The sequence below is a fragment of the Eptesicus fuscus genome, chromosome 25 (assembly GCF_027574615.1).
Source record: "Eptesicus fuscus isolate TK198812 chromosome 25, DD_ASM_mEF_20220401, whole genome shotgun sequence".
Classification (NCBI taxonomy): domain Eukaryota; kingdom Metazoa; phylum Chordata; class Mammalia; order Chiroptera; family Vespertilionidae; genus Eptesicus; species Eptesicus fuscus.
The window spans coordinates 8,475,780-8,546,483 of record NC_072497.1 but is presented as its reverse complement, the minus strand read 5'-3'; the positions used below and the strand labels follow the sequence as shown (position 1 = coordinate 8,546,483).

Below are 70,704 nucleotides of genomic sequence, written 5' to 3'. Positions count from 1 at the left end.
CGGCTCCGCCCTGCCCCACCCCGCCCGGGCTTTCCCTCTGGCAGCCACCTTGCTTTCTGCTTTTCCTCCCTCTTCCTTCTAAGTTGTCTTCAGTCTTCACTCCTCCCTCCCTCAGTGTATGCAAATTAACCGCCATCTTGGTTGGGTTATTTGCATACTTGCCCTGATTGGCTGGTGGGCGTGGCTTGGGCATAGCGAAGGTGTGGTCAATTTGCATATTACTATTTTATTAGGTAGGATGAGCCCCTTCCCACCAAAGGAAGGGAATTAAATGTCTTCCTTTGAACAGCAAACTTAGGATGAATAAAAACACCCAAAACTATGCCGAGAGAACATTACAGATTTCTCAGGGCAATGTGCCTGTGTTTCGTCATGAGTTATGTCACCATTATGGCGGGACACTTTAACAGAACAGCATGATGGGAATCACACTCTGGAGAGGTGCAGGGCTCGCTGAAACAACCACGGCGTGCTGCAGTCAGAGAGACGTGGGTTGAAGCTCAGTGTCTCAGTCACTCAAGTTGCCATAACAAAATGCCTCCTCCTCCACGCCCCCAAAATGTCACAGACCGGGGGCTTAAACAACAGAAAGTCATTTTCTCACCGTTCTGGAGGCTGGTTGTCGAAGAACAGGGTGCCAGCAGCATGACTGGGTGCTGGTGAGAGCCCTCTTCCTGGCTTGCAGATGGCCACCTTCTTACGTCCTCACCTGGAGGAGAGAAAGAACAAGCCCTCTGGTGTGTCTTCTTCTTCTTCCTCTTCCTCTTCCTCTTCCTCCCCCTCCCCCTCCTATTGTTGTTGTTGTTGTTGTTGTTCTTCTTCTTCTTCTTCTTCTTCTTCTTCTTCTTCTTCTTCTCCACTTCCTCCTCTTCCTCTTCTTCTTTTTTCTTTTTTGTTAATCCTCACCCGAGGATACTTTTCCATTGATTTTTTAGAGAGAGTGGAAAGGAGGGGGACAGACAGAGAGAAGCATCAATGTTATTGGCTGCCTCCCGCATGCACCCCAACTGGGGTCGGGAATGGAGCCTGCAACCAAGGCACATGCCCTTGACTGGAATGGAACTCGGGACCCTTCAGTCTGAGGGTGATGCTCTACCCACAGAACCAAACCGGCTAGGGCTCTGGCGTGTTTTCTGAAAATGACACTAAGCCCCATTATGAGGGCCCAACCCTCGTGACTTCATAAAAACCTAATTACCCCCCCAAAGCCCTCATCTCCTAATACCATCACCAGCAGGGTTGGGGCTTCAAAATATGAATGGGGGAGACACTAAGTCCATCTCAGCGTCATCGCTCACTTAGCTGGGGGGCCTTGGCCAGGCCACCTAACCTTTCTGAGTCGAAATTTTGTCATCTATCACACTGAGAGACTTGTTGACCAGTTGTCCAAGTTTAATGAGCTATATTCCATGAAGACCTCGACGTAGTCCATGCATGTAGGAGGGTCCTCAGGGGCACCCCAAGGATGTTACTGACAGCAGAAGGCCTCTCTTCATAGACAGAAGCATGATCTGTGAAGGCAACACTTCCACTGGCTCTCACTGATGTCTGAGATCACACAATAGGACCCAGGACTTCACAGACCACTGTTTAAAAACCATTCACCTGGCCCAGCCAGTGTGCTCAGTGGTTAAGCATGGACCTATGAACCAGGAGGTCACGGTTCAATTCCTGGTCAGGGCACATGCCCGGGATGCGGGCTTGATCCCCAGTGTGGGGTGTGCAGGAGGCAGCCAATCCATGATTCTCTCTCATCACTGATGTTTCTATCTCTTTTTCTCTCTCTCCCTTCCTCTCTGAGTTCAATAAAAAAATATATATATTTTTAAAACACTCTTCATCTGGCACCATTCCACCCCTCTGCTGGGTGGCGGTCCTTTCCTAACTTCCAGGCATCCTAAATATAAAACACACATTCACGTGCACACACTGTCATAGCTCAGGCGAGCCTGGACTCCTGGGGACACCCCCACACCTTCAGGACTGGTCTCAGCCTCTGCACCAGCACCTTATCCCAACCCCCTGCGTTCCCTCCCCAAGCATGGGCTTAGAGGACACTCTGTCTCCTTTCAACAGAACCTATGGATAAACACCCCCTCCTTACACACATACAAAGAGAGAGAGAGAGAGAAACCCGCAGATTTCTTTCTTTCACACTCCAGGTTAAGAATGTGGAACACCTCAGTGTGTGTATGCACCCAGGGGTCTCAGTTTAGACAAACTTACTAGCTTTCAGAGTCTCGGCGTCTGTTAAGGAGCTAGACAGCAGGTTAAAAAGAGTATGATTCATACACTGTGCATTCATTAGTACCATTTCCATGCTGCCAGATACGTAACTCTGATTCAGTTCCCACTGAACCTATAAGCCAGCGGATTTATTTCATTGTTTCATTGTATTCATTGCTTCCCCTTCCCTTTCAGTGTCTCCCTGGGACTGCCTTGTGGGCAAAATTTCACCTGTGATTAGATATGGGATTACAGGGGTGCGAGCTGGGAATCTGGGTACCGGCCTCCGATTGGCTGGAACCTACACCACACCTGAAGGGGATGAGGATGTCTTTGAGCAGGGGTCCTCAAACTTTTTAAACAGAGGGCCAGTTCACTGTCCCTCAGACCGATGGAGGGCCGGACTATAGTTTAAAAAAAAAACTATGAACAAATTCCTATGCACACTGCACATATCTTATTTTGAAGTAAAAAAACAAAATGGCAAAAACACCCGCATGTGGCCCGCGGGCCGTAGTTTGAGGACGCCTGTCTTTGAGGGTTGTGGTCCAACCAAAATGTTTCTAGTCAGGACAGGGAAAAGCCTTCCTTTCCAGAAAAAAAAAATATATATATATATCACACCTCTGATGCCATTGTCTAAACCTTAACCCCAAGGTATCAAAACCGCCTCCTTCATATTTTATAATTTCGCTCAGCAGCTTAGACAAGCAATGTATTTTCTCTTTAACATGACTATTCTAAAATTCTTAAGTAGTCCCCATCATGAATAGGCACTTCATACACTGAGTGGACAGATTATCATGATCTCTGAACGCATAAGAATCTGGCCACTCAGTGTGTGTGTGTGTGTGTGTGTGTGTGTGTGTGTGTGTGTATTATATATAATATATTAGAGGCCCGGTACATGAATTCGTGCATGGGTAGGGTCCAGCCAACCTGGCCAGGGGGAAGGGACATGGGCAGTTGGCCAGCCTACCTGCTGGTCGAACTCCTGGTTGAGGGGACAATTTGCATATTAGCCTTTTATTCTATAGGATATACACGGAGTGGCCAGATTATTATGCGTTCAGAGATCATCATCATCTGGCCACTCAGTGTAGAGAAAGCATAAGAAAAGATGTTCGAGCTCACATATAATGAAATAATTTGCGTTTTAAACACCAGAATCCCATTTTTCCCCCCACTCGCATAGCAGATGGCAAAGATCACCGAGTCTGCCGCACGCTGTAGGAGCAGGTGTGGAGACGCACTTGGGAGGGACAGTACATTTGCATAGCTCCTTTGGATATGGCCGCCATTGTGAAGTGTCTATGGTCCCTGGCTCAGCAATCCCTCTCCGGGGTCTCGACCCCAGAGCTACAGTGGTTGTGTAAACGCTGCTGGAGAAAAAGCCACGCCTGTGCCCGCTGAACTCACTTTAATTTAACCCCAAATCTCAAACAGGCCCCAAGCCAGCTCAGCAAGTGTACCCAGACACATTTGTGGCTGCTCTTCTCAATGGCCATGTCATACAGGCGCCCTCGCTTCTGAAACCCTCCAACGTCTCAGCTCGAGATCCCTCCTCAGTCTTCACGGAGAAAGAGATGCAGATACAAAAAGTTGTCCCCGTTAAAAAATCGTAGCAGGTCTACACAGAGAGGGAAGATGGCATAGGACAGTGGTCGGCAAACTCATGAGTCCACAGAGCCAAATATCAACAGGACAACGATGGAAATTTCTTTGGAGAGCCACATTTTTTAAACGTAAACTTCTTCTAACGCCACGTCTTCCAAATAGACTCGCCCAGGCCGTAGTATTTTGTGGAAGAGCCACACTCAAGGGGCCAAAGAGCCGCATGTGGCTCGCGAGCCGCGGTTTGCCGACCACTGGCACAGGATATAGCCACAGTTTGCCTCAGAGGCGAATGGGTTTCAATGCCACATCACTACGTTGTTATTGCTTTCAGAGAGAGAGAGAAAGGGAGAGGGAGAGAGAGAACAGTCCATGAGAGAAATATTGCTTGGCTGCCTCCAGCACGTCCCCTACTGGGGGGTTGAGCCCGAAACCCTGCACGTGCCCTGACTAGAAAATGAACCAAGTGAGCCACACTGGCCAGGGCAACATCCGGGTTCTTCATCTAAATGACTAAGATCCTGGCGGTGGCCATGAAGGAAAGAGAAGAATAAAAAAGATTCCTAGCTGTCTGGCCTAAGCAACTGTGTAGATGACTGTAGCATTAACTGGGAAGGTTTAGATCAGAGGTAGGGGACTGTTTCTCTGCCAAGGGCCATGGGATATTTAAAACATCATTCCCTTAATATAATCCACTTAATAGAAATTTATGTTGCTATAAAGAAGCTCCTAGATTTATTGAATTTCGCGTCCTAACTGCGGCGGCCTTGGCTGGGCCAGAGCAAATGATTCTGCAGGCTTTCTACAGCCTGCAGGCTGGGCGTTCCCCACCCCTGATTTATTTTTTTTTAATATATTTTTATTCATTTCAGAGAGGAAGGGAAGAGGGAGAGAGAGATAGAAACATCAATGATGGGAGAGAATCATGGATCAGCTGCCTCCTGCACGCTCCCCTACTGGGGATCGAGCCTGCAACCTAGGCATGTGCCCTTGACTGGAATCGAACTCGGGACCCTTCAGTCCTCAGGCCGACGCTCTATCCACTGAGCCAAACCAGCCAGGGCCCCCACCCCTGATTCAGATCAATGGTTCTCCAAGTATGGTCCCCAGGCCAGCAGAATGAGCGTCACCTCACCCCACCCCAGACCTACTGGATGTGTGTCGCTACAGAAAATACTAAGAAACTCAAAACTGGTAGATCAGAGGAGGGGGAAATCATCAAAAACAAGAGAAGAGCGGGCCACATAAGAGAAGCCTAGAGTTGGAAGTCTTTGAAGAGGTAGGAGGGGCTGAGCAAGCCAGATGCTGCCTGGAGGTCTCGTAAGATGGAGATAGAAAGTCAGCCTCTTGATTGGCAAGGTGGAAGCCATGGGCAAGGTGGTTAACAGCATCTTCCCAGGGATGGTGAGCAAAATACGGTCTGGAATTGGCAGAGGAGGGAATAAGCAGAAAGGAGATAGACACAGAGAATACGGGAAAAAGCACTCCCTGAGCAAAACCAACCGCCACATCCAGGTAGACCTGAAAGAAATCATCTTTACTACCAAAAAAAAAAAAAAAAAAGTCAGATGAAATGGGCCAGCAGGAACCCAAGATGGAAAGAGTGTACAAGAATGAATAAGCTTTCTCTTCCTGGGAAGCAAGGAACCTACATGAATGAACAGATGATGACAGCGTCTGGGTACCACGCTCACCTTCTCCCCTGCCGCTCTCTCGCTCTCAGAACCCGGGAGTAATGCGAGATGCGTTTGTAAATACACCCACACTTGCCGGGAAGCTCAGTAGCGTCAACTCCACGTCCCTGGAGGACAGACGATAGGAATCCGTTCAGTGAATGAGGGACTGGGTGCAGCTCTATCTGTGCAACGTGTTACAAGCGTCACGCCATGACTGAATCTGGGGTCGTTCGTTCGCAAAGCTCTCGCTTCTCTTTCTTAAGTGTCAGGGTGCTGGGTGCCATGCTGGGCACTCAGAGGAAGATATTCGATATCTTACAGGAGCTGTGAGGACACGAATGCTGTACTAACATCACCCTCATCCTCTTTCCCTAAGGAAATGGATTTGCTTTTTTTTTTTTCTTAATATATTTTTATTTATTTCAGAAACTGAAAAGGAGAGAGAGAGAGATAGAAACATTAATGATGAGAGAGAATCATGGATGGGCTGCCTCCTGCACCCCACCCCCCACTGGGGAAGGTGCCTGCAACCCGGGCATGTGCCCTGACCTGGAATCGAACACTGACCTCCTGCTTCATGGGTTGACCCTCAACCACTGAGCCACACCAGCAAAGCTGGATTTGCTATGTTTTTTATCATCTCTGAGGGAGGGGGAGGGGTCAGGAAGGGGGAGGGGAGGGCTGTCAAGAGAAAGATTGGCCAAAACCGGTTTGGCTCAGTGGATAGAGCGTCGGCCTGCGGACTGAAAGGTCCCAGGTTCGATTCCGGTCAAGGGCATGTACCTTGGTTGCGGGCACATCCCCAGTAGGGAGTGTGCAGGAGGCAGCTGATCGATGTTTCTCTCTCATTGATGTTTCTAACTCTCTCTCTGTCTCTCTTCCTCTCTGTAAAAAAAATCAATAAAATATATTAAAAAACAGAAAGATTGATTGTTCATCTACTAAATGTTAGGTTAACTGAGGAAAGTGAGGACATTCCACATTTTTTAACTTTTGAATTTAAACAGTTGGAAATTCACATCTGCTTTGTGTCCAAATCAGGGACAGTGCAAGGTGTCCATTATTGATTTTCATGAATAGTGCAAGGAGTCCATCTATTATTGATTTCCGTTATCAGTTATCTGGAGAACTGCTCAAATGTAATTTCTTCGCCAAGGCTAGAAGGGGCAATAAGAAAAGGACCCTCGCCCTCACTGGTTTTGCTCAGTGTTTTTAGAGCATCGGCCCGAGGACTGAAGGATCCCAGGTTCAACTCCTGTCAAGGGCATGTACCTTGGTTGCAGGCTTGATCCCTGGCCCCAGTCTGGGCATGTGCAAAAGGCAACCAATCAATGTGTCTCTCTCACATTGATGTTTCTCTCTCTCTCTCTCTCTCTCTCTCTCTCTCTCTCTCTCTCTCTCTCCTCCTTCCTTCCACTGTCAAAAATCAATGGAAAAATATCCTCAGGTGAGGATTAACAAAAAGAAAGAAGGAAGGAAGGAAGGAAGGAAGGAAGGAAGGAAGGAAGGAAGGAAGGAAGGAAGGAACCCTCTGAAGAAGTAAATTGGATTTTCCAACCAGCTTTGGGTGATCCGTATCCATCTCCCCTCGATTTGCTTGCCTTGAACCCTGATTTCCTGAGATACTATGTCTCCTTGTCATTTCAATTCCAGTTACATAGTGCCTGAAAGTGGCTTTTGTGAGTCTATGCAGGTTAATAAGCAAAATGCAGGATTACTGCCTTCTGGACAGTATGGCCTCCCGTGTTCTCATTCTCCCCATTTCCCTCAGACCCTCCCTGGCCCTGAACTTCCCTGGCCCTGGCTGAGCCCAGCAATGCCCCTCTATTCCCTGGCCCCTCTCTGGCACAGAGCCACCTGGTGGCTCCCCTCAGCTCTGACAGCAGGACAGCAAAAGCATGAAAAACAACCTACCAGGTAGGCGGAAATGAAAACTTCTGGGATTGACCGCAGAAAAGAAATCAAATGACGGAGAGGGAGAAAAAAGTTCCTCCTTCGCGGAATGGCGCGACCATTCATAAAGCTGTACAAAAGCAGAATAAGGACGGATTCCGTGGAGACTATGTTACAAACATCAAAACTATTCCTCCCCACGTCTTCCCCGAAAACACCTCTCGTGTTGCATTTTGTCAGTAGGCGAGGATGACTTTTGAGTGGTTAACAACTAACTCCCTTCGGAATCCCTCTCTTGACTGGCTTCTGAGAGCAAAACTGTACGATGCTTTGCTATTAGCTAACCAATTGTGATGAACCATCGATACGATGGATACTGAAGAGTTTCTCTCTTCAAATGGCTCGAGCGACCTCGGGATGACAACTGCTGTTTCATACCCGGCGCGTGGCTCTCACTATGGCTACCTGCGTGCTCTGGTGCTGGGTCCTGCATGTGCTTTGCCAGGGGAAGAGAGAAAAAACAAAGTGGTAAATTGTGTGTTTTCGCCATTATCTTCATTTGAGCTGAAAATGTGGAAAACAACAAAAATGTTCGTTGGATGTGATTTCTAAATTTCTCTATTTTTTTAAAAAAATGAGTGCTGCTTGGTGATCCCCTCCTCCCCCATCACTATTTGTGCTCAATTCCTCCCTAGAAACGGGGAAAAATCCGTTCTTTTCCTGCCAGCTTCATCTTTCCCATTGATTTCCTGGCCCAACCAACGCATGCCCCTAATGGAGCTTGAAATGAAGGCAGTTTTGCTTTTGTTTTCGGCCTTTGTTGGCACACCTCTGCCGGAGGCCAGCTGTGGTCTGAGCCCGGGGTACTCGCCCCTCGGGGGGGGGGACCTGTCCCTCTTAGCGGCTGCCGAACACAAGATAAGGAAGGGGAGGGGACGATGCGGTCCCCTTTGCTAGGCCTGGAGCCGTAACAGAACATGGTCTTTGGAAATGAGCGGCACCACGGAAAACAAAAACAGAGCGGCGGCCTGCAGACCAAAGGGTCCCGGGTTCGATTCCGGTCAAGAGCACGTGCCTGGGTTGCAGGCTCCTCCCCGGGCCCTGGTCAGGGTGCGTGCGGGAGGCAACCCATCAATGAGTTTCTCTCACATCGATGTTTCTCTCTCTTCCGCTCTCCCTGAAAATCAAAGGAAAAATATCCTCGGGTGAGGTTTAACAAAAACAAAAAAAAACAAAACAAAACAAAACAAAAAATTTATAAAACGTGAGAATCAGGAAGTTAGCGATCCAGGTTTTCAAGTAGAATGACAAGGCTGAGAAAGAGAGGGGTCCTTATAAAATGCCAGGTGACGTCCCTTAGACCTTAAAAACTTCAAAGTAAGTATCCAGATGGGCCAAACGGGGGTTATTCACAGAGGAGCAGGGAAAGCAAGAGCCCTGGGAGAAGGTCCCCCGAGTTCTGCACTGTCACCCGTCCTTCCTTCCTTTATAACCTTTCCCTACAACTCCAGAACCACAGCCACACCAACAGCCGAGACCATGGACTTGAGCCAGTGGGTCCTTCTGGTAAAATTTAGAGTTTGCCTGAGGATCTTATGGGCCGTGAAAGGCCTATAATAACCCCCAATGGAGCCTTTTCCAGATCTGAGACCCTTGCTTTTCCCCTTTGAAAGAAAACTAAAAAAAAAAAAAAAAATTCAAACTAGCCTTCCTAACCTCTCTGGGGCCCGTGTGCAGCCAGATTGGGAAAGTCACGTGGCGTTTGTCTGACTCAGTGTGTGAGGAACTTAAGTGCTCACAGGTGCTGCCATTATGCGCCCCATCTACCTCCCAGTGATGTCAGATGGCCAGGAGCCAAGCCCGCTCCCAGGGCCACTCAGGACCCATTTAATGAACTGCTTTCAGACCCAAAGAGTGACCCGGCACTCATTTGTCATCGCGATGGATTTCCAGAAACCTGCGAAATGGACCGCTGTTTACTGCACCAGATCAGGCAGTAAGTGGGAGTCTGTTACTGACCAAGGGCTTGGAAGCTAACAAATCACAGCTATTACCCGTAATATGTGGACAAAAGGCAGGTAGGCGGCTACAAGTCTCTACAATCATTAAGAACTGTCCACACCATCTCCCCGTGCGTAAACCTTTTACTCGCAGCTTCAGTTATTCATGGGATTCTAATGTGCCGCGGGGAATATTTGCGACACAAAAACACGCAATACTACTAGGCCGTAAACGCGGTCTTGCCAAAAAATGCAAACTCTAATGAATGGTAGGGAGTAATAATGCCCTCTTAGAGTTGGGGAGAGATTGAGACAATTCAAATTTTATAAATCTCTAAAAAAAAAAAAAAACTGTCTAGGAAAATTTTTTCATCTCTATAAATTTCCTCTTATAAAGAAAAAAAAAGGAGATATTCCAAAAAATGTAGTGGTCATATACCTGCATCTAAGGTGAGGATTATTCTTCTCTAAGAGAGCTGTGTACAGTGGGATGACTTGAAGGCCTGGCCAAGGACTTCATTTGTGAAGATTTGAAAAGAAAAGGTGCCTCCTCCTCCCCCCACCTCCTCCTTCTCCCCCCCCTCCTCCTCCTCCCCCTCTACTTCCTTTATCCCCTTCTCCTCCTCTTCCTCCTCCTCCTCTTTTTTAGGAGAGGATGTCTTAAGATCCTCAGGTTAATGTGACTCCTCCACCCCTCATTGTGTTTTTGTTTTTTTGTAATGTTGTTTGTTTGGTAATTCTCACCTGAGGACATTTTTCCATTGATTTTTTTTTTTTAAGCCAGAGTGAAAGAGATGGGGAGAAACTGAGAGAGAGAAACATCGATGTGAGAGAGACACATCGACTGGTTGCTTCTCACATGCGCCCCAACCAGGGCTGAGGACGGACCCCGCAACTGAGGTATGTGGCCTGGACCAGAATTGAACCTGGGACTCTTCAGTCCTCGGGCTGACGCTCTATCCACTGAGCCAAACTGGTCAGGGCCACCCCTCGTGTTAATGTATCCTCGGTACTGTCACCTGCACATGAGCAGTAGAGTTTGAGCAAAGGTGAGGCAGAGGGGAAGTGGCCGGCGTGGTTTGGGGCGCCACATGGGTATAAGATAAGGTGACCAGATCGTCCCGCTTTTGGCGGGACAGTCCTGATTTTTAACCATTTGTCCCGCATCCCACGGCGTTTTAAAAAAGTCCCTATTTTTGGAAAGAATAGGGACTTTTTTAAAACGCCGTGGGACGCGGGACAAATGGTTAAAAGTCGGGACTGTCCCGTCAAAAGCGGGACGATCTGGTCACCTTAGTATAAGACCACTGCCTCCTCTCCCTGCACATGCATCTCTGAATGGCCCCTTTGCTGCAGCAGCTGGGATCTGGCTGTGCCCAGAGCATCAGAGAAGTCCAGGTTAGGTGACGATCAGGCTCAGGTGAGAAGAGTAAGAGAGGACTCCTCTCCAGGAAAACTTCTAACACCAATGGGACAAAATTGGGCCGATTGTTTTTCTTCATCAGAAACTGCACTATGAATATTAGGCAGATACTTATGAAACATCAAAGAAAGATGGGAAATTGTTTGCAAAACCAATTTTCTACACTAAATATGTGTGTTTATATTGGGTTATTGAGAAAGAATATTAAACTCTGGCAGAAAAAAAAATTCAGTGCAGAGAAAATAGGCACAACAAATGTTAATGACTTTTTTTTTTCCCCCTGATTTTCAGAGTAATTTATGATCACTGTAGAAAATTTATAAAACGGAGAAAAGTATGAAGAAAAATAAAGAACAACCCAATGTGACCATCCAGGGGTAACCACTGTTTGCATTTCAGATATACCCTTTCTACTTGTGCATTATCTTAAAAACAAACAAAAGTCCATACATAATGATCACTTACTTTTATGCTCCCATTTTACTAAGTGCTTGAGATATATTCATTCGACTCCCATAGGGACGTCTTGCCAGGGTTCTTGTTCCAGCATTAAGAAGGGTTCAGCAATCTAGAGAAAGGCTGTGCGTAGATTAATAGGAGTCCAGCGACGAAAGATAGTTTTGAAAGGCATTGGGGGTCAGAGGAGCCTGGCTGAAGAAGCCAAGTGTTAAGTTCCCCTTGTCTCAGGACCCCTTGCTTTTTATTAACACAATTTGTCCTAAGGCAAGGTGGAGACTTACATTTCAAAGAGGAGGGTTTCCTACAGAAGCATTGTCAGGTAGGGGAATGGCCTATGGCTGTTCAGGTGTTTGGCCAGTAGGAGGCAATAACATGCAGATTAAGATGCCCTGAGCTGTCTGGCAGTAAACAATCATCCTATTCAGGTTTGGGGAAATGCCATTCCAACAGGTGATAATATATGTGACTCAGCCCTTGTTGAGTCCCCAAGTTCCATCAACCTTTTGATGAAACTCTTGTAATTATGACATGCTGGAATTGGCTCCCGGCATCGTCTGACAGGAAATCCACTTGGGGCTAAGGGTCCCTCTCCTTTGGCATGGTCTGTGCTAAGATCCCAGCAGGGGGACATTCTGGTGAGTGTGGCCATGACATAGGAGTTTATTTTAGAAACGGTACTTTACCTAGCATGCTCACCAAGTTGACTGTGACTGTGGCAACTTCCTGTTGCCACTGGTCACCAGTGTTGAGCTGGAGATGACTCGTGCTTATTATTCAACGGAGCCCTCATTAAAAATGAAACTTACAGCCCGGCCAGCATGGCTCAGTGGTTGAGTGTTGACCTATGAACCAAGAAGTCACGGTTCGATTCCCAGTCAGAGCACATGCCTGGGTTGTGGGCTCAATCCCCAGTAGGGGGCATGCAGGACGCAGCCAATCAGTGATCCTCTCTCATCATTGATATTTCTCTCTCTCTCTCCCTCTCCCTTCCTCTCTGAAATCAATAAAAAATATATTTAAAAATTAAACGTATAAGTAAATAGAGTTTATGAAAAGCAAAGGCAATGCATACTCAGAACTCATCACTTCCTCATTTCATTTTCTGCCTTTTGCTATTATCTATGCTCTTGAGATTATTTCATACTAGAGGCCCAGAGCATGAATTCATGCACAGGTGGGATCCGGCTGGCCTGCCCCAATCAGGCTGATCACGGTGGGCCGGCTTGGGGGAAGGATTGCAGGAGGTTGGCTGGCCGGCCTCACCCCCATCAGGCCAGTTGGTCTCATAGTGACTGGTCATTCCGGTCGCTTGGCTTTTATATATACAGATATTGTGTGTATGTGATGGAAATACTCTATCTCGGTGTGTCAATGCCCACCTCTTCCCGAGGTTGCCTTCAGTTGTGAGATGGGGGTGGCTTGAAACTGGCCATGGCAGGAACAGGTAATTGATTGGGTTCCAACCAGACTAGATAATGTGGGACCAGAGGGGAAGAAGGTATCCAATCCCATGGGAGTTTGCAATCCCACCGAAGTGTCGTGAAAAGGTGTGCGTGCAGGAGAAGCCGCACTGCACTCGACCAGGAGACAGACAGACAGCTCTCAGCTCGGAAACTCCTGTGGACAAGCCTCTTGGTCCCTGGGTCCCAGGGTTTTCCATGGTGGGCATCCTAAGGGGACAATCCTTTTTCTTTATCTCTGCCATCTGGTACCTGACTTTGTGCTTGGGTTCAAACCCACCTTGAATCCCTGGCTAGAGTCTGGAAAAAAATCCCAGCAAAAAACAATTGCACATCTCCCCCTCCCGCTCCTCTGCTCTCACCTCCAACTCCAGGCGGAGCTCATGCCCACATCCCTCCCGACATCTCTTGCTGTTAATCCCAGAAACATTTAAAGCAAATCGTCTGGGCATATTTCTTTTCTTTCTTTAGCTAATACACAATTTTGCTGTTTACAAAAGCTACAAATGGAATGCAAATGTGTCCATTTACTTTTCCGTGCTGATACTGCTAGGATTCTGATCGCAGGGGGAGAACGCTGCATTTGTGAGAACATTCTAATTTAGTGTCAATTTCAAAAGAGAAGGCAGGTTCTCTCGGTTATGGAGGTGCAGGAACACAATAGCCTGTTAGTCTATTCCAACTATGATACTCTACCTCTTAACACCCCCACCCCGGACAGACGTAGAACTATTCACCGCTCCCCCTTCACAGAGAAAGAGAGGGCATTACCACTTTGTAGTCAACATTCTAAACTGCTTTCTGAGTAAGTTCCAGGGTGTTGGGTACTGGGTCAGCATTTTAGATAAGAAAATTATTATTTAAATATTGAGCTTCCCCCACCCCCCAAGGTGGATTGACTGAAAAGACTAGTCTCTGCCATGTGGAAAGATGAAAATTGAGATTGATGATACGGTCTCACTGATATTGAAGGGTGTGCAGTGAGCTAAGATAAACTCATTCCCTGAATCCTGACATACTGGAACTAAGGGGATACAGTCAGAATCAAAGGAGGTGCCTGTTTACAAATCTATTTAAGACTGCCCACCCTGACGGCATGGCTCAGTGGTTGAGTTTTGACCTATGAACCAAGAGATCAGAGTTCGATTCCTGGTCAGGGCACATGCCCGGGGTTGCAGTCTCCAGTGGAGGGCATGTAGGAGGCAGCCCATCAATGATTCTCTCTCATCATTGATGTTTCTCTCTCTCTCTCTCCCTCTCCCTTCCTCTCTGAAATCAATAAAAATATATATTTTTTAAAAAACTGCCCCACGTGCTGTAGGGGATCTTAGCCATCCCGTGTTGTAGAAGTTGCCGAGGTCAGTGGAGGGTGACTGAATTAAAATTCCCTCTCTGGCCCAGCTGGTGTGGCTCAGTGGTTGAGCATCGACCTATGAACCAGGAGGTCACAGTTCAATTCCCGGTCAGGGCACATGTCCGGGTTGCGGGCTCGATCCCCTGTAGAATCCCATCTCAATGACTCGCAAGGACAGCTTCTACTTTGCAAAGCTAGCTCTCTTTCCCAGCAGATGTACTGAGGGATGTTGCTCTGTGGATCAGCTTACAAGGATTTCTCTATGAGGAGTGGAAACTTATTCAATACGTTTCCAATTTTCCTGACTATTCTTAATGACCCTTCACAAGTGTCTCCCAAGGAGGGAGGCTCTGAGCCCGGGGTGATAAGAGGGTCACCTCATAGGAAATGCAAATAGACTCCATTGTAACAGTGTTTGTAGCTATGAGGTTTGTAGCTATGAATTTAGGATCTCCACAATCACCCCATGATGCTCAGGATAGTAAGAGTGGTGTTGGTAGAGAAGCAAAAAGCAGAGGCCAGCGAGACTAGCCAGCTTCTTGCTCTTGGGTGAACTTATTCATCAACTAGAGGCCTGGTGCACAAAATTCGTACACGGGTAGGGTCCCTAGGCTTGGCCGGTGATCAGGGCCGATTGGGGCCTCCCTTCCCCTGGCTGCTGGCTGCCAGCCAGGGCCTTCCTTTGTTCCATGCCACCCTCTGGTGGTCAGCGCACATCATAGCGAGCGGTCGAACTCCCGGTCGAACTCCCAAGGGGACAATTTGCATATTAGCCTTTTATTATATAGGGTTATAAGCTACTCAGAAGGCCACATCTGGGTTGTAGCTCACATCCCATACCATAATTATGCACTTACACATCTGTCTTCTTCCTGAACTGTGAGCCACTGGAGGGCAGGAAATGTGTGTCTTTTATCTGAGTATCTCTAGTCCCTAGCACAGAGCCTGGCACAGGGTAGGTGCACAATTAATACTGTTAAGTGATGGAGGGAGTGAATGAATGAATGAATGACTAGAATATTGAGCAGCGTTCACAGCTGCACCCTGTTCGTACCTCTCCCTGTTCAGATATCCCAACCATTCATCTCAGAAAAACAAGACAAAATGATAAGCACAGCCCCAAAGCTCCTAAACCACCCATCATGCAAGACAGAGGGGAAGACGGAGGCGCTCAGAAAACTCAGACACACGATGGTTCGACCACGTGGCCTGGGGTGCTGCTGGAAAACCCTCTTGGGGTGCCTGTTACCACCTCTAAGGGACAGGACGCATGGCATCCAACAGTCTCCCCCCAAGACAAATAAGTGGCGATTTAGAAGCGCTCGCTGTCATCGTGCATGCATTTTTGCAAGGGGCTGGGGGGAGAGATGAAATGCTAACAAGGGAATGGGTGCACCCTCCTCTGGGGAAAAGACATCTGCTCCCCACACTCAGAGCGTCCCCGTTTCTCTGTGCTGCTTCCTTCTCCTGCTCTCCGGGCAGGGCGATGGGAATTCCTCCTGCAGGCTGGCCAGCAGCCCCTGGCTGGGCAGCCTCCCTCCTGCCCGTCCTTCTTATACACCAAGAGGCAAAAGGACTCGGGGCACAGGCTCTGGTGGGGAAGGCTTTTGTTCCCCCCTTACCTTCCCAGGGTCCCCCTGAAGGGACTTAGCCACTGCCAGCCCCTCTGAGGCCTGGCTCTGTATGGGCGGCCGGGGGGGGGACACACGGACAATCTGCCCCACCCATTCATTCAGAAGTCCTTTCCAGGCAGTTAGGACATTCCATACAGCGTCTACACAGGACTCTTCCCCTCCAAACTCAAACCCCAGGGACCCTTTCTGTCATAAGAAACCACATGGTGATTTCTGGGGAGTTACATTTCCTGATTTCAGGTTTGTTCTGGTTAGTGCAAGAAAAAACCAAGATAACTATTCATTTCAGTAAAACTTAATGGGGCCCTTCCCAACCCAGATTGGTGCAAAAATTGAGTTCAACTGTCTAAGACTGGGAAGCATAAAATATTAGGTATGGGGTGTAGAGGGGGGGGAAACCTTACTTCTCGGGGGAGCCATATTTTCTAGCAGGCCCTTAGATCAAGATCGGACTGGAGTGGAAAGAGGGGGCTACTGATTTTCCAGGAGAGGGCGAGAGCTGAAGCAATGCAGCCCAGGCCGAGTCAGCACTGCAAGGGTTAAGGCGGGCGTGGGGGGGGGGGGGCACTAAGTCTGACATTGTGGATAGAAGCAGCCACTCCACCCGGCACAGCCTAGGGTTCCAGCCATGGCGGTGTGACCTCAGGCAACTCAGGGAACCTCTCTGAACCCAGTCTCCATCTATCAATGGAGACCAAGCGGGGGGCGGGGGGGGGGGGGGAGGCGGAGAGGTACGGAGTGTCTTGGGGCTCAGCACCTATCCACAAACCGCAGGCAACGTCTCCACCAAAGTTGGCCTGTCTTGGATGTTTCTTCTCCCCTCCTCTTCCCCCACCTCCGCTCCGAATTTGAATCCCGCTGAAATGTCTGGCGGCCTGAAACCGCCTCCTGGCCGCGCGCTGGGGGCTGTCCCCAGGTGCGGGTCTTTGTGTCGGGAAAACTTTTAGAGAAAGCGGGAGGCGCTGGACAAAGAGCGGGCGGAGAAGGGCGTTTGCCAGCCAGCCGACGGGGTAGGCGGGGCGGTGCTCGGTACCTGGGCACACGCGGCTCCCCAGCTCAGCCTCCCTAGGCTGGGAGTGGCCGGCTCCAGCCACGTCCCAGAGCCCCCCCGGGAGCTGAAAGAAGGCAGGCGGGATACGCTAAGGCGGGCGGCTGGACATCGGAGGGGACTGGGGTGGGCGGAGGCGAGCAGAGGCGCGGAGCAAAGCTGTCAAACTGCGCGCGGAGCCCCACGCAGGGCGGGGAAAGGGAGGAGAAGAAAGGGGAGGGGAGGGGGAGAGAAGGGGCGGGCGGGAGCCGAGGGGGAGAGCTGGCTCGCCGCGCCTGAGCAACCCCTGTGTGCCGCTGTCGCCGCTGCCGCCGCCGGCCCAGACTCGCCGGGAGCGCAGGGGATCTGCCCTGCTGCGCACCGCGCGCGCGGAGGCTCGGGCGCCCGCCGCTGAGCCCTCCAGCCCCGCTCCTCGCTCCAGCCCGCACGGTCCCGTGGGCGCGAAGCCACCATGCAGCTGCAGTTCCGGAGCTGGATGCTGGCTGCGCTCACGCTGCTGGTGGTCTGCCTCATCTTCGCAGACATCTCGGAGATCGAAGAAGAAATCGGGTAAATAGCTGCGCCCGGTCGTGCCGTGCCCCGGCGGGGTCTCTCCCTCCCGTACTCTCCACACACACACACCCCAATCCGCTTTGTGTGCGCCGCGCCCCCCTATCGCTCAGCTGGAGAGGTGGCGGGCGGTTTGGGCCAGGGTGGCCGCACCTTGGGCCCGGGACGGTTTGGTGAGCGGCGGGTGGGGTGTCCCCGGGCAGGGAGCACGGGCAGCCTCCAGCCGGCCAGCATCTGGGAGCCGACTCGCACCCCTGTCCCCCTCCCTTCTCCGAAGTGTCCACGCGCGATGTCGCCGGGTCGAGGGAGGGCGCTGGGGAGTGTCTAGGGCGGGCGGAGGGGCCGAGAGTGGAGGAGGTAGGAGTTTCTTTGTCTCCGGCTCGGCCGCTTTCTCGCCTTGGCAAAGTGGGCAAGGGACGCGCAGGGATCTCTGCGCTGGGGGAAGGGATCCCCAGACCCAGCGGAGGACGAGGGCTCTGCATGGGCTCCCGGGAAGGGGAGTGTCCCCAGTACATAAGGACACACACGCGCTCTCCCCGCAGCCCCGAGAGCCTGGCGTTGGGGTGCGCGCTGGAACCGCTAGAGCTGGAGCGCGCGGGGCTGGGCTGAGACCCCCCCCCCCCCCGCCCTCGCCTGGCTTTGGACGCGCAGCGAACCCACGGCGCCCCTGCACCCCCGAGTTCCCGTGCGCTCTCACCGCGGAGACCGAGACCTTTCTGGAAAGTCTATATCGCCGCCCGGTGGTCTTCGGGGCCCCCTGGCGCGCGGTCTCGCCCTAGCGTTTCTCGGGATCTCTCCAGAGGTGGGGCGGGGCGGGGCGGCGAGCCCCTGCCCTGGCGCGGGACTCCCAGGAGCGCGCACTCGCAGCGCGGGACACACCAGCCGTGGGTCCCGGAGGCTGATACTCGCACCCTGCCTGGCAGCCTCCCGCACGCACGTGGGGCCCGGCCCCTCTCGGCTTCCGCGCCACACAAAGCCTCCAACCCGCAGTGGGCAGGTGGGGAGGCAGCGAGGGTTCTGAGGGGCCCAGAGCAGAGCTACCCGGCCCTGCGCCCTGGGAAGGTGAGTTCTCAGAGTGGGCAGAAGGTCCCTTCCTCCATGGGGCTGGTGCCAATCCAGGCTCCCGCGCCGCGTGCGCCCCTCCTTTGTCCCATTTGTCATTTCATCCCATCAGCACGAGTTGAGGGCCTTAGGTTGACAGTTTCCTCGAAAGAGAAATGCCAGTCCTAGGCCGAGGATGCCCAGGCCCTACGGACCCACACCTGGGGCAGGCGCCGCTTCCTGTTCTCCCCTTTCTCCCTGCCCCTGTCCATCAGTGCCACCCCAGAATTCCTCCTGTGAACCCCGCCGCCCTTCCAGAACCCTCTCTGCCTCTTTCTCCACATCATCCTAGGTTTCCTCCCCACGAGCTCCGAAAACTTTCACAAATGCTGTTGAGTTAATACACAGCGCGCCAACAGCTCCCACACAGACAGGCAAGAGCGTTCTGTCACAGTTTAACTCCAGAGCGTGGGTAGGAGAGGAAATGGGCTGGCCAAGTTTGGGATGATGGAGGTCCCACTGGGGAGGGCCTGCCTCTAACACCCCCCCCCCTTTCCTCCCAGATATGGGCTCTGCCTGGCCCAGACCACTCGCTGACCTTGGCATGTGAGAGGGCGGGACCAGCGGCTGCCCATTGTTCTGCTATAAAATCCTAAGAAATGCTGGGTGTTCATCCATTCACTGAACTTTTGCCGAATACCGTCTACATGCTGGGGACTTCTGATGTTTTAAGTGCCATCAGGTCATCACTTTGCACATAATGCTGCACTTTCCTGCCAGGTGTGTTGTAAAGCCCCCATTCCCCACATCAGGTTGTTCCAACAGGGTAGCCAGCCATGGGCTCCAAGGCCTGAGCTCAGAAGGGTGCTTACACATATATTTAAAACCCGCCCATCCAGCGTGGCTCAGTGGTTGAGTGTCGACCTATGAACCAGGAGGTCACAGTTGAATTCGCGGTCAGGGCACATGCCCAGGTTGCAGGCTCGATCCCCAGTAGGGGGGCGTGCAGGAGGCAGCCAATCCATGATTCTCTCTCATCATTGATGTTTCTCTCTCTCTCTCTCTCTCCCTTCCTCTCTGAAAACAATAAAAATATATTAAAAATAAAACCAAACCAAACCCAGAGCTCTTGTGCTATGAGTATGCCCCCAGGACCTGTTTCATTGGGGCAGGGGGGTCCCCCGTTTCATTGTGGGGGAGGTCCCCTGCCTGGGAAAAATTGTCAGACAAGTCAGATGTGTTAGATTCCACACCACTGTCCTTCACTCTGGGGCCCCTGTCCTGAGACTGACCCCTGGCTTGACCAGTCCCGACCTGAGACACCTACTTCCCCCAGGAACCCCAACATCTGCCCCAAACGCACTGAACTCAGACCAGTGGAGGCATATGTGGGAGTTGCCACGGCTGGGGAAGGAAGGAAATGAGGCGGAGGATGAGAAGCCCAGCTGCCCTTTATAGCTACTTGTAAGCCAGGTTTCAAACGCAGTCACTTATTTGATCCTCGTAAGCACCCCAACTTTGAGCAGCCAGAGGGCGCCCTGAGCGGCGAGTGTCCTGGCACAGTGACAGGGAGGGGTGCCAGCTCTGTCGCCCTCACCATATGCCTTTCCAGGAGACCTCAGATCCTACTGGAGACCGCGGTGCCCTTGTACCAGCCCTGCCCACCCTGCCCCAACTCGCTCTCACCCTGTGCTGCGGAGGATTGCGCATCCTCTGCCCAGGTCAGCCCCTGGGACACAGCACCGGTTCTGTAGAAGGACGGCTGTAGCTGGAAGACAATGAACAGTGGGACCCTGTGCTTTGTTAGAAAAGGAAGAACCTCTTTTCGGAGTCAATGTTCAAGGATCAAGGCATGAGACGTGAAAGTGGAGAGAAGAATGACACCTGTATTGTCTGGAGGGACAGACTGAGATATGTTTTTCTGAAGCTCTTGATTCTCTTTCTTAGAAAACGAGGCTTTTGAGGTCGTGGCCTCGGAGGGCCTGCACTCTCCTGGGAAGCGCGGACGGTATGGTGAGGGGCGGGCTTTTCTGAGAGACACACCTCTTACTCCTAAGGGATGATTTTCAGAGTTACATTTCTGCACAGACGACAGCACGGTGATTACGAAGGAAAGGGAGAGGGGGAGGTAGAAGAGGCTAAAGAGGAGAGAAGTGGTGATGGAAGGAGCCCAGCTGGTGTGGCTCCGTGGTTGAGAGTCGACCTATGAACCAAAAGGTCACGGTTCCATTCCAGGTCAGGGCACATGCCCGGGTTGTGGGCTCGATCCCCTGTGTGGGGCATGCAGGAGGCAGCCGGTTAATGATTCTCTCTCATCATTGATGTTTCTTCTCTCTCTCTCTCCCTCTCCCTTCCTCTCTGAAATCAATAAAATTTATATATATTTTTAAATGGTAATAGAAGGAGACTTGACTTGGGATGGTGAACGCACAGTACAATATACAGATGATGTATTATAGAACTGTACCCCTGAAACCTATATAATTTTATTAACCAATGTCACCCCAATACATTCCATAAAAAAAAAGAAAAAGTAAGTTACATTTCTAACTCACCTGCTTGTGGAAATACTAATACCTCCCTGAGGCTGAATGAGAAAGAGGAACTGTAGAAGGCTGAGTTCTCTGTAAAGCACCCAAACAAATCAGGGGCCCGGTGGCGCTTTGGGAAAACCACCTCTGGTTAACTAATGCACCCCAAATTCTGGAGTCAACTGGACCAAGTTATAAGCTAAAATCTTTTTCTGATTGCCCCCTTGGCTTCAGTTTTGAGAGGAACCTCCAAGAGGGGGGTGTGGGCACGGCGGCCTGCCTTCCGTGGTGTCCCCGGAACCTGGCATTCGGAAGGCACTCAGTAAACATCTGTGGGATGAATACCCTTCAGGTGGCACACACCACCCCTGGCCAGGGCTGGGCCTCTGAGCCTTAGGACAGGCAGGGAGTGTGGGGTTCCCTCTAAGAAACCTCTCTTTTTATACAATTAGGTAAATTTGACCCTGAGAAGCAACACTCTGGTTAAGGACAGGGCACGCCTGCCCAGGTCTCCTCCTTTGTCACCCAATGCCCTCGTCCCCTCTGATCACACAGAGGAGGTACAGAACTCTGGTTAAAGAGGAGGTAACTAGTGATAGTAAAGTAATGGAGATAACGGTGAAGATGAAGATGATGATGGCTGTTATCACTGATTGGTTCAGTGAGTGTTTGCTATGAGCCAAGAGCTAGTCCAAGTGCCTTGTAGACATGAGCACTGCCATCCTCCTGACCGCTTAATGGCCACCTGCCAGTGGCACCGAGAGTGACTCTCTTCTGAGCTCTATGCCAGGTGCTGTGCTGCTTCCTTTATTTATTTATTGTTAATCCTCAGCCAAGGATAGTTTTCCTTTGATTCTTAGAGAGACTGGAAGGGAGGGGAAGAGACATAGAGAAACATCAATGTGAAAGAGACACATGGACTGGTCGCCTCCTGCACACGCCCAACCGAGGCTGACCTGCAACCAAGGCACGTGCCCTTGACCGGAATCGAACCCTGGACCTTTCCGTCCACAGACCAACGCTTTATCCACTGAGCCAAACTGGCTAGGGCTGTGCTCACTGGTTTGAAGTGCTAGTTCACTCCGTCCTCACCAACCTCACTAAGTGCAGTTCTGTGGCTACATTATGTGTAGGAGTGAGGGCGCGGAGGCTCGGAGAGGTTGTGTAAATTGCTAGTGTTAAAGCAAGTGACCTTAGTTCTACAAGAAATCAAAGACGTGCACTTGACCTCCTGCTAGCCCGCCCTGTCCCCTGCATTCCTTTCCCCCCTGGAGCACTGTGACAGAACAGGTCTCAGAACTAGCCTGCCTCGCTCATGCCCCAGGGTTCTTCCCACGGCCCAGGTGAATGAGGAGGCCTGGAGAAAGACTCAGGTTCGTCCCCCTGCAGTGTCCCTCTGGTCCAGTCAAGATTGGCGTGATGCGACAGGACAGAATGGCACTGTCCCCTGGCTTTCCAGACAAGCTCACCCGCCGTGGGTATGAGCAATTCTGGCTCACAGGTGTTGCCCTTGGGCTGCATGGGGAGGGAACGCTCCCATCCCATTGCACACCTGACTCTGATGTCAATGGAAGGCACCTTCCCCGCTGAGACATGCCACTTGCCTAGGCACCGGGGGGGGGGGGGGTCTGGACCGAGGGTGATACTGAAGATAGTTAACAACAGGTCCCTCTTGTGCACTGACCTGTTAGAGTGGACATCCAACCAATCAGAACCAAGGCCGTCCAGGATACTGGGGCCAGCAGTCCTGGTGCCCCAGGCAACATTCATCCCAATCTAGGGAAGCAGCAGATACCAAGGGGTGAGCTGTGATCATCAGCCCTGACCAGCTCCCTGACCCGGGAGCAGCCACGGCCGACAGCCGAGAGCGAGGTGAGGGGCACCTTTTAGAGGCCGAGTCCAGTCGATGTGAAAGGAAATGAGGAGCGTACATATCTGTTCAAGACGATGCGACTTTTTTCTCCCTCAAGTTCCTTCTTCTCTTCATTCCCGGATACTTCACTCAGATAGAAACACGACTGGAGGATAAAACAGGAAGGAGAGAGACTCTGGTTTTTAACTCGCTTGTTCCAAGTCCTTGTTGCCAATGGTTTCTAGCATCACATTTAAATTGTAAATAGGTGTTCAGCTTGGAAACCAATTCACCACTCGTGGTCTCTCTCCTGTTACAGAGCAGGGTTGCTGGGTTTTTTAATTGTTTAGGTCTTACAAATTGGGGGTGTTGTAAATGGCAAATTATAAATGCTTCTCAGAGACAGTGGAGTTTTATAAGGGCTCCCCTTGCTGTGAGCACGGATAATACACAACCTAGCCCCTGCCTCCCTGTTCAATCTTCCTGGGCTCCAGCCATCCATGCCACATGGTTCCCAGTTCCCAGAATGCACTGTGGCTTCAAGCTTCGGGGCCTTGGCACATGCCTTCCTCTTTCTGGAACAACCTCCTCGCAAAGCATTCTCAGACCCCATCCACCCCCTCAGAATGTCTGGGGTAGCTGCCCCTCCTGTGTATACCCTGAGCATGCCAGTATCCTATGGAGATGGGCTCAACAATTATGGTTTAATTTTCCTTATCCCCAGCCCCTGGTGATAAGTACATGGCTTATTAAACGAAGCCCATAAAATATCATTTGAATAAACTCGGGCCTAGGACATGACAAAAACAAGCATTCAGCCTTCTGCCCCCCCAAAGGGCGATGCTATGCTAATAACAATTGAACACCCTGCACTGGCTCAGAAGGCCCACTTCTCCCCCTTATCGTCCCCCCACTTCCCCAACCAGGCGGCACAGCCCAGGGAAGGCACTGATCATGGTCAGCAAGTTGGGGAGCAGCCCATGGAAATGGAAGGCCCCTTCTGGTGTGTAAAATAGGAGGACCCGGTTTTCCCACTGCCGGCTCAGTTATAAGCCGAGGTGGAACTCTAGCTCTTTATTCTCCGGGAGTCCTTTCTAGCCCGCACAGCCCCAGCCACCCTCCTCCTGCCTGGAGCCGAAGTGCCCGCTCTGCCTTTACCACCCGACCCGCTCCCATGCTGGCGTTAAGAGCAGACTGAACTTGGGGCCAATCCTCTACTCGCGAGGGCTGGTCCCCAGAAAGGAGGCCGGGAGTCGTGTGTCTGAAATGCTGAGGGCCTAAGACATGGGAGGCCAGGCCTGCGTGTGTCGTCGCAAAGATTTTCTTTATTAAAATAGCACTTGCAGGCTGGGTTTTGATTTCCCAACGCTGGTCACCCCAGGGGCTGGGGGGTGGGTCGGTCAAGACTCGTGGCAGCTGTGTGGCCCCGAGACAAGCTGCGGAGCCTCATCTCTCTCAGCAGAAGTGAATCAGACAGACAGATGGAAACATCAGTGAAAATGCCTGAGGGAGGGGCAGGGACCTGAATGCCACCGGGCCGGGGGGGGGGGGGGAGGTTGGGTTGTCAGGAGACAAGCCATCTCCCCAAGAGAAGCCCCGGGTGAGATGCTTAAGGTGCCATCAGTGCCCGGGGACCCCATCCCCTGCGTCTGAATGACTGCTGGTCTGGGGCTTGTCCTTAAGTGTTGGGATTAGTCACTCTCCTGCGTGGCAGCTGGGCTGGTTTTAAATGCTCCCCGGTGGCCTGCAATTCGTCACTCGGCGAGGAAGCTGCCTGGTGTCCTGACGGGACCTGTTTGTCCCAGGTTTTCTCAGCGTCAGCTGTCTCAGGCTCCACGCTGGCGCAGGGGACTGCTCCGGCTGGGGAGACAGCAGTGGCCCCCACAAGATGTGTCTATTAGAGGTCGGCGGGAAGCGGCTCCGCCCGACATGGCTAGACGAGGAGTCTTGATTCACCCAGCTCCCGCCTGGCATGTGGGGGTGCGTTTGAGTTCTGGAATTGCTCTGGGAGAAAGACGCTCTCGCCGACAGAGAGTTTCCCCGGGCACTTTTTCCTGTTATTATCGGACGCACTCGGCTCTGCTTCCTGGGCCCTTGGTGAGGCTCCGAGCTACAATGTCCCGGCCTCGGTCAATGGCTGGAGGTTGAATGACCCTGCGGTCGGTGGTTCCTAAATGCTGGTCTGCATCTGGGGGGCGATCGCGAAGGAAAAAGAAAGAAGGAAGAAAAAAGCACGGTGCAGCGAACAGCAATTATGTTAGTTTCAAGTTGCCAACCGGCCTCTCCTGAGAACTGTTCTATATTCTGAGATGCTGTTCTTGTTTTCTGGGAGGCATGGATGCTCTTTCTTTCCTGAAACAGGGAGATGGCAGATAAATCTTGTCATGGCCTTGTTAGCTGAAGAGGTTGGTTAACCTATGACTCCCCGACCCCAATTTTCTGGAAATATTACTGACCCCTGAAATCCAATAGTCTGGCTCTGAGTCAATCTTGAAGAGTACCTCACGCATCTTTTCCCCACGGAGGCTGGTGTCAGCAGGAATGACAGCGGTCATTTCTGTCCTCTCTGCTGTGTGCCAGGCCATATCCTAAGCCCTCTGGCTATATTCACACCTGTCACCTCCCCGGCGAGCCCCTGGGGTCTGAGTTATTGTTATCGTCATGACGCAGCTGAGGAAGCGAAGGCCCAGAGCAGTTAAGCAACTCGGCCACAGCCACACAGCCAGGAAGTGGCAGTGCTGGGGTTTAAACCCAGGCTCCAAAGGATGAGAACTCTCCAAACATGACATCCGGTGGGGAAATACGCATGCTCGGATTTCCAAAGGACGGAGCCTGCAAACACGAAGCTCTGTGGGAGAGAGAAACCTGGAAGAATAACACCGACAGCCCCAAGGGGACGGTGCTACAGCCGAGGCTGCCATGGAATATGGCAGCCCCAAGAGATCGATACAATGTAGGGATGTCCGCACTCAGGATCACCTAGTTGTGGATGGTGTTCCCGCCACACAGAGACTCTGCCTTCTTCTCACTTTCCCTCTGCTCCCTGGCCCCACTGAGTCTCATCAGAATCGGAGGCTCTGGAGCATGGAATTTGTTTGACTATCGAGAGAGAGAGAGAGAGAGAGAGAGAGAGAGAGAGAGAGAGAGACTGGAGGAAGCGAAAAACAACACAAATGATTAAGCCTGGAGGAATTTTCTTATGGCAAAGAGAAGGGCTAGTGCAGTCAGCTTCCTTAGGCCCGGTGGAGCCTGGCGAGGAAGGAAGGATGGTGGCCAGGAGGGGACAGACTTCTGCAGGGAGACTGCACAGGCACAGGGAGCCCCGTGGCTCAGGGCTGACGCCCGGCCCGCAGTCCTGCTGAGAGCTCCATGGGCCACACTGCCTAGCCCTCGTAACCACCCTGTTTGCCCACTGGCAGACGAGGAAACAGAGGCTCAGAGAGGTTCCGGGACTTGCTAAGGTCACGCAGCTCGAAAACACGGAGCTCGGATGTCAACTGGGATGGCCTGAGCCATGGCTCACACTGCTTAGTCTTTGCTGCTTTTGTCACTGAAGTCACTGGCCTTCCCGCCCTTATTTCTCCTGCTTCCCCAGGCCCCCGGCACTCTCGGTCTCACTGTCTGTGCCACACAGAGTCTGTAAAGGGAAGCTGGGAGCATTGGAGATGATGGGAAAGACCCATGGCAGGCCCGGCTGGTGTGGCTCAGTGGTTGAGCGTCGACCTAGGAACCAGGAGGTCACGGTTCCATTCCCGGTCAGGGCACAAGCCCGGGTTGCGGGCTCAGTCCCCAGAGCGGGGTGTGCAGGAGGCAGCTCATCAGTGATTCTCTCTCATCACTGATGTTTCTCTCTTCTCCCTCTCCCTTCCTCTCTGAATATATATATTTTTTTTTTTTTTTAAGACGCATGGCAGGTCAGAGGAGCCTCCCAATCCCAATCGCCCTCGCGAGTGGTATTTCAGCGGATGCTGAAGAAGGGGTGGCCACGCTTGGACTCTGCCCACTGAGGTGGGGGCGCACGCTCTCGGGTTTCCCCATCTCCGATTTCAAGAACAAGGATATTGGCTGTGCTCGCAGGAGCGGCAGCCAGGATTAATTCACACCTTTCTCGGTAAATGTCAGCAGCGCTTAAATAATGAAGGGAGGAAGCATACGCTATCCAGAGAGAATGAGTGGGTAAACGGATAGGGCGGTGACTTTCGCGTGCTCTCGGTAAGCCGTAAGCCGCAAGCTCCTTCCCCCGCACCTCTGCTTCCAGAAGTTTGGGAGTCACTTCACGCAGACTCTGGATAAGGCCTGAACTGTCCCCTAATCAGAATGAAGAGTGCCTGGCAGGTGCCCAAGACACATTGATTTAAGAGTGGAATTTTGGTTTCAACAACACAACATCCATGTATTATTTAATTCAAAAAATGGTGTAATACCAAGAGGCATGGTGGGGAGGTGAGTGGAGGGAGAAAAAGAGGAAAGGACACAAACCTAGAATTAGAGAAATAATCACATTTTTTTGTGATGCGTATACTTGAACGCACTTTCTGGAAGTGGCCCGAGCAGCCGGCCCCTGGAAGTTAGAACTGTGGGGAGTGCACATGCGTACTTTCCTGTGGGTCCTCTGTAAATGCTGTTGGCCGGCCTGCCTGTCCCCACTCAGTCGAGGGACCCATCCGTCTCCTGAAAGCCTAAACCACATGGAGGGAAGACCCGGATGGTAGGACAGTGAGGGCGGGGCAGGGAGGCTGGAGGCCAAGGGCGCAGACAGCCCAGAGCACCCCTCCCTCCCAGATCCAGGGCCCTAGCTGCCCCTTTCCTTACCACCTGCCTCCTTTAGAGTTTGGTTCAAGGGTGAATCCGAAGAGAGAAGAGGCTCCCAAAATGCTCTTCCTGAGATGTGGCTCCTGCTCGGCTGGAGACTGCTGAGATACAGCTGTCCCTTCTCTTTTAGGCGCATGCCACTCAGTTCCCATAAGAAAGCTGGGTGCAGCATGTGCTGTGGGGTCCAGGGGCAGGATGCGCAGAGCTGTGGTTCAGGACTGTCTGAGGTAGAAGGTAGACGCCGTGCTGGCCCCACCCCAGAGTTTCTGACTGAGCAGGTCTGGGTGGGGTCTGAGCCTTTGCATCGCCTGTTCCAGGTGATGCTGGTACCTTTGGTTTTTCTGAGGACCACACTGGGAGGATCACTGGGCTAGAGCCTGTCACTCAAAGTGAGGACCACACTGGGAGGACCACTGGGCTGGAGCCTGTCACTCAAAGTGAGGACCACACTGGGAGGACCACTGGGCTGGAGCCTGTCACTCAAAGTGAGGACCACACTGGGAGGACCACTGGGATGGGGCCTGTCACTCAAAGTGAGGACCACACTGGGAGGACCACTGGGCTGGAGCCTGTCACTCAAAGTGAGGACCACACTGGGAGGACCACTGGGCTGGGGCCTGTCACTCAAAGTGAGGACCACACTGGGAGGACCACTGGGCGGGAGCCTGTCACTCAAAGTGAGGACCACACTGGGAGGACCACTGGGCTAGAGCCTTTCATTCAAAGTGAGAACCACACTGGGAGGATCACTGGGATGGGGCCTGTCACTCAAAGTGAGGACCACACTGGGAGGACCACTGGGCTAGAGCCTGTCACTCAAAGTGAGGCTCACACTGGGAGGACCACTGGGATGGGGCCTGTCACTCAAAGTGAGGACCACCCTGGGAGGACCACTGGGCTAAAGCCTGTCACTCAAAGTGAGGACCACACTGGGAGGACCACTGGGCTGGAGTCTGTCACTCAAAGTGAGGACCACACTGGGAGGATCACTGGGCTGGAGCCTGTCACTCAAAGTGAGGATCACACTGGGAGGACCACTGGGCTGGGGCCTGTCACTCAAAGTGAGGACCACACTGGGAGGATCACTGGGCTGGAGCCTGTCACTCAAAGTGAGGATCACACTGGGAGGACCACTGGGCTGGGGCCTGTCACTCAAAGTGAGGATCACACTGGGAGGATCACTGGGCTGGAGCCTGTCACTCAAAGTGAGGATCACACTGGGAGGATCACTGGGCTGGAGCCTGTCACTCAAAGTGAGGACCACACTGGGAGGACCACTGGGCTGGGGCCTGTCACTCAAAGTGAGGACCACACTGGGAGGATCACTGGGCTGGAGCCTGTCACTCAAAGTGAGGACCACACTGGGAGGACCACTGGGCTGGAGCCTGTCACTCAAAGTGAGGATCACACTGGGAGGATCACTGGGCTGGAGCCTGTCACTCAAAGTGAGGACCACACTGGGAGGACCACTGGGCTGGGGCCTGTCACTCAAAGTGAGGACCACACTGGGAGGATCACTGGGCTGGAGCCTGTCACTCAAAGTGAGGACCACACTGGGAGGACCACTGGGCTGGAGCCTGTCACTCAAAGTGAGGATCACACTGGGAGGATCACTGGGCTGGAGCCTGTCACTCAAAGTGAGGACCACACTGGGAGGATCACTGGGCTGGAGCCTGTCACTCAAAGTGAGGATCACACTGGGAGGACCACTGGCCTGGAGCCTGTCACTCAAAGTGAGGATCACACTGGGAGGATCACTGGGCTGGAGCCTGTCACTCAAAGTGAGGACCACACTGGGAGGACCACTGGGCTGGAGCCTGTCACTCAAAGTGAGGACCACCCTGGGAGGACCACTGGGCTAAAGCCTGTCACTCAAAGTGAGGACCACACTGGGAGGACCACTGGGCTGGGGCCTGTCACTCAAAGTGAGGACCACACTGGGAGGACCACTGGGCTGGGGCCTGTCACTCAAAGTGAGGACCACACTGGGAGGACCCCTGGGCTAAAGCCTGTCACTCAAAGTGAGGATCACACTGGGAGGATCACTGGGCTGGAGCCTGTCACTCAAAGTGAGGACCACACTGGGAGGACCACTGGGCTGGAGCCTGTCACTCAAAGTGAGGACCACACTGGGAGGACCACTGGGCTGGGGCCTGTCACTCAAAGTGAGGACCACACTGGGAGGACCACTGGGCTGGAGCCTGTCACTCAAAGTGAGGACCACACTGGGAGGACCACTGGGCTGGAGCCTGTCACTCAAAGTGAGGACCACACTGGGAGGACCCCTGGGCTGGAGCCTGTCACTCAAAGCGAGGACCACACTGGGAGGACCACTGGGCTAGGGCCTGTCACTCAAAGTGAGGACCACACTGGGAGGACCACTGGGCTGGGGCCTGTCACTCAAAGTGAGGACCACACTGGGAGGACCACTGGGCTGGGGCCTGTCACTCAAAGTGAGGACCACACTGGGAGGACCACTGGGCTGGAGCCTGTCACTCAAAGTGAGGACCACACTGGGAGGACCACTGGGCTGGAGCCTGTCACTCAAAGCGAGGACCACACTGGGAGGACCACTGGGCTAGGGCCTGTCACTCAAAGTGAGGACCACACTGGGAGGACCACTGGGCTGGGGCCTGTCACTCAAAGTGAGGACCACACTGGGAGGACCACTGGGCTGGGGCCTGTCACTCAAAGTGAGGACCACACTGGGAGGACCACTGGGCTGGAGCCTGTCACTCAAAGTGAGGACCACACTGGGAGGACCACTGGGCTGGAGCCTGTCACTCAAAGCGAGGACCACACTGGGAGGACCACTGGGCTAGGGCCTGTCACTCAAAGTGAGGACCACACTGGGAGGACCACTGGGATGGGGCCTGTCACTCAAAGTGAGGACCACACTGGGAGGACCACTGGGCTGGAGCCTGTCACTCAAAGTGAGGACCACACTGGGAGGACCACTGGGCTGGAGCCTGTCACTCAAAGTGAGGACCACACTGGGAGGACCACTGGGCTGGAGCCTGTCACTCAAAGCGAGGACCACACTGGGAGGACCACTGGGCTAGGGCCTGTCACTCAAAGTGAGGACCACACTGGGAGGACCACTGGGCGGGGGCCTGTCACTCAAAGTGAGGACCACACTGGGAGGACCACTGGGCTGGGGCCTGTCACTCAAAGTGAGGACCACACTGGGAGGACCACTGGGCTGGAGCCTGTCACTCAAAGTGAGGACCACACTGGGAGGACCACTGGGCTGGGGCCTGTCACTCAAAGTGAGGACCACACTGGGAGGACCACTGGGCTGGAGCCTGTCACTCAAAGTGAGGACCACACTGGGAGGACCACTGGGCTGGAGCCTGTCACTCAAAGTGAGGACCACACTGGGAGGACCACTGGGCTAGAGCCCTTGTCACTCAGACCACAATATGGACATCATCTGGAGTTGTGGTAGAAATGCAAAATCTTAGGCCTCACCCCAGACCCAGACCTAATGGAATGGACTCTGCCTCATAATAAGACCCTAGGTAATTTGTATGCACCCTCCCAATACTGGTGGGCATAACCGGCTTCCCAGCTTTGTACAGAGCCCGGCCCGAGGCAGTGACCTTGGCCGCTCAAACCAGGGCAAACTTGTCTGAGGATCCCTGGTGCCCATCACAGCGCTGGTCTACAGTGACCCTCAAATGGATGTCAGAAAAAGCAATGACAATTATTATAGCCACTTACTGGATGCCTATGTGTGCACCAGAGTTTTTCATATATCATTTCACACCTTTATTATAAAACCCCTGCAAAACCCACTTTATGGACAAGTAAATTGAGACAGGTAAATTATGTGCTTAATAAATAGAGAGAAAAGAGCTGGGTTTTATCAAGGTCTAGTCATTGCTTCCCAGGTGCCGGGATTTAGCCCTGAGCACGGAGATGCTTCTCTCTCTTTGTCCCTCTCCCCATGAGGCCCAGGCGTGAGGTACGACAAGAAGGAATCCTAACGAAGGGTTGAACTGATTACAGAAGATGTTTAAGGAGGCTGCAGTGTGCCTGGGCGAGAAACAACCTTGACTCAGAGCTGGAACAGGGAGAGAAATCTCCAGAGAAGCTGGTCAGCACAGCACTCCTTGGCCTTGGCCTTGAGCCCCTCGTGAGCTTGGCTAAGACGTGGCCACTTCCACAGCCAAGGGCCCCCCTTCACCGATGGCACACACAGTAACAGTTCCCTCGAGTTCTGGGGGTTCCTGAGTGGTCTTAGTGACCTGCCCAGCCTGCGGTCTAATTCCAAACTCCACTCCCAGTTATGAAAAATGGGGGAATTGAGGGAGGGAGGCCTCTAGGGGCGACGGAAGGTGAGTGTAGGGGGCCCCTTAGAACCCATCTGCCCCTTCGGATAAAGACAGCCTCCGGGCGGGATGGAAGCCAAGAATGTAATTGTATTTATTGTTGCCATTATTTTCTGTTTAGGGCAAGGGATAGTGGTATTCTACTGAGGATAGTGATATCAAGATTCCTTGATGATCAATTCATTTATGTTTTTAAGTGAGTCGATTTAAAGCAAAGTATTAAGTCAATAAAGTAAAATTACGCAAACCAGTGAAGGCAGACCGGGAAAATGACTGAGGTCTGCGCAGTGCCGATGGCCTGGCCTTCCTCCTTCCACACGGCCACCCCCTGCCCCCGAGAGAGCGAAGCTGTGACGACTCCTTGCAAAACTTCCAGAGAGAGGGAGCTAATCTTCTCCAGAAAAAGTACCAGAGACAATTTCCCTCTGTATCTGGGAAACCGCCCAGCGTACAAACACAGCACCCTCTAATCAAACAATCTTGTGGGTGACTTAAAAGGACAAGGATGGCTCGGCCGGCGTGGCTCAGTGGTTGAGCATCCATCTATGAACCAGGAGGTCAGAGATCGATTCCCAGTCAGGGCACATGCCCGGGTTGGGGGCTCAAACCCCAGTGTGGGGCGTGCAGGAGGCAGTTGATCCATGGTTCTCTCTCATCATTGATATTTCTGTCTCCCTCTCCCTTCCTCTCTGAAATCAGTAAAAACATATTTTTTAAAAAAGACAAGGATGATTTCGGCCCCAAGGCTCCCTACCCAGCAACACCACAAGGTTAGCCCCCCATCCTGAAGCCCCCCAGCATTCTCTACGTCTCTTGCACCATTCCTCGCACTTCCTAGTTCTTGCACAGCATCTGTCTGCCCTGCTAAACTGTATCCCTAAGAGGGCTGGACCATTTCGGGATCTGGGCTGAGCTGTGCCTCCAGCTCCCCGGCAGAGAGAGGAAGTGCTGGCTTGGAGAACAAAGGAAGGAAGGGAGGGAGGGAGGGCAGGAACTAGGGACTTAATTCCTGGAGGCTCAGAAAGGCCCCTGCCACCTACATTCTGCAATTGTTTATATAGTTTTGACCCCTGGAGACTCAGGGGGGAGGGGCATGACCCCCTGTGCAGTCGAAAAACCACGTATAAGTTTTGACTCCCAAAACCTAGTAACTACTAATAGCCTACTGTTGACAAAAACATGGATGAACACAATCAACTGTTATATGTATGTTCTACATATTATACACTATATTCCTGCAATAAAGTAAGCGAGAGGAAAGCAAATGCCATTAAAGTAATAATAAGAGAAAATATATTTACAGTACTGAAAATAAATCCACATATAAGTGGACCCGCACAGTTCCAACCTGGGTTGCTCAAGAGTCAACTATTTCTCCCCAAGGTCCACGGAGAGAAGTTGTGGTGGGTTATGTGAGCTCCCGTATAACTGCCAGGTGTGAAATCCATTGAGTTCTATCTTATTTATAGAGGACGCCATTTTTTTCTTTTGCCTCATTCCATAAAGAAAGACCAGACTGCCCGGCCGGCGTGGTTCAGTAGTTGAATGTCGACCTGTGAACCAGGAGGTCACAGTTTGATTCCCAGTCATGGCGCATGCCCAGGTTGTGGGCTCCATGCCCAGGTTGCGGGCTTGATCCCCAGTGGGGGGTATGCAGGAGGCAGCCAATCAGTGATTCTCTCTCATCATTGATGCTTCTGTCTCTTTCTCCCTCTCCCTTCCTCTCTGAAATAAAAAAATATATATTTTTAAAAAAAAAAAAGAAAGAAAGCCCAGTTCACAGATAAAATTAAGTATGGTTAGAAGGGTGGTTCATGGTTCCTCACAGGCTCCATGGCCTGGTACACAGAAGCCAGAGGACTGGAGGGATGTGGCCAGAATTGGGAATCAGCCAAGCAGGCTGCTGGCCGGCTGCAATCAAGCTGATAACAAGGAGATTCATCAGGGTCCGCAAGCTCCCCCCTCCCATAGCATCACGGAGGGTTTTTAAATCAATGCTGGTCTCGCTGGCTTAATGGTACCTAATCTTACCTTTTGAAGCTGGAACATTGGGGAGTTGAGATCAATTGAGATAAAATAAAGTAAAATGTATTGACTTTGGGATTTGGGGTCTTCATCAGAGCCCCATTGTGTAGTGTTGTTTTTATTTTCTGTCTTGGAAGTAGGTGGAGGTTAGCCACCGAGGACTCAGTGCTGGTATATTGCCTTTTGTTCTTGTTTTTTTTTTTCCTCATCTTATACAAGATGGTTTTTCACAAGGGAAGGACCCTCTCCTGGCCTGTTTATCGCTCTATACCCAGCGCACGGCACCTGCCAAGTGCTCAATGCCTGTTCTTCACGGGCAGCGTTTCAGGGTAGCCAGCACCCGCTGGGAAAGCATGTATGTTTCCGGTGAGGGGCCGCCGTGCCAGGCCCTCACGGTGCCCCTGGAGAAGAAAGCCTGGGGACCCCTCCCTGGCGCCTGGCCTCTGACGGGCCCATGGGCTCCTGCGGTCATCACAAAGCTGGTTGCATGAAATGCATCTGCCTCGCCGTGCACAGGGGGTCAGAAGCTCTGTGCTAGATGCTGGGACACGCAAAGACGACAGCAGCACAGAGAAGGTGCCCGGTCGGGGAGAGAGTTCTCGTGTGATGATGGGACACGAGCCTAGAGTCGGAGATCGGGGCTTTCCATGTGACCTTAAGGGCAAGCTCTAGCTCTCTGGGCCTCAGTGGCCCCATCTCTGAAACGAGGGCAGGTCTCTCTAACGCAGTGGTCGGCAAACTCATGAGTCAACAGAGCCAAATATTAACCGTACGACGATTGAAATTTCTTTGGAGAGCCACATTTTTTAAACTTAAACTTCTTCTGACGCCACTTCTTCAAAACAGACTCGCCCAGGCCGTGGTATTTTGTGGAAGAGCCACACTCAAGGGGCCAAAGAGCCGCAGTTTGCCGACCACTGCTCTAACGCATCACAACTGGGCACCGCCCTCCCTGACTTTCCCTGTAGAAAGGCGAGTGCAGACCCGCTGGAAACAGCGAGTCCTTTTGCTTTGCCTCTAACCTCCTTGCTCTGAAATTTGAAAGCAGGGCAGTAAACAGATGCTGATCTATTTTCATCCACCACCTGCTCTGCATTGAAAAGGGGCCGGGGGGGGGGGGGGGGACCCACTAACCGAGGAGGAAGGCAAGCTAACCCACTGAGCGTCTGCTCCAGGCCAGGCCCCGCAATAGAGGCGTTCACACTCGCAAGACAGACTCCGTGGCACTGCTATTCCCGCCTCTTCGGCACCACCAGGAGATTGGTGTTCCGGGTAAATTATGTTCCGGGTAAATGACGCTCGGCAGACCGCGTTTTAGAAAAGCACTCGGGGGTAATCAAATAGAGGAAAGCTGTCATCGAACACAGCTAAGCTGGGGGACTTGGGAGGCCTTCTTCCTTGGGCGATCAGAAAGGTTCCTTCTCTCCAGCAAACATCTGGGGTGTCCGGTACATCCGCCCGCTGGCAGTCCCTGCCCTCGGTGTGAGCCCTGCCGTGTAATAAGATCAAAAAATGGCCATACTGTGCTAACGATGCTGACAATTCGTACTGTGGGAAGCCCCAAGGAGGGCGTCCCCAGAAAGGACCGGGGACCAGAAGGACATTCTCTGGAAGAGGCAGGGTCAGGGTGGAGCCTGGGATTTTCTGCTCCCACTCGTGTTTTCTCAGGGCCAAGGCCTGGGTGGGTGCTCGTGACTCGGTCCCTTTGTTGGGATGTTTGTCTTTCTTGTGAGGGTTTCCTGCCTCCAAATTTAGTTTGTAAGCAGCTTCACAGGAGAGACCATCTGTCTCCATCCCTGCTTTGTCCCCCTCCTCCACCCCTCCCCAGAGCCCAGCTCAGGGCCTGGCACATAGTAGGTGTTCAAGAAGTGAATCCGTGGAGCGGCTGGAATCACGGTTCTATCTCAGTTAACACATTCTGTTTTCTTCCACCCACTGCTCCGTGTTGCTCCCTCGTGGGCAGCCCTGTTGAAATACCACTTCCCTGCGGACAGCTATTCGGGGGGGGGGGGGGGGGGGACGCAGGCTGGAAGAGTCCACAGGACAGCAGCAGTGGCTTGTTCTGCTCCGGAGGGAGGGCAGTAGCCATCGCCTTCACTAATGACTCCGCACTGACAATCACGGGTGTCCGGTGCATCTCACCGTCTCCCCACAACAGGACCCTGCTTTCCAGGGACGGACATCAAGACCTAGAGAGTAAAGTCTAGGGCGGCACAGCGGGAACCCGTCAGGAGCCAGGACCCCAGGCCCCGCCCTGGTGGCCCCAGCTGTCCTCCTGGTTCACAGATGGACAGGGGCAGTGGACATTTACCCAGGACCGGGCAGGGTGGGGAGGGGGACACTTCAAAGACACAGAAGAGAAGCAACTTCAAAGGCCTCCCCTTCCTGGGTGCCCTCCGGGGGTTTTCTCAGGAAAAGGTGGCAGCTGACATCAATGGGGACGCTGCGTCTGAACTCGGTCCCTCAAGAGACAAACAAAAGGAAGGGGAGAGAGTCTGGCTGAAGGCAGAGGCCTTTCAAGTCCTGGCGAGGGAGGCGGGTTCAAGAGCTAAGCATGGCGTGCGGGAGTGGTGGACGGGCATTCTGCTCCTCTTTACAGACCGTGGATGTATTCATGTTGTGCCGCGCGCGAACGAAGTGAGAAGTTGGCAAGGCTGCCCAGCCCGGGGCTAAGGTTTTGCAGTAGTGTATGTCTAACACAATAAAAGGTAAAATGACATCCAAGGTTAAAAAATGGATACTAGCCCGGCCAGTGTTGCTCAGTGGTTGAGCATCCATCTGTGAACCAGGAGGTCAGGGTTCAAGTCCCAGTCGAGCACATGCCCTGTTTGCAAGCTTGATCCCAAGTAGGGGGCGTGCAGGAGGCAGCCGATCCATGATTCTCTCTCATCATTGATGTCTCTCTCTCTCCCTCTCTCTTCCTCTCTGAAATTAAAAAAAAAAAAAGGTGGATACTAAGTAACTGGCCAGTGGAGGTGCTATGGTTTGAATGCTATGTCCCTCTAATAGTCATGTTAGAAACCGAACCCCAATGTGATGGCTGTAGGAGGCGGGGCCTTTGAGAGGCGAGTAGGCCACGAGGGTGGAGCCCTTGTGATGGGATTAGACCCCACGGAGCTCCCTCTTCCTGCTGCCAAGTGGGGGACCTAGGGGATGTCTGCAGCCTGGGAGAGGACCCTCAGCTAGCATGCTGGTTCTCCGGCTCAGGCTCCCAGCTCCCAGAACTGTGAACAATACGTCTTTGGTGTTGATGAGCCACCCAGCCTATGGCTTTTTGTTCTAGCAGCCCAGAAAGAAAACAGGAGAATTCAATGCATTTCCATATAAAACCGTTCCTAAGCACAGCTTTTAATGGCTGGATCGCATTTTTCCCTTACAGGATCTCACACGGATAGTTTTCCAATTAGCTCACCAACTGTCTCACAGCTACTTGTTGAGTGACCTTTGCCCCGCTTAATTCTCAGGTGCCTTCTTGACTGTATATTCAGTCCTTCCGCGCTGCAGCAGGTGAAGGGCAGGGTGCAGGGCCCCGCTTTCTGCAGGCACAGGAGACCTGGCTACACTCAGACCGAAATCTGAATCTTGTTGGGTGTGGACAGAGAGAAAAATGGCAATTTTTCCACTGGGGGCACCCTCCACCAGGGGAACAGGAAGGCTCAGAGAGGGACTTTGATGTCATTACAAATGGAACCATAAAGTGTTGAGAGGAGACGATTTAAAATAATGGACTTTCTGAGCCAGAGGAATATTAAAGACGCCCTGAGGACTCGAACCCATCCCTTGGAGTCGTTCCTCACGCCTCAACCTACTATTTCCTCCAGAGGAGGACGGCTGTCCAGGGCCACCCTGTGGTCAGACCCAGGTGCCTCTGTTTACTCTGAAGGTGTTCTGGTTTGGATTATAAATTACTAGAGGCCTGGTGCATGAAATTCGTGCACTGGGGGAGGGGGGTCCCTCAGCCTGGCCTGTGCCCTCTCACAGTCCAGGAGCCCTCTAGGGATGTCTGACTGATGGCTCAGGCCCGCTCCCCAAGGGGCGGGCCTAAGCCGGCAGTTGGACATCCATAGCACAGCCATGGAGGCAGAAGAGGCTCCCGCCACTGCTGCTGAGCTCACCAGCCGTGAGCCCAGCTTCTGGCTGAGCGGCACTCCCTCCTGCAATTGAGTGTCTGCCCCCTGGTGGTCACTGTGCATCATAGCAACCAGTTGTTCCACCATTTGGCCAATTAGCATATTAGCCTTTTATTATACAGGAGGATTGGGTCCCCCTGGTACCAGGTGACAGCTTCATGGTGAGAAAGGATCAGGAATAAGCATGGCAGGGAATGTTTGGCATTTGATGTGCAGTTGCCTGTAAATGCTTTTATAGAAAGACAAACACAATTGGCTGGAACCTGACCAAAGCCCTCAGTTCTCACGGGTGTTTTCTGAAGTGGAGCAGAGGGGAGAACCCAGAGTGGACTGGCACCTCTTTGTACCATGACGGAAGCTGACTGATAAGCACAAGGTTCCTGAGATCAAAGCAAATGGCTAAATCCCACCAAGCTAATATTTCACAGGAAGGAAGAGAGGATGGCAGAGCAAGGAGCCGGGCAGTCAATAAGGGGTGCGCAGTGGCAGAAGAGAGATGACCATGAGCTTGCTGACTTCACCCTCCCCGTTGGCACCTATGGAGCATCCATGGAAGCCCGGTTGTCATGGAAACACCACGGTCAAGGCTGCAACCTACACTGGTCTCTTCAGAGCTCTGTACCCCAGCATTGTTTCCATGTCTATGAAGTTCAAGAGCTTTGGTGCAGTGATGAGACTTGCTCTAGAGGAAAAGGTGTCTCGGAGACTGCTGCGCACAGGGGTAGAGTTACTAGGCCTGACCTGATGAGCAAGAAGTTAGTTGAGTGGGTGGAGCTGGAGAAGATTAACACATTGACCACAGGCTGGGGTGGCGCTGGGACTAAATCTAACTTTGGTGCGAGCACCATGCTAGAAGGAGCACTCGTTGCCTCTAAGAGCTAAAGCTGCTCTGATGTTCATGGTCACACGGAGTCTCCTCTGGCCCAGGAAGCCCCGGGTCTGACCCGAGTGGGCTATGGTTACGGAGCCAGAACTGGCCAGATAGTCCCAGACCCCAAGTTAGAAGTCAAGAGCTCCACTGTCCCCAGATGAGCCAGGGGGGACAAAAAAAGAAATACTAAGAATTGACTTAAAGTGTGAAGAACCAATGATACTCTGGGTATTTAAGAACTAGACTTGGGAGTGACAAATTTGAGACACTCACGAGTCACAGCATCCTTTCTGTTGTCTGGTCATCTGGCTGTGAACTGGGAGAACACTGCCTGTTGCCAAATAGCTTAAAAAGACATGTAAGTCTATCAGGAAAATACAGTATATGTGTTTACACACACACACACACACACACACACACACACACACACACACATTCACATGGTATCTACAAGTATGTGAAGCCTAAAGAAAGCTGATAGAAAATTCTAGACTTAAGACCACTGTAGAGCTAGGCATCAACCTCCCCCAGAGTGTTCTCATTAAGTCACATCATTCCTTAAAAATACGCAGCTTTCCCAGAGACTTCAATTGTTCCTTTGGAGCGCACCAACACCTTGACTGAAAGGCTAGATTGAACTTTTTTTTAAAAAATAGTAACAACGAGAAAAGTACGAAGAAATGTGTCCTCAAACCACACGATCTCTAATCAGCAAGAAAAAAAAAATGATTTCACGTAAAGTAAGGAGCCTCACATACAACTTTTTAAAACCAGGGCCCAGGGCACCAAGTGGGCAAGGTAGCAGGGTAAGATGGATTCACCCATCCCCTGGCCCCGTGTGATAGCCAGGCAGCGCGAGACTTCCTGGCCTGGGAGCCCAGGTCCAGAATGGGAATCCAACAGGACTGAATGGATGGTTGGGCTGGAAAGGGCCTCGGGATGCTTTTACTCCAAAAACGTATCCTCCAGAGGAACGTCCAAAGGACCCCGTTAGTCACCCACCTCCTGCTCCCCATAAAGTGACACCACTTAATATTATTCCTCTCGTCAGCAAAACACAAACCACTACCACATTCGGTTGGAGGGCACCACTGAGCCATCTTGCTGCCTCTGTTGAACTTCTGGTGTCTCCAATGTGGAATGCGATGCACAGCATCTTGACCCGTGGGAGGGAACGCCGGAGACTCGGGGAGCAGATGCGGAGACATGCTAAGGAGCGGTGTCCTGTGGGGCGGCGCAGGGGAAATGAATCCCAAAGGACTTTGTCTCAGGACCCAAGTTGAAGTCTCAAGGGGAAACCGTGGTGTGGATGAAACTCTGTTCAAGCGGCAGTCAGAGGAGGATCTGGGAGGCCCCCGTCCCTGAGAGATGTTTGGGTTTGTGGCCGGGTCGGGATGTTGCCCATCTTGGAGAGGCCAGAGGGAGGTCTCGTCCACCGTCGGGAGGTCTCCGAGGCTGGCCGCGGGATCTCCCGAGGACTGAAGAGGGCTGTGCAAGGAAGAGCTGTGTTTATAAATAATGCATTTCCTTTGTCTTGCAGGAATTCTGGAGGCAGAGGTGCAATCAGATCGGCCGTGAACAGCTTACATAGCAAATCTAATAGGTTTGTAAATTAGATTTTGTGTTCATTTGTTTTTGCTGTAAGGCAGCTATTAATCTGCTTCTCCTCTTGGCTGGATGGTGCCCTTCCTAGTTGGCAAATAGATCTGTTTTCTTTCACTTTGGCTTTGCATTTTCCTAATCATTTTGTGGGGGGGGGGGGGGGGGGGCGTGGAGAACTGTCCATAAAAATGGCCATGAAATGGCCCAAGGTCTAGAGGTTGCAGAGATGGGACGCTCAGATGCTAAGAGTCACTTTCTGGACAAGAGTCCACCCACTTGGAAGCACTGGGGCCACCAAAGAGCTTATTCATAACTTGCATTTTTTTGCTGAGCAATGGAGACTCGGAAGGGAATCAGGACGTTCACCCAGTTGCATTGTAGATCTCGCGTCCAGGACAATACGATGGAAAGTACAGCATTCAATAAGTTTGCTGAGGCCCCTTACAATTATCAGGGCGTCAACTGAGTAATGCTAACCTTGATCATTGAATGCACATCCTACATTCTGAGAGTGTATCCTCCCATGACAGTCCTTGGCCAGGGGACAGCTTGGTGCAGGGCAGCGAGCAAATGCGTTGCAAGCCAACAGATCCAGGCTTGCCTCTGGCTGTGGTTGGGCCATGCCGCCGAGTCCCCGTCCTCCATCAGTGACGGCTGCATCGCAGCTCTGACCCGGAGCCTCCCAAGCCCCAGCTGACGGGGCAATGGAAGGAGAAAGGGAATGCCAAGCTGGTTTGACATCCACGGAGGCCAGTGCTCAACATGAAGGCCTTGTTTTACTTTCTGAATGTTCCATGTTGGTCAGTCTGGGAAGGAGCGGTCCTGTTATTCAGAGGGAGGTCTGTTATTTGTCCTTCCATAGTTTTTTTTAGGTCTCTTGACCATTTGACACCTGTCGAGTGTGTCTATTCCTGAGCCTAGGGGACTGACTCAGGCCACGGTCCTCTGTGTCCCTGACATCATTGCTTCTAGATCTCGTAATGGCCTCTTAACCACCTGGGAGCTACAGATGAAGCTTATGCTGTGCCTGGTGAAATGTAGTTATACTATGTGTCTCTCTCCCACTGTGGAAAGATGCTCTTTTTTTTTTTTTTTTTTCAGAAAGAAGGTCCTGCCCCTGGAGCAGGCCCCGCCCCCACCCCCCATGCTCTTTGGTCACATGGGGTGGGGGTGGGGGCTCTTGGGAGCCAGGCAGACCTAGATGCAATCCTGGGCTTGTTAGCTGGGGCCTTGGACACGTGATTTCATGCCTCTGAGCCTCAGTGTCTTCATTCAGTTAGAGCAGTGGTTCTCAACCTTTCTAATGCCGCGACCCTTTAATACAGTTCCTCGGGTTGTGGTGACCCCCAACCATAAAATTATTTTCATTGCTGCTTCATAACTGTAATTTTGCTACTGTTAATGAATCGTAATGTAAATATCTGTGTTTTCCGATGGTCTTAGGCGACCCTGCTAAGCAAACAGTAGCAAAATTACAGTTATGAAGCAGCAACGAAAATAATTTTATGGTTGGGGGTCACCACAACATGAGGAACTGTATTGAAGGGTCGCGGCATTAGAAAGGTTGAGAACCACTGAGTTAGAGTAACAACACATCTTTTGCCAGGGGTGTTTCAAGAATGCGAACCTCTAAATATAAGATTCTATCCCGGCCTGATGCGTTAAAGGGACTCAGTGGAGGCTTATTCCTATCGCTGTGGATGCAGTCATGGCATCAGAAGACAGAGAAACGTAAGCCCGACATGAGACTCTAGTGTCGCCGGGCTGGACGGGGTGCTGAGGACAGGAGGACATGTTCACTGAGGAGGACTCTCGGTTCTTTCATCCAGCCGTATCTGGGTGACACACAGCACGTACAGCCAGTGAGCGGAGGCGGTCCCTGGGGCCATCTCATCCGTCCCTTGATTTTACATACAGGAAGACAGAAGCCAGGGACTCAAAGTGACTTCCCCCAATACCCCAGCGACAGAGCCAGGGTTCAAGTTCAGTGAGACCATGGCTGGTTAGGCAAGAACCCATCCAAGTTTTCGCTGGGGAGGAGAGACAAATGGAATTTGACCGCTGTCCGTGCCAATGTTTACCTCTTTCTTTTTCCTGCCTTCATTTCCCGTGTCCCTCCCTTCATCACAGGGAGCCTGGAACCCTGTCCGCAGGTTTCTGAGCGTGTCTCCTCTTCGAGCATCCTTGTCACAACTCCCCTGCCGATCCTTCACGGCTGAGAGAGCCCGGGGCACCCACTCTGCTCCTTTCTGAGGAGCATCTCCCAAGATTGAATCTAAATTAAACCATAAGAGGCCCCGTCACTGGTTACTGATGAGACTATCAGCCGGCCTCGTAGGGTTTCTATCACGCATGCCTGCTGACGTAAGCTGCGGCGAAGCTTGGGGTCTTGGGGTATGGCAGCTAAGTCAGCGGCCCTGGGGGTCCCTGCTCCCACCTGTGGCCCACACAGAAGTGGCAGCACTGCTGAAACGCAGCCACAAGCAGCTCCCACTGGAGCCTCGTGAGACGGCAGCCAGCGAGGGGTACGGCCCATTGGTGGTCCTTAGAGAATTCCAGAGCCTTAGCGCTGGCGTCTTCCTCTTCTACACCCTCTTCCTATCAATGGGAACTCTGAGGCTCAGAGAGGCAAAGTGATTTTCCCACAGTCACACAGCTTGGGGAATCGGCAAACAGTCCAAAGGGCCAAGTCTTCCGTTCCTCTCACAGGCTTCCCTGGATGCTAGGCCTTGGTCAATAACTCTTGACTCTTTGATTCTCTGCTAAAGTTACATTTATTTGAACCCAAGACGAGCGATACCAGTCAGGAATGCCGAGGAACGGAGCTGTCTGGGGAGAAAGCGCACAGACAATGTGCACCCCCAAATGAATGTCTTCTCTCCCTGCAAAAAGCAAAATCGAGCACTGGGTATAGACCCCCTTTCTTTAAAGTGGCTGCTCCAAGGTAAACGCAAGGGGCATAGGTGCTTGGTTTGGATTCTTCAAAGCTCCAGGATCGGGCCTCCCCGATCCAGCCATCGTTGTCGCTGGGAGACTCCGCCGCCAGCACAGACTGAGCAGCTTGGCAGGTGACCCACAAGCCTCTGCGTGCGGCCGGCAGAGGCGGCCCGGCTCCTGCCTGTGGATGTGATTGTGACCTAGTTTCTCAGAAACCTACTGGCATAGATTTCAAGCCTCTGAACTGAGGCGGGGCCTCTGATGCCTGACGTTCCCGAACTGGGTGGAAAGAGGGTGTGCGCCCAGAATGGTGATTTGTCCCCCGGCGTACAGAGCCAGCCAGCTCCTTCATCCATCCAGGCTCCCCCCAGGACAAAATTCACATGTGAATCCAGCAAACACTTAGTTATTGAGCACCTGCTATGTGAGACCATTGGGGAATATAGAAATGGGGGGGGGGGTCCCCTGCTTATAGTCTTGTGCAGTGGTCGGCAAACTGCGGCTCGCGAGCCACATGCGGCTCTTTGGCCCCTTGAGTGTGGCTCTTCCACAAAATACCACGGCCTGGGCGAGTCTATTTTGAAGAAGTGGCGTTAGAAGAAGTTTAAGTTTAAAAAATGTGGCTCTCAAAAGAAATTTCAATCATCGTACTGTTGATATTTGGCTCTGTGGACTCATGAGTTTGCCGACCACTGGTCTAGTGGGAGAGAGAGACACGGCATCGAGAACTCTGGAACAAGGCATCTCAGTGACAAAGGAGGGAGTGTTACAGATCTGTGGTTTTCTCCTCATTACGTTTGTAAAACACCACGATACTCGGCTGCTAATGCCACTGCTATTGGAGTTTTGCGAAAGTAACTTGGAGAAGTATTATTCTGACCGTGACTGCTAGGTTTCAATGGGAAGAAACACTGGGGTGGGAAGTGGGGGGGTGGGGGGGGGGGTAAGAAAGATGGTTTATCACCCCCTTTCCTGCTTCCAAGAATGTGTGTCGGATACACCGTAGGGAGAAGGTTTGTGCATTCTAGACTTCCTTCCCTTCTCAGGTAATAACTGCAATCTTGCTCTTCTGGAGAAGTTTGCAGTCAAGCCCCAGCAAAAACGAAGCGATTAGACTTGTCGCTGGCATGCTAACAGATCATATTTATCCCTCCCTCCTTCTCCCTTCCAGAGCTGAGGTTGTAATAAATGGCTCCTCACCACCAGCTGTTGTTGACAGAAGCAACGAGAGCATTAAACACCACATCCAGCCGGCCTCCGCCGCGTGGAGGCACAACCAGACGCTGTCTCTGAAGATCAGGTAGTGGTAATTACCTCTCGGACGGGAGACGGGCTTGGCCTTCCTGGGCACAAGCCGGCAAATTGCCACTCTCTATCATCTCAAGAAGTTGGTTTAGAAAAAAAAAATGTTTACCTCCCACCGAGGCGGGTTTCATCTGTAAGTGGTCGATTGGAAATAAAAACCCAAGGCCGGCCCAGCGGCTGGGGCGGCTGGCAGGAGCTGAGGTCCTGGGTGGAAGGAGTGGGCTCTCAGCAGTGGGGCAGCTGTGAGAGCCTGGAGGCAGGGGGCGGGGGGTGGGGAGGGGAGGGGGTGAATCGAGGCCACAGGTGGCTTCTCCAAAGGACCAGGGAAGGACCGCCTGGCATTTGTGCCTCCCACTTGGAGAATCTTTGGAGAGCTCCCCCCCCCACCCCCTGCCACACACACACACACACACACACACATACACATACACACAGTCCTATAGCTTGGGTAGGCTGCCTTCTCCAAAACATGAAAATAAAAAGCCATAGATCAGGCGGCCCAGGAGCTGGCATGACACCTGGTTGCAAAGACAGAGCTCCGAGTGGCGGGAATGGGAACCTGTATCCTAGGAATTTCAGCTTCAGCACTTTGCCTTTGATATCGCCGCCACTGACCCCGAAAAGATGGATTAGCTTAATCCAACCATTCGTCTCCAGGCATTACTCTGGGGGCCCGGAGTGCTGCCATGAGTCAGGCATGTTAGTGGGGAGATAATCGAAGCAAAAGACAGGACAGGACGGTGTGATGCACACAGTAGGCAGCACTGCATCTTATAACGAGGTGGAGATAAAAAGATCATCCGAGGAGAGAGTACTTCATTTTGTAAGAGAACCAAGAGGGCTGGCCAGGAAAGGAGCAATGGGTTTTGAAGGATGATTAGGAGTTGGCCAGGCATGCCAAGCTGCGTTCCACTCGTCGGCAGTCTGAAGAGCAGAGGTGCCCAAACCTGGACGCAGGTTAAAGCCACCTGGGGCCCTAGCTGGTTTGACTCAGTGGATAGAGCGTCGGCCTGCGGACTGAAGGGTCCCGGGTTCGATTCTGGTCGGGGGGCATGTACCTTGGTTGCGGGCACATTCCCAGTGGGAGGTGTGCAGGAGGCAGCTGATCGATGTTTCTTTCCCATCGATGTTTCTAACTCTCTGTCCCTCTCCCTTCCTCTCTGGAAAAATCAATAAAATGTATTGGAAAAAATAAAGTCACCTGGGGAGCTTTAGGAAGCGTGCTGAGACGTGGCCACGCTCGGAGTCGGGGTTTCTCAGGTGTCAGCCGAACCTCTGAGCCCCCAGGTGATGGAACGTGCACCTGCCGGGATGTACCACAGGCTCAGGGGCAGTCAGCCATCCGGGCGATGGGGCCACCATCTTGCAAATCCCCTCATTTGCAGAGCGTGAGATGATTCTGTCCTTCTGGGGCTCTGAGGAAAAGCAGGCTTTGTACCGGAAAGGGCATCATTGCGTCTGTTCCACTGCAGGAAAGGGAACTCGTTTCAGCCGGTCTGGGTACCAAATGTCCTTCTCTCTGTGACTTGAGTCATCTCTAAGGATATCTGGCGTGATTCAGAAAGTTCTTTAAGTAAAACCTCAGGTTCCCGGGGGCCAGGCCGGCAAGGTTTGAGTAAAACTCCCTGGTGATGCATAGAGGACACCCATCCATTCTGTGGCTACAGGCTATGCTAGATGATTCTAGAACTTTCCCCCTAAATCAAAGTCAGCCTAGCGCCTAGACAGCCGTCCTTTGATCACCTTCGTTTTGAAACAACACAGAGCAACCGTGCTCTGTGGGACCAGAGCGACATCGCTATTTACAAACCTCAGACCAGACAGCCGTTAGGAGGCCGGGAAATCATACTCCACAAAACAGACCCGCTCACGGACTCAGTCCCTCAAAGGCAGAGCGATGGACACACCTCACAGTAACCACGTCCGCATTCACCCCCTGAGAGGGCCCTGTGCCCAGAGACGTCTTCCATGGAGGCCTGAGGGACATGTGTCATCCTGGCTGCCTGTTCCCAGGTCAGGACTCGCCCTGAGTCCTGCAAAGGAGGGGAGTAGCGTGACCACTGTCTGGCTGAGGGGTCTCCTGGGGAGTGCTAACACCAGGCATCCCTGGGAAAACCGGAATGTGGGGCACCCTCCCTCCCAGGGCCCTCTGTGATGAGTTCACTTGTGTCCTAACGGAGTCATTTCCCGGGGCCGTTTGCACACCTCGTAGGAAGTAGGCATTACCATAGCAACCGGGTTGGCCATCACCATAACTGGAATTTTCGATTAGAAAATTGGGGGCACCGATTTTCTTGCCAACAAGCTCTCCAGGGACCCCTCCTGGACAGTCCTCGGGGCCATTTCTGACAGTCCCTGCCCGGGATCTTGGAGGGCATCTGAGCTCAGCGCCCCCTGGGTGCCGGGCGCCAGCAGCCCTGCAAGGCGATGCTGGGCAGGAGAAGCCGGGTTGGCAAAGGGCAGCTGGCACCGGGGAGACTGATCCTCCATGTGCGCTTGGTTTTTGTAGGAAACAAATCCTAAAGTTCTTGGATGCTGAAAAGGACATCTCCGTCCTCAAGGGGACCCTGAAGCCCGGAGACATTATTCATTACATCTTCGACCGAGACAGCACGATGAACGTGTCCCAGAACCTGTACGAGCTCCTGCCCAGGACCTCGCCGCTGAAGAACAAGCACTTCCGGACGTGTGCCATCGTGGGCAACTCGGGGGTCCTGCTGAACAGCGGCTGCGGGCAGGAGATCGACACGCACAGCTTCGTCATAAGGTACCCGCAGCGGGGGCGCTGTGTCCAGAGCAGCAGGCGTACCTGAGTGTTGCCAGTTGTCCCAAGAGGTTGAACCAAGACACACTGGTTGGGTTAGTCGCAACAATTATACAGTGTGAACAGAATGAAATAAATCCATGTAAAATGGGGGGTGGGGGGACACCTTGATGTCTCTGGTCTCAACCTTGGGGAACCTTTAAAAGTCCCAATGTCCAGACTGCACCCCAGACCAGTTTATCAATCTGGGGGTAGGGGGTTCGTGGCCCAAGGAGCCAGGTAATTCTGTTGTACAGTTAAGGATGGGAATTGCTGGTCTAGTGCAGAGGTAGGCAATCTATGGCCCACAGCCTATTTTTATCAATAAAGCTTTATTGGCACACAGCCACACCCATGCATTTTCATATCCTCAATGGACGCTTTCTCACTACGAAGTGTGTAGTTGGAAAGAGCTGAACTGTTGCAATAGTGTATATAGCCCGCAAAGCATAAGGTATTTATTATCTGACCCTTTACAGAAAAAGTTTACCGACCCCTGCATAGAGCCTGCTATGAAAGAGTAGTAAGAAAATCTCCTTGTTAGTCCAAGTTTGCAAAAGTCTTTTAAGTGTTGTGGACGGTCACAGGCTACTAGTAACTTTATATCCTGGAGTCAAAACTCTGGGAAGTGAGAGAGCAATGGAGAAACTTGGGTTGTATATTTTCCCATCATTCTCACTGAACTATCATCTCTCATTTTTCGGTCCCCTGGGACACACCTGGAAATATTTACCCAGGGCCCTGACACCTGACCCCCAAGCCAGACAGACTCGGAAACAAGGCCTTGCTGTCCCCTGGTCAAAAGTAGGGCACACGGAGCCTCGAGTTTCATCCCAAACAGGGCCCCGGCCCTGGCAGAACCGCGACCGCGTCTCGCGTTTCTGTTGGGACCGTCCCTCCGCAAAGAGAGCCTTGTCCTGGGCAGCCCTATCCTAGAGCTCCTGGGACCTCAGGACGTGGGACTGGGCAGTGTGTTTGCCTCCGTGTCCGCTGGGATGGAAAAGCCACCGCGGCCTGGCAGCCAAACCTGTTTTACCGTACTTTCCGGCGTATAAGACGACTGGGCATATAAGATTTTCCTGGGTTAAAAAGTCGTTTTATACGCCGGAAAATACGGTATATTGGACTATATTGATGGGATTATATATAATGGATTAGATATATTGGACTACTGTATTTTCCGGCGTATAAAACGACTTTTTAACCCAGGAAAATCTTATACGCCCAGTCGTCTTATACGCCGGAAAATATGGTAGTTTATCTTTTGCCAGGTTCTGCCTGTGCCTGGCCTTTATAATGGCTCAGCCCCCACTTCTCAAAGCCCTCCCGTCTAAAGACTGAAGGAGGGAGGGGAAAGAGAGTGTGCTAGGTTTGTCTGACTGAGAGCCAGAGAAGGGGTGAGGGTGGGATGGGATAGGCATTTGAGATTTAGAGTTGGGAGCGGAGGAACCAGCATGAGGAAAGCATGGAAATAAGGTAGATTCATGCACCATGGAGGCCACTGCCTGACCACACGTAGGTTGCACACAGTGCTGTAAACAATTGAGGCCAGACAGGAGGGCTGGTCCCCACAGGGTCCCCATGAGGCTTCAATGCCAGATTGAGGAGGTTGCCTAGCTTAGGGTCACAAGCGTGCAGAGTCCATTCCCAGATGGCTGGGGATTAAAACATCATTGTGCACGCGCGCGCACACGCCCTTCCAACCCTGTCAGGAACGTTCTATTTTGTCCTGGCTTTTGCAATGAGGAAACTGAGATACAGAAAGTCAGAGGTCGCACGGCTAGTTCAGGCCAGTGTCAGGCCTTGGGCATGAGCTGCCTCTCTCACCTGCAGGCTTGCCTTCTGATACCCAAGTCCATCCCCGCCAATACATAGTACTACTTTGTCCAATCGTTGTCTAGCTGCTGCATAAAATGCAAATCTGTCCATGTCACTCGCCTGCTCAAGAGCCTACAGTGGCTCCCTACTGCTCTCAGAACCAAGCCACTGACACACAGGCCCTCTGTTCTCTCACCCTACTTGCCTCTCCTGCCCCATGCCCTCCACGGAACATGCTCTAGTCACACCAAATCACTTGCCTTCCCCTAAGTACTCACTCTGTTCCCCACCTCTGTGCCTTTGGACGCATTTCTTGCACCTAAAATGCCACAGTATGATGTTTCCTAAACTGCCTGGTTATAGGACTTACCTAACGAGCTTGCAAAAATAAACATCAATTTCTAGGCTCACCTGTTGAATCTGGATGTCCGGGGGATGGGCCTGGGGAATCTGCACTTTTAACAGGTGCCTGGGGTGATTCTACTGATCTGTCCCAACGCGCCTTTTCCACTATTGGGCTTCTGCTCGTCCATCCTCCTAGACTTCCCTCAACGGTCACCACCTCCAGGAAGACCGCCAGATGCTCCTCCTTCCCATAATACTGATGACAGTGGCAACATGTACTGAGCTCTTCCTGTGGTCCAGCGGTGTTCTAAGGACTGGGTGTGTGGCGACTCCCCTGAGTCCTGGGACGGGTGCTGCTCTGATCCCCACCATAGCTAAAGAAACCGTTGTGGCCGTTCCTCAGCCAAGAGGAAGCGCTCAGGAAGCACAGAGAGGTTGAGCGGGTTGCCCGGAATCACACAGACAGCAAGTCTCAGAGCTGAATTCTGAACCCAGGCGTGTCCCTGCAGAGCAGAGCCTTCCCTCTGTCACCTAATGTGGCCAGGTCACACCTGCCAAGGTCATGGTCACCTGGTGGGCTGGGGGCTGGCTTCCTTGCTTCCTTCCTCCTCTGCTGGATCCTGACCTCCAGAAGGCAAGCACCTGACACCCCCAGGGTGCAGCGAAGTCTATGTGTGCGCTGCGAGCCTAGTGGATACGTGTGGCAGGAGGCGGGATGACAGGAGCCGCCGGCCAGTGCAGGAGGATGAAGTTTTGGGATGAGAAGGAAGCAAAGGATGGATCAGGTTAGATGTAAGCAGAGGTGTCTCGGCGTTCCCAAAAGAACCAACCACCTTGTCCTTTCCTCTGGCAGGTGCAACCTGGCCCCCGTGCAGGAGTACGCCCGGGACGTGGGGCTCAAGACAGACCTGGTGACCATGAACCCTTCGGTCATCCAGCGTGCCTTCGAGGACCTGGTCAACGCCACGTGGCGGGAGAAGCTGCTCCAGCGGCTGCACAGCCTCAACGGCAGCATCCTGTGGATCCCCGCCTTCATGGCCCGGGGCGGCAAGGAGCGTGTGGAGTGGGTCAACGAGCTCATCCTGAAGCACCGCGTCAACGTGCGCACTGCGTACCCCTCCCTGCGCCTGCTGCACGCCGTCCGCGGGTGAGCGGCCCCTCCCCGGGGGGAGGGGGCTGTCGCCGGGTGGGGGAGGTACTTGGCAGGCAATATTGCTTTCCTAGATTCATTTCCATCTCAGCCCTAGACAGTTTTGCTCAGTGGATAGAGCGTCGGCCTGCGGACTGAAGAGTTCTGGCTTCGATTCCGGTCAAGGGCACGGACCTCGGTTGCAGGCTCAATCCCTGGCCGTGGTCCAGGAGCCTGCGGGAGGCAACCAATCAATGTGTCGCTCTCACATCCATGTTTCTCTCTGCCTCTCCCTCTCCCTTCCACTCTCTCTAAAATCAATGAAAAAATATCCTCGTATGATGAGGATTAACCAAAAAAAAAAAAAAATTAAAAATGTCCATCTCAGCTGATCACTCACTAGCTGTATGACCGCCCCCCCACAAGTCACCTGACCTTTCTGAGCCTCCCTTCCTGAGAAATGAGCGGGTTGGCAAGTGGGTTTTGCCTGCCATGGCAATCCTGACCGACTGGCAGTGCCCGCCTAGACAGCGATGTTGGGAATGAACTGTGAGGGGGCCAGAATGGAAGCAGGAATATTAGCTGGGAAGCTGACTCAATCGTTCAGGCAGGAAATAGACAAGGACAATGATAGTGGATATACAACAGATTTGCTATCAAGTTTAGAGCAGAGGCAGCAGGATTGGCTGATGCGTTCTATTTAAGGGCCTCATGGGGTGAGAGAAAGAAAATGTGAGGATGACCCTTAGGATTAGAGCTTGAGCCAATGGGGGGGGGGGTGCCATTCTCTATGACAGGAGAGCCTGAGGGAAGCCTATGCTTGTTTGGGGGAGTTGAGGAAGGCAATTCTTTCTTGGGCATTTTAAGTTTGAGATGCCTGTTACCAATGTACCCCACCCACTCCTGACCTCCCAGGTTGGGGCCAGGCCCTGCATCTAATTGCCCATCCAACCACATGGCAGTTCACAACCCTGCCAGGGACACGAGAAAGGCCATCGTACAGCCTTTCCCCAACCCCTCTCTCACTCCCGACCAAAGGACCTTAGCATAACTCGGTGTGACCCTGGGAAGCCCCCTGAGCTACCCACAAAGGACTCTAGGCCTCATAAAGGTGACAGCCAAGCCTGTGACCAGCACTGGTCCCTCTAGGGTGGGTATACACACAGAAGTCCATTGCCACCAAGAAAGACCTAGAGATGCATTCCACAAAAGGCAGCCACTTGTATGGACACAGGCCAAACAGGAGGTTGACCTGTCAGGGGTCCCTTCAGCACCCTTCACTGCATCCCTGGCACAGAGTGGGGTGCCGCAGTCACCCCACCCCATGGGTTCAGGATCCATCCTTTAAATGTTTCTTCCCGGAAGGAGGGAACTGACATGGCCTGGTGGTCGGGGGAAGGGGGAGGAGGTGAGAGAAAGGAAAGGACTGCCTTGTGGTAAAGAGAGAAAAGGTCCCTTGGTGGGGAATGGGCAATCAACTGGAAGAAACATATGCAACTAGAGCTATTTCCAGCTATAACCGACTCATTTTCATCTGTCAAAACAGCATTAAGCACCAGTAATAAGTGTTAATCCTCAGATCCAGCGTCTTCCTTCGAAGGGACTCCCCGAGGCAACATTGCAGGAGAGGCAGGTGGGGTGGGTCTCTGATTTTGGGAAGGGGAGGAGGCGGTGGGAAGGGGGCTTCCAGGCCTTGGAATGGGTTTCTACCAATGGCCCTCTCCCTCTGTGGGGCCAGGAGGCATGGTGGGGTGCAGGGTCCAACAGAGCTTCAGGGTTGTTGCATCGCAATTATTTTTGACAGGCTGACACAATGAGCTAATCTAAGAGGCAGAAATGTAGCCTGGACAAATGCAGCATCCTAAGCAAGCGTACAGAGAGATGAACATTGCCAATCATCAGCGGGTGTGTGGTCGCTCAAAAGAATCTATGCTCTTGGGTTGCAGCAATGGACACAGAATGTCTTTGAGAGTCAGGGAGGGTGGCCATGGCCTTTTTTTTTTTTACTCTCCCGAGTCAAACCCCACTTGGAGAATCACATTCCGTGTTGGGTACCCAGCTGGAGAGGGACCACAGTGGCAGAGAAATTGGAAAGTTGAACGGTTTGGGGAGAGAAGGAGGCTCCGAGGAACATGAAAGGAACCTTTCTTCACTCAGTGAATACTGACAGGCACCTAGCGGGCTCCAGGCCCGTGTAAAAGTCAACAAAACAGGGCGTCTGCCCTTGAGGGGCTCACGGATTTGGCCTGTGAGGCTCCATGTGTAAAACTAGGGCTGGGAGAGGATCTACAGGGAGTCAGTGTCATCGGGACATTGGGAAGAGCCTTCCAACAAGTCAAGGTCATCTGCAATGAGCGTGGCTGCCTCTCAGGAGGGGCAGAGGATTCAGCCTCCTTGGGGATGTTCAGGGAAGTCAGCAGCGAATGCCCCTTCTGGGCCATGGAGCCGGAAATCCACGCCACGCAGAATTGCTCAGGCTGCTGGGTGGCCTACACAACAGAATCTATTGTCTCACAGTTCTGGAGGCTGGAAGGCCGAAATCGAGGTGTTGGCAGGGCTGGTTCCTCCTGAGGGCTCTGAGGGAAGAATCTTCCCAGGCCTCCCTCTGCGGCTTCTTGATGGCCACTCTTCATGTTCACATGGCATCTGCCCTGTGTGCGCGTGTTCTCCAAACGCCCCCTGATTTTACGGATGTCAGTCATGTTGGACTAGGGGCCACCTTAATGACCTCATTTTAACTTGATCACCTCGGTAACCACCCCTTATCTCCAAATAAGGTGACACTATGAGGTGCTGGAGGTTATGGCTTCAACGTAATGAACCTTTGGGCTAGCTCGCCCCCTTCCCCACTCAGACGCTTTGATGCAGTGCACCTGTGCTAGGAGCGTCTCTAAGCACCATGTGCTCTCAAGATGCAGGCCCATCGGAGACAGCGCTTGGGCCCAGGCATTGCAGGGGGTGGACAGCATGGCACAGAGACCCAGAGCAGAAGGCCTGCCCTTCGACTCTTACCAGCCCCTGCCCCAGCCCGAGCAGCTCTTCCAAAGGGTTTCTGGCTCTGCCGGCCTGGACAGTGGCACAGCGCCTGGCTGGCTGGCTGTTGGCAAGGGGGGTGAGCAACCATGGGGGAGGACACCAGGCAACTGAGTGTGGCCGCAGGAAGTGGGACACTGGTCAGCAGCTGGTAGCGCGTGGCTCTAATTCAATTACAACAACGGGGAAGGCTGTGAGCCACAGAGAGGGGGGGGCCATGGGCAAGAAAGCAGGCCCATTCAGCCGCCCAGCCACAGCCCTGGTGCAGAGGAGGCCTGTGAAACGGGGCCTAATTAGGCACCAGGCGTGCTGAGCCGAGGCCCCGGGCTGGCACTGATCCAGCGGGCATCCCTGCCAGGCCTGGAGCAGCATGTCGGCCTAGCAGGCCCTGCTGCCCGTCTGTGGGGAGCAGAGACTGAGGACCAGAGGGCAGGCCCAGCGGTGGGGGGCTGAGCATGGTGCAGAGACTAAGGGGAGACCAGCGAGGGCTGGAGATAGCCCCTCCAGGGCATGCCCATTGCAGTCCAGAGTCATGGGCACTGGGTCCAAGTCTCCTCCAGGGACACGAGTGTGGAAGTGTGTTCCATGGAGAAGAGAAGGAGGGAGTCTGTGGTATTGAGGCACAGATGGCTGCCAGCGTTGGGTCATTTTTAATGGACTGTCTCTATTATATTTTTAAATAGGAATGCACAGAGTAAAAAGAAAACCCCAAATAGCATAAGAGGATTAAAGTGAAAAGCGAGCCCGCCTTCACAGAGGCAGCCTTATTAATTAAACTGGTTTTCTGTCTCCTTCCAGAAAAATCGTCTTTTACACACAAGGGAACATGCTTTAAGCACCACACCTTGCTAAATTCTGGAAATTATTCTATACTAGAGGCCCGATGCATGAAATTTGTGCAAGAGTAGGCCTTCCTTCCCCCTCCAGCACCCGGGACCTGGGCTTCCCTCACAGACCCAGCTTCGTCTGGAAGGTCGGCAGGTTGTCCAGAGGGACATCTGGTCTAATTAGCATATTACGCTTTTATTATTATAGATTGACAGGTACCGCCTTGTTTTCCTTCACAGCTTCCTGGCCTTCCACTGAAGTCAGGGTCATAGTTTACATAAGCAGAGACCATAAGTGGGGAGACTGGGAGGGGGGCAGGCATAAGTGGGTGTTTCCATCTTTTGCTAATATAACCAGGACTACAGTGATCATCCTTGACGGACATCTGCACATATATCTATGTGAATAGGCTGGCTTTTTATAAGTGTCATTGCTAAAAGGAGAGAGAGACAGATATATGCATTGTTAATTTTTATAGATATTGCCAAGTTCCTCTCCCACCTGTGATTAAAAATACCTGATCTCCCCATAACCTTGCAAACGTTCAATTATGAATGAGGTTGAATATAGTTTTTCAGTTGGGAGTGGCATTAGTTTAAATTCCAGAATCCAGCCAGAAGGTTAACTGCACCCCACCCTCCCCCAAGCAAGGGTCTGGTTGGGTCCCTGCTGGGCCTGTGTGTGAGCAGCAGTATCTCGACACCCTGGGGGGCCCACCCTGAAGCAGGAGGAACCCCTCAAGTAACCAGCATCATGGTTTTCTTTCTCCTTTTGGCAACATGCTCTCTGGAATGCTGTGAGCCTGCCTTTCACACGTGCAGACCTGGTGGCTGCCCGGAAGAGTTTAGGGTGAGGCCGGTGCCGTGTGGGTTCGTCTCCCACACAAAGCTACTGTGACCTCCCTCCCCTCCCCTGCCAGCGCCCTCAAAGGGAGCCACTGGCCTCTGCTTGCTCATTTTCATTCATTGCTTCGTGGAGATTTGTGCATGTGCGATGCGCGGATCTGGGGTTATGGAGAAGCTAACCCACTCGCTCCCAGAATTTTTCATTGTAAGGGAGGAGAAAGACAAGCAAACAATCGTTCTAGCGTAGCATGATACGTGCTGTGACAGGGAAAGAACCGCTTATGGCACACAAAACCCTCCAGGGAGGTCCGGGAGGGCTTCCTGCAGGAAGTGGCGTTGAAGCTGAGACCAGGAGAAGGGCTGCAGGTCAGGGGACACGGGAGGTGATGGTGAAGAAACCAAGAAGGTCCTCGTGGCAGTGTGACTGTGCCTACCAGGGGGTGGCAGGGATTTCTGGCCCGGATCTCAAGGGCTTTGCGGTCCTGGCTGAGGCGTTTGGATGTCATCCTTTGGCAAGGGAGGTGAGCAACCGAGGGGGAGGACACCGGGCAGTTGCGTATGGCCGCGGGGAGTGGCAAACTGATCAGCAGCTTTGGAGCCTTCGGAAGGTTTTTGGTGGCCTGGTCAGACTTGAGGTTAGCTGACTTATTGGGGTAAACATGAAGTGCAGGGGACCAGGAATCAGCTTCGAGCATCCCCAGGCTTGACCAGCTCTGCACTCCAGCCCCAGATTCTGAGACAAAATGCCCAGCTCACCAGTACCACTGGGCAGCCTTGTGTGGACGTGTCCCCCAGACAGCAGAGGCTCTACCCCAGTGTTTCCCAGGGAAGGACAGCAATGGGGCCCCAAATCAGGGCCAAAGCTGATGATGTGGATGACGGGAGACCAGAGCCCAGGAGTTCTGGTCCTGGCTTGGCTGCTGACCTTGCACAAAATATCACCACGTGGCCCTTGCCAACCACCTGGGAGGCATTCCTGCCCCATAAGGACGAAATGAGCTCTAGCCCACAAACTGCTGTTAGCTTCCTGGAGAAAGCCCTTTTGGTCTCTTTTTCCAAACTGGCAGCCACCGTTCTTGCCACGTACCAAGCCCTGGCACCCAGGGAAAAGGTTGAAGGTGCTTTTGAGATGATTTCGGCAATCCTTATTTATTGCTGTCCATACTCATAAAATACAGTGCTTAATCGTCTTAGCAATTGGGGTAACCAATTTGAAAAGTAATTATTGCCTTCTTAGAGATGACTCTGCCTTCTAATTAAAATCTCAAGCCTGGGATATTAAAGGTGCCCTGTCAATACGATGTCCCAGATGCACCCAGCTAACCTCATTCGGGAAGGCAAAATTAATTAGTGTTTTCACACCCAGCTGTTATCCCAAGGAAAGAACCCGTGCACGAGTTGGCCAGGCACACGGCCGCTAAATTGGCCAGGACGACTGAGGCGACACACAGGAAGGAGAGTGTGTTCTGTTCCTGCAGAACTCAGCCGGCCTCTATTACAAGCGGCTCGTTAAAAGGTGCCCCGTGTCCCTGTCACTCGTCTCAGGAGTTCTTGTTTAGCTGCGGAGGCAGAACAGGAAATAAGTGGGTCCCTCCAGGCCACAGAGTTCTCGCTGCACCCGGAGCCTCCTTTGCTGTTAACACCTTTCCCAGGGAGGGATTCGGGGTGGAAAGCCCGGCACCAGGGATGAGAGGCTGGGCGTTTCCATTCCCACCTCGGCTGGCCGCGGTTACAAAGCTGCGTGCCTTGCTCGCTTCCTCCTTCCTCCGTTCCGACGTCTCCCCGTTTCTCAGTTCCATTGGAGTCAAACATCTGCTGAGCACAATAGAAGGCAGGATCATCCATTTGGCTGTGCTGTGATAACAAACCGTGGAACTCTCATGGTTTAGCACGGCAGAAGTTCATTTCTCATTCTTTTTCTTTTTTAAAATATATTTTATTGATTTTTTTTTCAGAGAGGAAGGGAGAGGGATAGAGAGCTAGAAACATCGATGAGAGAGAAACATTGATCAGCTGCCTCCTGCACACCCCCTACTGGGGATGTGCCCGAAACCGAGGTACATGCCCTTGACTGGAATCGAACCTGGGACCCTTCAGTCCGCAGGCCGACGCTCTAGCCACTAAGCCAAACCGATCAGGGCCATTTCTCATTCTTGCAAAGTACCATTTGTTGGCGGGAGGCTCTCTTCCAACCAGTGGTTCAGAGATCCAGGATTCGCCCATCTTTAGCTTCCACCATCTTTACAGGAGGCTCTGAAGTCCTCTGATGCAGGAGAAGAGAAAGCAGAGGACCTGCTTGTGATCCACATCGGCCCAGAAGGGACACATGTGTGGTCACAGCCTACTGGCCATAACTGGTCACATGACCCCAGCCCCAATGACAAGGGATTCTGAGAGATGTAGGGGCGCATATGGAGTATCTGCTGAGTGCTGCTCTCTCTGCCATAGAGCCTGGCTGCACCAGGCACGGAGCCAGATGCCTTGGAACCCCCTACACCAGGGGTCCTCAAACTACAGCCCGCGGGCCACATGCGGCCCGCCGAGGACATTTATCTGGCCCGCCGGGTGTTTTTGCCGCCGCTGCCTGTCCTGCTTAGCAGCCGACTTAGCAGTGTGCATAGGAATTTGTTCATAGTTGTTTTTTTTAAACTATAGTCCGGCCCTCCAGCGGCCTGAGGGACAGTGAACTGGCCCCCTGTTTAAAAAGTTTGAGGACCCCTGCTCTACACAGAGGCGTCAGGCACGGCCCCTGCTCCCGGAGAGGTCACAGTACCGTTTTGTGAGGGAGACCAACCCACGCCGTGATGGATTGTCAGCTCGAGTTGATAAGCACATTGGGGAGAGGAGAAGCAGAGCTCGAGATAATGATGTGGAAGTGATTAAGTCAGTTTGAGCTGGAGAGAAGAGGGGAGAACAAAGGGAACATTTCCAGGAAGACGTGATGCGTGTATTTAGTTTTGGGAGGAAAAAAAAAAAAAGAGAGAGAAAGAGAGAGAGTTCACCAAGGGGACACGTGAGGGAAAGGCATATCCATGAGGCGGGCACATTGCATGTCTGTGTAACCTCAGACCCACCTGTGGCGCTCCTTGGATGTTTCGCCACTGATTAAATTCTCCCTCCCCGTCTCCCTCTCCACTACTACGATAGCCTGCAAAGAAATTCATTCCGAAAGCCTTCCCCTGCTAAGGCCTTACTATCAGAAGATAAACAAACCGCAAATCCCTAATATGGCACGCGGCCGCTGTTAGGGCTTGAATTGGCTCAGGAAATGAACAGCCGGGGAGACGCACTCACGCGGGGACACTGCCGGTGGCTCGCAGGTGCCTGGGTGGTGTCTACTGAGGCTGCAGCCAGCTCCCTCCCAGCCCCGACTCTCCCAGGACCCCCACGGGGTGAGAGAGACCCAAGAAGCAGGCAGGGAGAAGGTGCCTGTCCTCTGAGCTCCATGTAACTGGCTGCATGAGGAGCTTGACTCTTCCCAGGCGAGTCGCCCTGGCCTCCCACGTTTCCTCTTCCAGGAAAGGATCATTCCTAACCCCGGGTCTCCTTTCTGTTTCTTTTGTCCCTTGTCTTCAGATACTGGCTGACCAACAAGGTCCACATCAAAAGACCCACCACCGGCCTCCTGATGTACACCCTGGCCACGCGCTTCTGCAACCAGATCTACCTCTACGGCTTCTGGCCCTTTCCGCTGGATCAGAACCAGAACCCCGTCAAGTACCACTACTACGACAGCCTCAAGTACGGCTACACCTCCCAGGCCAGCCCCCACACCATGCCCTTGGAGTTCAAGGCCCTCAAGAGTCTGCACGAGCAGGGCGCTTTGAAACTGACTGTCGGCCAGTGTGACGGAGCCACGTAAGCGGGCGCCCGGCGGGACTCGGTGGCTCACAGTTCCTGCCAGCTACGCCACGGGCAGATGGGAGTCGGGGTGGCACAAACTCTAGAACAAGCAGGCTAGTGGTTTTCTTTGTTCAAGTGTAAAACAGTGACCAGAATATATATATCTCTACCTGCATATATATATTGACCTGAGTATTTATAACTGTGTGGTGTTCATCTAGCATTAGGCAGATAAGCCACAGGAAGAAGGTATGGAGAACCCACCAGAATGGAGGCCCGCTCCATCGTTGGGGGGCGGAAGGACTCGACGTGAGAAGAAGCCAGTGCCATGACTTTGGATGACAGACTGCCTCCTGGGTTGGAGGGATCTTCGGGCTCATGGATGCGTGGAGCTGCCTTGAGCCTCTGAGACACGTGGGTTCTGGGTGAGCCAAGACCCAGAGGGGACAAGGTGACCCAAGTCTAAACGGTGCTGTTCACGGAGGAGAGGGAGGTCGGAGCGATCAGCTGGGCAAAGGAGCACACGGACGCCAAGAGGCAGGGGCCACGTCCGAGCTGAAGGCCTTCCCGCGAACGCAGAGTTTCAATGCTCGAGGGATGGACCGCAGGCGACCCGCCTGCCCCAGACAGGCCTCCGCAGCTACGGAGAGAGAGACAGGCCTCCGCAGCTATGGAGAGAAGGCCAGAGAAGACGCGATGGACAGTTTATGCTCTGGCTTCGCGAGAACCACCACGCACCCGGGACGGAGCAGGCAGAGGACAGTGGAGAGCTGGGGTGTTACAAATTGTGCTTTTGGAAAATTGCAACCTACCGCTAAGGGTCGGCACTCCCGCCCCGGAACAGACAGGAGAGGATCCCAACTATTGCTGCAGTGGGTGTTCTCTAAAGCACCTTGGGTCCACCCAGGGGTGTCATCCTCAGAGTCAGCCTCCTTCCCGCCCTGTCAGAATGTCACATGAGGGACTGGACTGTCCCCTTCCGCCTGCAGGGAACCCCCGCAGAAGCTCGAAAAGGCACCGCAAAGATAAATGTCAGCCTTTTTTTAAAAATACGTGGTTGCCCTTCCGGATGCCTGCAGAGCCCCCCGAGTGGGAGACCTGGGAGAATGTGAGGTGTTCAGCTCCATTTCCCCGCAAACACTCTCTCTGTCTGCCTCCTGCGTTGTGCACGCCGCGGGCCTCTCGGCGTCACTCTGGTCCCTCTCCCATCCTGACGGTCGCACCGGCCGGCACTGAGCGCCAACACTGAGGTTTTCTACTCTGCAGGGCAAGGGGCCACCTCCACTCCCTTTCGCCCCAGAGGCAATGATTTTCAAGTTTTGCCAAATCCATTTTCCCTTTGTTAATATAAAGAGTTAAGACTTTAAAACAAAAACAACAACAACAACCCAAAGCCAAAAGCAGTATCCAAATCCTGGACCTAAACTCCCCGGGGAGACCTGGGCTCGGTGCCCATGAGGTAGAGACCAGCGTTAGCCGGCTTGCTTTGTTCGGTGTGTTTTCTTGCCTGACAAATGCGAGTTTGACAACATATTTGAGAGATGAGTAAAAAAAACCATTATCTTGAAGGTAAAGGGAGTTAAGGAAAGTAATCAAGATCTGCTCCCCAATACGGAGAGCGGACAGGATTCACCAATGGCAATTCGGGACAGGACACTTGCTCCTGATGAATGGCTGACAGGAAGCCAGGGGAGGACAGTCAGAACCGTGAACCCACGCGGACGCTCCAGCTCCAGCCCGTGACTGCGATTCCACGTCTCTGCGTTCCTTTCCCTGTTGTGCCTGTGGGTGCGCGAAGCCTGAGACGTGGGCTTTGCGTTATAAAGTGGGTGTTTCAGGAGGCACCAGCCTCTCCAGGGCCTTTCATGGTGAGGGTCTCGAGGGCCTGGGAGACGTTTAATTTCTGAAGCTTGCAGAGCCGTGGGGAGTGGGCAGGACGGCCAGCGGGGCCTCCATCAGTGAGCCAAGGTCTTGGGTTCTAGAACATTCCAGTGGAGAGCCGTGATGCCAGGTCCTGGAGCTGGCTCTGAGCTCCGTCCACCCGCCAGCACCCCTCCCTGGGGAGTTTAGGGGCCTGAGCCCTTTAGAAAGCATGGTTTTCTTTCTGTCCCTTCCTGGTTCCTAAAACAGACACGCTGCGAGCTGAAGTGGAAAAGCCCTTACAAGCTGCCCCGGGATCCCCCAGAGAAAGGCTGCAGGCCCAGGACCGGTCTCACGGGTGCCCATCCTCCAGCTCACAGGCTGTGGCCGTGGGATGACGGGGGGGGGGGCTCCCGAGGCCTTGGCTTCCCCTCCCTCCTCGTCCTGCATCTGGGCACTCACTGTCAGGGCGCAGCGCTCCCTTCTCTGTCCCTTTAGAGCTCAGCTCAAGTGAGAATCCTCCGGCATAAGCAGCTAGCCTGGGGCTGGGGGGAGGGGGGGCGCCCTAGGAATCCTGGCCTGGCCTCTGTAATGGCAGTGGCCACAGCCACCCGAGCCCTTTCAGTCACCTCCTCTGGACCCTCAGGCAACCCACCCTGAAGCCCCTCAGACCTCCATTTCCCTCAAGGCCCCTGAATGACCACCACACACCCCGCCCCCCTCTGCCTCCTCCTTCACGGAAGAAATGGGGCCGCTGGAGTGAGGTCTCTCCTAGAATCTCTAGCTCTCCCCTTTCCCCCGCCTTCCTCCTGTTTCTGAGGAAGCCACGTCTGCCCTCAGGCCCGGGATGTTTTCCCTGACACCCTAGCCGCTCCTCTGTGGCCTCCATCCTCGATGCCCACCAACACATGTTCCTTCTCCCCATCCTGGCTCCCCCGGCCTCTTCCCTCACCTTCCCTTCACCCCCCGACCTGTGAAGGGGCCTCCAGGCCCACACTGCCTTTCCTCCCGACCCCCACGCGGCCTCCATGCCCCTGGCACTGCCCACGATGCCCACCGAAAGGCCCTTTCTCGCCACCAAGCTCTCCAGGGACCCCTCCTGGGCACTCCCTTTCCGCTTGGTTTCTGGGACCACACGTCCTTGTGGTTTTTCTCCTCCCTTCCCAATGCCGCTGTGGCCCTTATTTATGCATTTATTTATTTATGTATCTATTTATGGTTTATTTATTGACACCCTTCGCCTAAAAAGGAGCCGAGGTGGATCTGACCATGATTTCCCTCTCTCCTCCTTGCCCGCAACATAGACATCCCCCTCTCCTTACCTCCCTGCGCCCTCCACCAGCAACCTGCGCCCTCCTGTGGGTCCACCCTCCGCACTTCCCTGCAGCCCAGCCCCTCCTGGGTCCCAGGCCTGGGCCACACATTCCCGGCTGGGCATTCACCCCGTCTGCTCTGGCAGCGCCATGAACTCAACACAGGAAGCCAGGGTGGTGATCTCTGCCTCCCCGTCCTCCACGACCCCTCCTTTTTCTGTTAGGAGACCCTCGATCCTCTCAACCACCCAGTTCGGAGACCCTCCAGGCATCTTCGACTCCTCCCCTTCCTTGCTGCTCCTTCCCACCAGCACTGGCCTGGCCTCCCTGTCTGTGGGCAGCGTCAGCCGCAGCCTCCCCTCAGGGGGCTCCTGGGCACGCCTGCACCTTCTCCCGTGCGTCCTGAACACGCACATCGATCTTTCTCTCCAGTCACGCGCACGCCTTTAAAAGCTCCCCTGGCCCACAGAGTAACGTCCAAGTCTTCATTCTGACGTTCCGGATGGCCCACTGAGGCCCGTTCTTCCTTTGCACCCGGCCCCCGTTGTCATTCCCGGAAGGGGTGCCCGCTTTTCCTGTCTCTGTGCCTTCGGACTTGCTGTTCTCATCTCCCGGAATGTTCTCGCCTCCTGGAACGCTCTCTTCTGTTTCCTTCAAGGCCCATGCAGAAACCGCCTCTTCCATGAAGCCCTCCCTGATCTGCCAACCGCTGGGGTCGCTCCCTCCGCTGAACCACCGTAGCACTTTATTTGTACCTTTCTCATGGCGCTTACCATAGTCTGCCTTGTATTATAGTTCCTGTGCACTCGTCCTTTGACCGTTCTTAGATTGTAAGCTCGCCAAGGGCAGGGCCTGTGTTTTATTCATGTGTCCATCACGGCACCAAGAGCGGTGCATAGCACACAGCAGTTGCTCAATAAATGTTGGTTGGATTAAATCCTTAATGCCTGGTGAGGGCTGTATAACCAGTGAAGTCATTCTGCATCTATTGTGTCACAAGAACCTTCAAAATAATCGTGAGGTTGGGGAGATGCAGAAGTCATTACCCCCATTGTATAGGTCCTAAAACTGAGGCAAAAAACGACACTGAAGCCACACAGCTCACCGGCAGAATTTGCATCCAGGTCATCCTAACCCCCCACTCCAGGGCTTTGCTGTTAGTCCTTGTGGTTGGGTCACTGTGTGCAGAAAACTAACCCTGGGCGCAGTCCTGGGCATCCCCTTCACAGTCAGGCGAACCTGAGCGTGAACCCCAGTTCTTGTGCCCATCAATGCAGACACAGTCTCACTCCTCCTGGGGGAGGACTAAAGCCATTCAGGTTTCAGCAGGCTCAGGGGTGGCGCTGGGGGACCTCATAAATCATTCCCGCTGCTGTGTCACAGGGTAGGGGATTGTCTGCAGGTGGTGGTGAGACCAACCGCTCCTCGGGTTGCTGTTCAATAAATCTCTCCGTGCCTCATGAAGGCTCCGCTTGCAGAATGGATGGAGCAGGAACAGGAATGAATGATGCTGCTCAGATGGGACTCAGACGTGTGTGCTGCCTCCTGAATGCCCTCTATAGCTTCCGAATGCCCTCTATAGCTTCCGAATGCCCTCTATAGCTTCCGAATGACCTCTATAGCTTCCGAATGACACCGCAGCCTGCCCCGCCCTTCTCTCACTCACCAACGCTGCCGGATGTCATCATCTTCCCCACCTCCATCCCGTATTTCTGCTCTCCCTCTCCAGGCTCTTCCCCTTGGCATCCACAAGAGCAGGGTAATCCCAGAGATTTGCAGCTCCCCTTGGGTACCCCAGCTCTGACCTGGGGGCATGCGGGGAGATGGTAAGGAAGGTGGAGGGTGGGGAGCGCTCTCTGCCATCCTGGCTCCAGGAAGCTAAAAAACTAGGGGCTTTGTTCTAATGGCAGGCCATCCCGACAATGGGAGGTTTCCATGGCTACTGCGCAGAAGCGATGCTTCTTGCCTTTGGGCTTCATGGGGAGGGTCAGGGAGTTTCATTTCCTATAGCCCAGGTGGTGGGGCAGTTTCCACCTGCAGTGAGTGGAGCCGGCCAGCCCCCGATCAGCCAGCTTGTCTAGAACTGCTCCAGTTGTGTTTAACCAAAATGAACAGCTCCAACCACCAAGGACACCGAAGGTCCCTTGTGGCGTTTTGCCGTCTTCCTCAGCACTTCCTCTGTGCTCCCACCTCCCCCTAGAAACAGGGTGGGGAAATGGGGCTCCCGAGAGGTTCTGAGAACTGTCAAGAAAGACCCAAGTGCTCCAGCCGTGACCACATGCCCAAATATTGAAGAGGCTTCTCCGAAACTGACCCAGCAGCAGCTGTGAGCAGCCAATCCTTGGCAACAACGCAGAACATGAGGGGCGACAGCCAAGCGGCGGGGAATCTGCCCCGGGGACCCACTCAAGACGCCAGCAGGGCAGGCCCAGACTCCGGTGCCCAACACCAAGGTGAGCCAAGGCAAGGCGTTGGCTCTGCAAAACACCCCTTCAATCGAGTGCACAGAGCCTTCATTTCTAAAACGAGTTTGTCACAATGACGCTGCCGGACAGCGTCTGAAGGGATGGCCGGCTCATCAGAATAATTAGCGCTTAATGGAAGTGGGCTGTGGCAAAGCAGACAACTGGGCTAAGCCGCTGTGCTCAAGGGAAGCCAAGATTATGCTTTTCCATTTCAACGTCCAGGGCCGGCGAGAAGGTTACTCGCTGTAATAACAACTGTGGCCGCTTCTCGTTCTTGTGAGCACCTCTGGGCAAGAGGGCTGGGATGGGTGCCAGAGGATGCAGGTTCTGTATCCTCAAGAGCTTGGGGGACATGGATAAGCCACTTCTCAATTGCAAAATGGAGGAAATACCTCCTTACCTCCTTAACAGAGTTATGGTGAAAAGGCAAATAAAGGACAGGGTAGAAGTTGGGTAGGGGTAGGTGGAGAGTTCAGTTCTAAAGAGCAAACGAAATGCATGCGCTATGAGTTTTCCAGATTCTGCTCGTGCAATTGCCCGGCTTGACTTCCCTGCGCCCTTAGGAGAAGATTCCAAGCATCTTACTTGATTTTACAAGCTCTTGAACCCTCTAGCTCATTACGTTCTAGCCACACAGACCTTTTTGCTTCTCCTAGAACTTTCCAGACTCAGTCCAGTCCCAGGGCCTTTGCACTGGCTGTTCCCTCTGCATGGAAAGCTCCTTCCCCGGCTCCTTGCACGCTGCCTCCTCATCTTTCAGGTCTCAGACTGAATGTCACCCCTGGGAGTCGGTCCCAGGTCACCCCCAGCTAATCACGCTCTGTTACACATCACATTATCCTGCTAGGTGTTTAACCAAAATGCTATATCCAACCAACAAGGACACCAAAGATCCTCGGTGTCCTTCATAAACTACCTGAATTGCCTCGTTTATATTTTGTAATTCTCAACCCTGAGAAACTTCATAAAAGATCCCAGAGCCCAGGCCGAAATGGCGACACGTTGAAGCAATATCTCTGGGAACTGATCAAGGACATCAGTATTTTTTTTTTTTTTAAGCACAGCCAGGATCTCATGGAAAACACTGACATGGATGTTCCATGGTTTACTGTCTGTCTGTCCTTCTAGGCTGTTCCATGGGGACCTGTTACCCACTGCAGTACCCTGGGCCCTGGGTGGCAGGAGTGACCAGCCTCCTGGATGGTGGCTAATGTCTTTGCTTGGGGTGCTGGCCATAGGCTGGCAATGGGACCACTTCCCCGGCACTCTCAGGAGGCACGGGCCAGCTCTGAACTGTCACAGGTCATTCTTTGCCCCTGCAGCCCAGGTGGATGGCCAGTGTGTTACCCCTTTGGCTGAGCTGGTGGAAGCAGATTTTCCAGTTGCCCTTTCACCTACTCATACAGCCTCATGACCTCTGCCCTGGACGGAGGCTCATCCCAGGCCTGAGCAGGCATTAGCACCTCAGCCCCACCCCAAAGACTGCTGACCTCACAGAGCCACTGGGAGAACATTTTTTTTTTTTCTTTTCAATTGCAGTTGACATTCGATATTATTTGGTTTGAGTTTCAGGTGTACAGCATGGTGGTTAGACAATCATATACTTTGCAACATGTTCCCTTCAGATCATTCAAGTACTCACCTAGCACCACACACAGTATCTTAGGGAAGTCAGCAGAGCCAGCAATGGGGAGTGATGGCCTCGAATGGCACCTGTGAGGCACAGGTGACAAGTGGGAGGGAGATGGGGAACGGAGGGCTTGGCAGAGGACCATGAAAGAGCTGGTAATATTTCTTGAGCACCAGCTCAATGCTTCACCTGGGTTAATCCATTTAATCCTCGCAGCCCCCGCTTTGATGCTATCATTATTCCCACTTCACAGATGAGGAAACCGAGGCAAAGAGGTTGATGAACTTGCCAAATGGTTAAGAACTAGGAAGTGTTTGAGCTAAGATTTGAACCCTGATCCTCGGGTCTCAACGCGGCACAGGAAGCCCCAACCTTCACCTTGCTCAGCAGCCCCAAGGCCCTGGGGACTGTATTAGCCCTGCGGGCGAGTGACCCAGCTGGGTCCCGTGGGTGCTGTTCCCACACCAGCCTCAGCCGACAGCCCCTCCCCACACCCGCAGGCCCACGGAGTGGAAATACCCATTAGGGTAGTGACAGGCGCTGGCTCTGCAGCCTCGGGCCCTGTGGATGCAGCTGCTGCCTTTGGAACTCGGTGGGAAATTGGGACGAGACGTTTCCCTCTGCACACGCCGGGCCACTTGGCCCAGTGTCTGGGGATGACATGGGGACAGCCAAACCACAGGCTGCTAGAGAAATGTGGAGTCACCCTCTGGCTGAGGCCACCCTGGAAATGAGAACTGAAACCAACGAAGCACAGAATGAAAGAACAGCAAGCGCGCGTAAGAGATACAGGGTGGGGGGGAAGTTCCCAGGGTCAGCGTGCTTTCCTGGGAACCCTGCAAGATGTCACCAGCTGTCCCGGTCAGAAGCCTGGCTCCAGCAGCCTGCCTGGAAATTCGGCACTCACACCAGGCTGGGCTACAGCAGAGAAGTGGCCTCCAGCTCACCTTTGCAGCGTTGGGGACCCCAGGGACCCCAGATGACCCAGACCCTAACCTTTTCCCCACAAGCATCCTGCCTGATCAGCACAGGCCCAGCCACATCACCTCCCACCTCTGTTTCCCATCAGCTGACTGAGGAAAGAGCACCTGCCTGGCTGGGACACGTGTCATTAAGGCACCCACCTGATAAGGCACCCACCTTGAGTCCTTCACCCACAGATGGCATTCGACACATGGCAACTCACTGCCCTCGTCTCTGGGCCACTCTGCCAGGCCAAGGGACAAAGACGAGTTTGTGGTGAGTTCTGCTCTGGATGGTCTCTGACGGTCTCCTGCTCTGCAGTCCAGTCTGTCGGGAAATACTACAGAGTTGCCCAGGAGAACTGTCAACTGCACAGGCCGCTCAGGGCAGCTCCGCTTCCTCCTGGTCTTTCCCGGGGACAATGGACATTTCTTGGCACCTTCCAGTGCGACCCAAACTGGACAGAGATGGCGAGTTGAGAAGGAAAGAAGTGACAGCGCCACGCATCGCTGGGATGGGTTAGCAGGACCCTGTACTTTTCTTCTGCCCTGGAAGGAAAAGGACCTTTCCTATATATGAGGAGCATCAGTCAGGATCCCACGCAGGTTGCCATCGTCTTACGGAGCATCTGTTTCCCATCCTGAACAAGACATTATCCTTACCCTGTCCAAGGGCAGAAAGAATGCGTGACGAGGTACTAAACTAGAGCGCTCATCCCATCCCCACTTATAAGAGGAAGACGGGAGGAATAAATGCAACATGGGAAATAGGTAAACAATTTCCTTCCTCAGTTAAAAAGAAAGGGGGAAAAACTAATAAGAGGATCTATTCTGAACCATTTCTAGAGGTGGGGCTAGAAGACAGAGGAGAAGTCCGTTCTACAAAGTGGTAACTTTTCAAAAATATTTAGTCCTAACGGGTTTGGCTTAGTGGATAGAGCACCAGCCTGCAGACTGAAGGGTCCTGGGTTCGATTCTGGTCAAGGACATGTTCCTTGGTTGCGGGCTCGATCCCCAGCAGGGGGGTGTGCAGGAGGCAGGTGGTCAATGTTTCTCTCTCTTCAGTGTTTCTCTCTATCCCTCTCCCTTCCTCTCTGTAAAGTCAATAAAAAAATATTTTTAAAAAATACTTAAGGTAATAAGTTGACATGACAATCATTAAAACTGATGAAAAGATGTTAGAGGAAGCAAGGTGTAATCATGACAGAGTTAAGCGGCAGTGCTTTACGGGGGCTCTAACCTCACCCCAACCACGTGTGTGCCAACACAGTGTCTGCCTGAGTCACGCCCGAATGGAGACACAAGCTTCCCTTCTCGACACCAGATGGTGGCTTTGAACTCGGTCTATTTCAAAGCAGCACGCGCAATGTGGAGTCCAGGCTGGAGCGCAGAGAGGGGCCCTGCCTGCTTTGGATGCAGGCGTTGTCGCTGCCAATCCCGAGGGAGAATGTGAAGAACAATGTGACTTCCATGACAGAACTGAAATGAGGCTTTCCGGGGAAACACGAAAGCAGAGGCTGGATGCAAACCCAGAGCTTCCTCCTTGGGGTGCCAGCGGCAGGCGGCGGGCCTAGATGGCAGGGAGGAGGCTGTCTGGCTCTGAAACTCTAGCCCGTGGCTCCGAGGCATGACCCGAGGCAGCTGCCACCAGAGCTGAACTCAGAAGGGCCTCAGCTCTGCTCCAGGGGACTGAGCAGTGTCCCACGTAAATCTGTGCGTGGGGACTCGGATGTGCCCAGGGTAAACTGGAAAGCAGTGTTGATGAGCTGAGCCCCGATAATCTTACAAACACTATCCCAGATGAAAGGCACCCTGGTCCCAGGGATCAGAAGCCAAATCCCAAGCACAAAGCATTTGTTTGTCCTCCCTTTGGAGGTGCAGACAATGGCCCATTTCTGCTGGAAACAAAATAAAGCCTGTACAAGCCTATTCCGGGCCCCAACTTTGATACTGTCCCCATGTCCCTCGTGCGCTCCCCGCCAAGTCTCCTTTATTCTGCCATGTTCACCAAGAAATTAAAAAAAAAAAAAACCCAGCTAAATTACACTGTGTTTCTGGATTTCAGGTCTTTTATGACTCTCTATAAAGAAAACAAAGTACGCTCTCATCAAGCTTTAAATAAACCATTAAACTCTCAAAACATTAAAGGACACTATTCCTCTTCCGCGTTGAAAAGGCCCACGGGAAAGCCATAGCATCTAGTCTTCCCCTCGGACGGTTCATGGAAACAGAGTCACAGCACAACAGCTAGGTCTTGAAGACGCTCAGTAGACGAACTGTGTCCTGGATGATGAGAAAGAAAGGCTCCTTCTACAGTCAATGGTCCTACTCTACTCAACTACCTGGAACTAACCATGGTCTGTCATCTACAAAAATGCTTGGAGGCTAAGAAATCCACTTCTCTCCCTTGCTGCAGAGGAGGAGGAAGGCACGGTGTGTGAAATGCCCTTTTGTGCTTTGTGAACGGCAGTGGGACAGAGCTGCCCCAAGTTCTAAGGAAAACAATTTGAAATGAAAAGATGAGTGTAAGATACCCACACAGTCAGCCAACAAGCAAGAGTGTTTCTAAAAATTGTGAGAACAGGTCTCCTGCATAAAGACAGGAGTTACAAGAGTCCATTTACCTCTACTTCCTTCAGAAACCCTATCTACACTAATAAAAGAGAAATATGCAAATTGACCATACCTCTGTGATGCCCATCAGCCAATCAGGAGTATGCAAATTAACCCAACAAATATGGATGGTTAATTTGCATACACAGGCACGGAGTGGCCGGGCGGTGCGGGACGCCTGCTATGAGGGGGAGGGCGGGGGGCGGAGGGAGTTACAGGAGTGGTGCTCCGGCCGGAGGGGAGAAGACTGAAGGCTCCGGCCGGAGTGAACACTGAAGGCGGCGGCCAGAGCGAAGGCCTGGGTCCCGGGTGCCGGAGGAAAACCGGTGCCAGCAGCCAGGGGAAGGAAGGCCTATTGCACGAATCTTCGTGCAATGGGCCTCTAGTTAAAGTGATAAAAAGGGATACAAATCCACTGGCACATAAAGAAAGGAGGGAAAG

The 70,704-nt window shown here is 52.9% G+C and overlaps 1 protein-coding gene across 2 annotated transcripts; it reads left to right on the top strand.

Moving 5' to 3' along the window:
• The first annotated feature begins 17,238 nt into the window (after positions 1 to 17,238).
• Positions 17,239 to 59,439, top strand: ST8SIA2 (ST8 alpha-N-acetyl-neuraminide alpha-2,8-sialyltransferase 2). 2 transcript variants are annotated; one of them, XM_008156468.3, is made up of 6 exons: positions 17,239 to 17,336; positions 40,473 to 40,535; positions 44,643 to 44,771; positions 47,286 to 47,543; positions 50,596 to 50,889; positions 59,154 to 59,439. In XM_008156468.3, the coding sequence occupies exons 1-6, from the start codon at positions 17,239 to 17,241 to the stop codon at positions 59,437 to 59,439; spliced, it is 1,128 nt and encodes a 375-aa protein (XP_008154690.1). The 2 variants fall into 2 exon arrangements, with proteins under 2 accessions (XP_008154690.1, XP_054569338.1); XM_054713363.1 differs by lacking the exon at positions 40,473 to 40,535.
• The last annotated feature ends 11,265 nt before the right edge of the window (positions 59,440 to 70,704 follow it).

What these genes read in the sequence shown, in the direction of transcription:
- ST8SIA2 (XM_008156468.3), top strand. Translation starts at nt 17,239, where the DNA reads ATGCAGCTGCAGTTCCGGAGCTGGATGCTGGCTGCGCTCACGCTGCTG. An exon ending in TTACATAGCAAATCTAATAG is followed by an intron (nt 40,536 to 44,642) that starts GTTTGTAAATTA and finishes TCTCCCTTCCAG; the next exon opens with AGCTGAGGTTGTAATAAATG. An exon ending in ACGCACAGCTTCGTCATAAG is followed by an intron (nt 47,544 to 50,595) that starts GTACCCGCAGCG and finishes TTCCTCTGGCAG; the next exon opens with GTGCAACCTGGCCCCCGTGC.